The 72,089-nt window shown below is 33.4% G+C and overlaps 4 protein-coding genes across 8 annotated transcripts; 3 read left to right on the top strand and 1 right to left on the bottom strand.

Moving 5' to 3' along the window:
- Positions 1-6,812: 6,812 nt before the first annotated feature.
- On the top strand, positions 6,813-9,971 carry LOC18038582 (dual specificity phosphatase Cdc25). Its single transcript, XM_006428288.2, has 4 exons — positions 6,813-6,977; positions 7,086-7,224; positions 9,109-9,259; positions 9,524-9,971. Exons 1-4 carry the CDS (start codon positions 6,895-6,897, stop codon positions 9,565-9,567), a joined length of 417 nt encoding a protein of 138 aa, XP_006428351.1. The 5' UTR covers positions 6,813-6,894; the 3' UTR covers positions 9,568-9,971.
- A 16,756-nt stretch (positions 9,972-26,727) lies between these two features.
- LOC18038583 lies at positions 26,728-31,565 on the top strand. The gene is made up of 4 exons (XM_006428289.2): positions 26,728-26,857; positions 26,961-27,038; positions 27,143-27,247; positions 31,210-31,565. Exons 1-4 carry the CDS (start codon positions 26,855-26,857, stop codon positions 31,285-31,287), a joined length of 264 nt encoding a protein of 87 aa, XP_006428352.2. The 5' UTR covers positions 26,728-26,854; the 3' UTR covers positions 31,288-31,565.
- Positions 31,566-33,861: 2,296 nt separating this feature from the next.
- On the top strand, positions 33,862-36,924 carry LOC112097185. 5 transcript variants are annotated; one of them, XM_024181551.1, is made up of 5 exons: positions 33,862-34,221; positions 35,325-35,409; positions 35,546-35,638; positions 36,164-36,349; positions 36,474-36,924. In XM_024181551.1, exons 2-5 carry the CDS (start codon positions 35,371-35,373, stop codon positions 36,573-36,575), a joined length of 420 nt encoding a protein of 139 aa, XP_024037319.1. In that variant the 5' UTR covers positions 33,862-34,221; positions 35,325-35,370; the 3' UTR covers positions 36,576-36,924. The 5 variants fall into 5 exon arrangements, 4 of the variants coding, with proteins under 4 accessions (XP_024037319.1, XP_024037321.1, XP_024037322.1 ...); XM_024181553.1 differs by having other exon boundaries at positions 33,864-34,221; positions 35,325-35,404; XM_024181554.1 differs by lacking the exon at positions 35,325-35,409 and having other exon boundaries at positions 33,864-34,221.
- A 33,124-nt stretch (positions 36,925-70,048) lies between these two features.
- LOC112097224 lies at positions 70,049-70,573 on the bottom strand. Its single transcript, XM_024181868.1, has one exon. It carries the CDS (start codon positions 70,571-70,573, stop codon positions 70,049-70,051), a length of 525 nt encoding a protein of 174 aa, XP_024037636.1.
- Between the last annotated feature and the right edge of the window lie 1,516 nt (positions 70,574-72,089).

Here is a 72,089-nt window from a genome sequence, read left to right on the forward strand (position 1 = left end):
TAATGTGTGAACCTAGTGTCCAGCATAGCAATTCTGCCCGTGACTGGTAATCCTTTCCTTCCATGTAAGGTTAGGATTAGTCGGACTCCTCCGATATGGGGATGAGTATAACCTTCTCTTTGCCAATTGGAAATCAAGTCTGGGGGAATTTCCAAAGTGACATATTGTTCAGCTGTGGTAGCCTGAAGGGAACACTAATCCAATCTGGATGACTGGATATATTCTTTTGGATGTGGTCTTTTGGTGGAAATAAGGGTTCGAATACTACGAGTAAAGGAGTGTGATCGTTTATAGAGGTGATAAGGACTAAGAAGAGGAAAAGGAGATTCAGTGATCTTACTAGCAGTGTGTTTAGAGCAAGATTTGGGTAAGGAGAGGATGGAGGAAAAGGAAACTGGAGTTATGATAAAAGATGTAGAAGCATTGTTGGAGGAAGTTGATGCCATGAGTATGAAATTCTCTCTGTTGTTGAAGACTCGAATGAAAAAAAAAAAACAGCAAACTTTTATCATACCATTTTGAGAAAGAAAAGAGCAGACTCCAAATACTTGCTGAGACATCTCTTCATCACTGATTAGCGAGAAGATCCTTCAGTTTGAGACAACTGATATAGCTCAACCATTTTTTCCTATAAAGAGAAATAATCACTATAAAATAAATTACAATTATGTGTTTAATCTTCAATTCAATAAGAATCAAAATCGTACATGTGCAAATTGTGCCTCAGAACTAATCCACAGTTTTTTTTTTCATTGTAATGAGTAGAAAGAAAAAAGTCTAGAAAGCTTTGCACTTCATCTAAGTCAGAAGATTGTGAACAAAAATATTTATAACATTAGAATGTTAACACTTTAAAATTATGTATTATGTTAACACTTTACAATTATGTAGTAACATAAATTAAAACATTAACAGAGTGAGATCCTTGGTTTGTGCAAATGATCATAAACAACATTTAATGGTCTAATAATTGCATTCAAACACTTTTTACATGGACAACAGACACAATTATTCTCATCTACACACTTCTCAACAGCTTTCATAAATAAATTAACATCGTTTCGATATTCATTACAAAGTTTATCTTCAAGTCACATTCAACTTTTATCCATTATTGACATCCTAACGAAATAAAATCTTGTTCATATCAATGCTTCATTAATTTCTAAATTTCATATCAACATTTCATTAATAAAGAAATAAACACCCAAGAAAGATCATAAGCACTACCACATAGAAAAATTAATAATTTAGTCCTAATAAATCATGCAACATAAATCTCAAAACAACAATCATTGATTTTAACATCTTATAGAGTAATTTGAAGCTGATTTATATGTAACACCTAAAAAATCACTTGAAATTTTCTCCCTAATACTCTCGCTAATAGTTACGAGTATTGAGTAGAAATTTGCCCCAACTTTGGAATCAGTTATCCTCCTCCTCTCTGTGAAAAACAAATTGTAAATAACTATCAATTTTTTGTTTTCATAAACTGTGAAAATAGTTAAAAAATCAAAACCAGTAAAAAAAATAGCCAAAAGCAGCAAAAAAAACACCAAATAATAGATTTATCCAATAAAAAGCAGTAAAAACAGTTGAGATAACAGTCGAAACAGTAAAACAGCAGTAAATAAAAGTTGAAATAGTATAATCAACAAAAATAACAGAAGAAAAAATAAAAAGTTGCCCAGAAACAATCAAAAAAACTAAAAATAGTATAAATACAAAAAATAAGCAGAAAAAAAAGAGCAAATAACAATTAATTTTTGTTTATAAGAACTGTAAGACCAGTAAAAAAAAACTTTATCTGTAACAGGAAAAACATAAAAAAAAATTACCCAAAAACAGTAGAAAAATACAAATAACATATTTATCCAGTAAAAAAGAGCAAAAATAACAGTAACTAAGAGTAGAAACAACAGAAAAATAATAAATAATAGTAAAAATAGCAAAATCAACAGAAAATAACAGCAGAAGATAAAAAGTTACAGCATCAAATAACAGTAGAAAGAACAAACACAGCAGTAAATAACAGTATAAACAGCAGAATCAATGCAAATAGCAGCAAAAAAATAAAAGCTTACCCAAAAGTAGTAAAAAAAAAATCAAATAATTGTAGAAACAATAAAAATTAGCAAAAACAGTGGAAAGAGCAGCAAACAAGTGCAGCTTAAAGTGACAGTAATACGACAAAATAAAAATGTAGGCCAATAGGCTATGGTGAAAAGCCTAGTAGAGTAGTGGACCACTTCAAATTTTTTGAGTTATAGACTTTAGCAAGTTGGATTTAATGAAAAACTAATTCAAGATTTAACACAATTTTTGTAATTATTTCTCTATTAATGTGCAGAAGAGTCAATGAATTGGAAAGCAAAAGCTTGGATATTTATAGAATCAAATGGATTGTTATGGAGTTTAAGGTGTGAACCAATGATTTCTACTGTCTAGGTCCAGTTACTCAAACAACAACCTAATTAAAATCCTCTTCTTTGTTTATTATTATTATTCTTATTAAAAGGAAGAATTGATTGGGCAGGTCTATATGCTATGTTTTTGCAAACTTTTTTCAAGGGTAGCATTCTTTCGAAAATCAAGTCAAAGAAGCTACTCCCTATACCATGGTGCTTTCCCCAACTTTACCATTAGTGCCCACTGCCATGCAACTAAATTTTTAATAAATATATCTCCTACTTTTTCTTTTCGGGAATATACCTTCAAAATTATCAGGGTTCAATTTTGGCTAGTTATACAAATACCACTTTTACTTGATGGTTAGAGATTCTATTCCATAACAGCTCAATCACACATAATTCAAAAACGCCCAAGTCACACACACAAGAACAAAAGAAGGCATAACAACTGAAACGAGAGAGGGGGTGGAGAGAGTTCCAGTATAAATTCAGGATCCCCAAACCCCTAAACTTGCCACACATAACACATACCACCTCCCTCCGTCAGCAGACAACAAAGTACTCAAGGATAAATTGGCACATCATCATAACAAAAAAGAAAAAAAAATATATAGATGCTTCCAGACCTCAGAATAGCAAGTGCGCACAAAAGATGAAAAAATGTGGACTTATAAAACTATCACAGCTTCATCCAAGCACAATTATACCAAAGCAAGGAAGCAAAGTCCAATATTGTCATAGAATTATATAAAAATTAGATAGTTAAGCAAAAGTGTGCATACCATCTCCATGGACACTTAAATCCAAAAAATTATAACAAAAATTAGATAAGAAAAGAATGTAACGTGAAAGATTTGTGCTCATACAGGAATTGTAGTTTTGAAAACTGACGATGGTGAATGAAGTCAGAGGCAGCGAACATCGACAGGAGCGAGGAACCGAATCGAAAACAACAACAAGCTACAGCGTCGACACACTTGAACGAAAGTCACAGGGGCGGCAGCTGGCGTGGGTGTGTGAGTGTGACTATCGTTCTCTCTCTCTTTCACGATAGAGAAGAAGAACTCAAGTGAAATAAGTAAAAGGGGAATTAGGCATTGCGTGGTTTATTTATTTATTTATGAATAAATAAATTATTTTGGATAAATTATATATAAATTAGTTTAAATGAATTATTTTATATGTATATATTATCATATAAAAATACATATATTTATTCATTTTTTAATGTATAAATAAATAAATTATTTTAAATAGATTATTATTATTATTATTATTATATTATTATTATTATTAAATATATATATATACACACACACACACAAACACATGCACACATTAATATATATATAGGGCAAAGGCTAACCCGATTGGTTTTTCAATTTTGTTCAAGTTTAACCCAAATCGAAATGAAAACCGATTGGTTCTTAAGTTTGAATTCAATCCGGTTTTTAGATTTAAACCAAATCAAAAAAAGCTTGAAAGGAATCGAATTGAACCCAAATTATGTTTAATTCGGTTTAACCCAATTCAAAAACCCAATTCATTGTTTGGTTCTTACTAGTTCTTAAAATTAAGTTGCAATTTTATATTAATCTAACTAAATTGAATTGATAATTTATAATTACATTATTTCATGTAATAATTTATATTTTATATGGATATTATGTGAAAATATATTTTTATTTCAAGTTTTAATGATAATTTGTTTTAAAAATAAAATTAACTACATTATACTTGCTCATAATTTTAACTATATATTAGTATTGACTTTACGGGTCAATTTTAATTTTAACTTTAAAAGATATATAATGTTATATTCTACCTCATAGTTTTAATCATAACATATGCAAGTATTCCAACTTTGAGGTAAATTGAACTGCCTATCATTCAATCATTATATTAAAATTAAGATGCATGCGACCGAATGAGCTATTCGTTACTTGTAGTTCAAAATTCCCTAACAGGAGTAGTCATAAGCCTCTCATCAAATTATATCCGTAAGTTTTAATAAAAATAAAGACGATAATAATAATAAGTTAATTTACAATTTTTTTTAATTTATCGCTTTTTCCTAGTGAATATGAATTTATTATTATTCCCACAAAAAATTAACAACTAAAATATTTTATTTTTCTTAATTTTTCATAATATTAATAAATTTTTTTCAATGAAAATTATATTACTTGTTAATTAATAAAAAGATTAATCACGGACATTAATTAAAATAATTAAATGCACTCTAAATTTATAAAAAGATTAATCACGGACATTAATTATTTATTAGTTCATTAGCAACAAATAGTACTTTTCGTCACTAAAAAAAAGCATTAGTGACAAAGTGTTGGTGCTAAATATTTTTCTTAATATTTTAAAATAAGGTGTCATTATATCTATTCATGCTAAAGTAATTAGCGACGAAAAGTAATTTGTCGTCATTGATAATGAGCATTGAAACATATTTAGCGACGAAATAATTTCGTCACTAAAACATACATTTTGTGATGAAAATTAAGATCGTTAGTAAAGGTTTTTTTTTGCAATGAATTTATGTCCATCGAGATTGGAAATGAGCATTGAAATATATTTATCGATGAAATAAATTCATCGCTAAAGGAACCTTTTGAGACACAATAGAAAGCGTCACTAAAAACTCTTTTAGCGATAAAAACATTTTGTCACTAAAATGAACTTTTAGCAACAAAAAAATTTAGTCGCTAAAAAAGACATGTGGCGACGAACGTTATTCTCGTCGCGAAAATGTATTTTTCGTAAAGAATTTTTTTTCACTGCAACTAATAACGAGCACCGAAACATATATAGTGACCAAAGAGTTTCGTCGCTAAAAAGTCTTTTAGCGATGACAGTTGAATTGTTGCTAAAAATGCTTTTTGCGACGAAGCTGTTTCGTCGCTAAAACATAATTTTTGCGACAAAATACTTTTCGTTGTTGAAAACAGTTTTTTGCAACCAAAAAAAAGTTTGTCGCTAAAACATTCTTTTAGCGATAAAATATACCATCACTAAATCCCATACAACGGTCGCTGAATATGGCTTTTAGCGACAAAATTATTAGTCTCAAAATGTATATTTTTTGTCACTAAAAATCTAGGCACCAATTTTTTTTTTGTTTTGGTGCTAAAATTTTTTGCTATGAAATAATATTTTGGTCGTCATATCCAGTCTTTAGCAACAAATTTTTCGTTGTGAAAAGTGATAATTAACTTTTCCTTTCCCCAACTAAAAATTTACCGATGAAAAATTTTTTCATCACTAAAAATCACTTATTGCAACGAAATTTTGTTTGTTGCTAAAAGTTTCATCACAAAAAAAAATATTCTTGTAGTGAGTTATTATCATTTCACTCATTTAAGAAGTATAAAATATCAAATAATTACAAAAAAGTTTTGTTCCTATCATTTTACCATTAAATCTTTACAAAATCAATCATTTTACTACTTTTTTCGTTAAAACTATTAGTTGACTAATAAAATATTAATTTTACTATTTATGATAAAATACACATATAGAAGTATCAAATAATAGGCATAAAATTATTATTATGCTCTTAAATTGTTAAATAATGGTTTTGATCATGAATTTATGAGTAATTCTAAATTTATTATAACTATAAAAGTAGTTAACTGACCAAAATAGCCCCAAATATTTTTCTCAAAACAATACACAGTCTTTGCTAAAAAAAAAAAACATTTACAGCTTAGTTACAGAACCCATACTTCCATATTTAAGTATTTTTTAGAATAGATTATACCTTTTTTTTTAAACAAAAATATCCAAAGCTATTTTTGTTAGTTCACTACTTTTATAGTTATGATAAATTTAAAATTTATTTATAAATTAATGGTTAAAACTATTGTTTAACAATTTAAGGGCATAACAATAATTTCATGTCAATTATTTTACATCTCTATTTGTGTATTTTACCAGAAGGGTAAAATTGATATTTTATTAGTCAACTAATTGGTCAACTATACTAACAAAAAAGTAGTAAAATAAAAGGTTTCGCAAAGTTATAGTAATAAAATGATAAGAAATAATATATCTTATGGTCATTTGGTATTTTATAATTCTTAAAATAATGAAATGATAATAACCTTAAATTTTATTTGTACAGCACAATTAATGACAATTATTTTAAAAATTACGTTATTATTAAACTGATCTTAAGTGAGTATTTAAAATAATAATATTATATTTAATTATTTGATATTATCTTTAATAATAATATACTAATATTTTTAAAATAAATAATTTTATTAAAATATAAGTGTTCATACTATTTTTTAAAGTACAAAACTATAAATAGCTCAGCTCATTTTGAAGGGGTGATTATAATTCCATTTTCCACTCATATTTTTATTTATCTATTATTTATTTGTTTTATAAAACGCATCGTAGGCTTGTACTCGGTAAACAGCAGATAGAGAGAGAGAGATCGAAAAGTGAAGAAGAGAAAGCAATGGCTCGGTCCATCTCCTACATATCGGGCTCGCAGCTTCTCTCTCTGAAACGCCGTCCAAATATTGCCGTTATAGATGTCAGGTACATAGAATACTAATTATCTATGTATGTATGCTACTCCTCCTTGTTTATTAATTTAATTATTTATGGCTTTAATATTTATTATTATTTGTTGGATAATTCATGAAGGGACGATGAAAGGAGTTACGATGGGCATATAACAGGATCTCTGCACTACCCCAGTGACAGCTTCACTGATAAGATCTCTGATCTTATTCAAGAGGTCAGGGGCAAAGATACCCTTGTTTTTCACTGCGCTTTAAGCCAGGTCTTTCTCCTTTCCCATTTTTACACCAATCCCTTTGGTTATGATTATTGAAAGTCACTCAATGCATTATCTTAATGCATTTTCTCCTCATTTAATTATTCACTAGCTGTTGTTTTTACCTGTATTTTAAGTGATGCCATTGATTTGCGAGGCTGATTTTATCATTCCTTTGTCAGGGTAAAAGGTCACTAATGGGCGTCGATGCTCTGTAATTAGGAGTTATTTATTTATACTTTTAAAGTCTGGAAGGCAAGAATTCTTGAATTCACGTTCAGTTACAACACAGAATTCAAAATATTTATTTAGGAATGAATTGTGAATATAAGCTAATAGTTTGATTGCATGGAATTTCCATGTTGCAGAGATGGTATTTGCATTAGACACATATTATTCAGGTTAAATTACTAAATTGGATCCTTTGTGTTGCTTTAAGACACTGAAGCATCTCAAGTGATAAACAAATAGTGAACTCTATCAATCAATCATCTAATCATTTACATGATAAACAAAGATAAATAGCATGAATATTGATTTGAAATCTGTTTTCGTATGAATGACCAAAGCTAGGCTGTTGTATGAGCATTTGGAGGCAACTGGACAGTCTCTTTTTTCTCCCTTTTTCAACTGATTTCTCATATTAAATGCACCTATCTCTTGGTGGCATTTCTATTATCTTTAATTTTTAGAGCGGTAAAATTTTCCAGGCCTTGATGAGATACAAAATGGGATGGATTAGGTTTCCATGGCGTATAATTTTTGGATAATAAAGGCGTTAAATTGATGGGTGGAATAATATATTTATGTCTGCACTGTATTGCTCATCTGCCTTGGAAACTTAGTCTAATATGGCCTGGTTCTTTTAGTGGTTATTGTCTTTTTGGAGGGCAGCTCCTTTATGTATAATGTGTGTGGTGTGAATGTGCATGTAGACTTTTGGAAGATTGAACTGTATGCTTATCTTGTTTCTTCTTGGGCCCCCATTATGAGTTTCTTAGATTTTCTTACAGTCCAGTTCTATTAGTCGACGAAACGCCTTCTCCAGTTCATTGGAGTCATCCCTATACTTCTTCTACGAATAATTGGGGAAAAAAAAAAGAAAAAGAAGAAACTATTGGAATACAGATCTTTCTTGAAACTTGCTCTGTGCATGAGCATGCAATTCTAGGAAAGTCACAGCTTTCAGGTAGTGCTTTTTGCTCTCTGTGTAAACCAGCCGGTGATCTAGCTAGTAGCACAAGCAATCAATCTAATAAGTTTCATAGAGGAATTCCATACTATTGCAGCTGTAGACCTTGTATGGATTTTTGTTTCTTCTATTTACTTGAAAGTTTTCTAATTGGTTCTCTTTTTCCGAAATTCTTTACCTCTTGTTGCAATGCAGCCTCATCTAACCCAATTTGCAATATCCTTGATCACTGGTTTCTCTTAACTTGCAGCTATTATGTTGTGATTTCTTTACAGAGGCATTAGCTTTGTTAGTGTAAAATTTTCAATGATGATTTTCCATGTCTTCAGCGGTAAACTTTTTACACAATTTCATATCATTTATCTTTTGTTTTCTCGCTTCTGCTGCTCTCGATTGTGGCCTTGTTGTGTTCATACAAGCATCTTGCAGTTGAGTTGCTTCCAGATACACCATTTATCTTTCACATATATGCTTTGAATTATATTTCTCCAGATTCATCATCAATAGTAGCACCAGCTTGGAGCTAAATTAATCAGTTTGAGATTTACCATTGGTTATTAATGCTTCCTATGTTGCATGAATTAAATTTAGATATTGATAACCTAAATTTTATTTCATACCCTAAGATGTTTAACTTTGTTAAAGAATTCCACTAAAGTATTTATACAATCTGATAAGTGTTCTGTATGATTTTGTAGGTTCGTGGCCCAACTTGCGCCAAGAGGCTTGCTAATTATCTCGACGAGGTGAAAGAAGATACCGGGATAAATAGCATTTTTGTCCTGGAACGTGGCTTCAAGGGCTGGGAAGCTTCTGGGAAACCTGTTTGTCGCTGCACTGATGTTCCATGTAAGGAGGAGAATCAACAATATTGATTTGATGCAAATCACAGTTGAGAATCACATATAATTATGTCCCAATAGTGTTATAGCACTGTTTGTTTAGTGAATTCATTCCTGACATTACATGATGCTACTTAAACAATATAATATGTAATGCTAGTTTTTGATTTAGTTTCTACCAACTGTGCTTCCTTGGGTAAACATTGCGGATATGAGAGCCTCTCATCACTTCCATTCTCTAACTGTTTCTTCGTCATTGCATTTGATGTAGTTTTCTCCGGAATTCATTGGAGCAGTATTTCTCCTTCTTCATAGAAGATATTCAAGCTGAGATCGTTGCCACTGCATAGATCAAGACTAGTCTGGACAAATTTTTACCGTATTGTGACAAAACCATGATATTGTTGAAAAATACTTTGCCGTCATGATTGAAGCTGATTGTGACCATTTTGGTCAAGGATAGATGGTTGTTTAGGTTATTATCTACCTCTTTATCTTTACCGCAATAGCAACGGGGGTTGGTGTGAGGGGGAACTGTGACTAGGGCTGGGCAAATAACCCGACCCGATTTGAAAACAATCGGTTCGGATCGGATCGGGTTTTAACATTACCCGATCGAATTTAATTTCGTCAACCCGATCAGATCGTCGTCGAATTGGGTTTCACTCGATCCGATCCGCAAATCCGATTAGATTTGGCTATTGAAAAAAAAAAAAAAATCAAAACACCCACACACAAAGGGGTGAAAAATACAATGCTGACACACTCAAACTCACTGACACACACCCACCCCCCATCCACACACACACTGACACACCCACCACCCACCTCCCATCCACAAAAAATCGCAATAGATAGCCTTTTACTCACATTTCAGATTTCACAGCCTCACGCTTCACTCTCTTCTTTGGTTTTTCTCCAGTTTTCAACCTTAAATCTTCACAGCCTCGCTTTCTTCTTTTTAAGTCTTCACTCTTCAGTTTTCACAAATCGATTTCTCACACAATCGGGTTTCACAGATCGGGTTTCAGTCACAAAAGCAAGAATCGATGATCATTTGCAGACACAACCATCGGATCTGTGGTTCCGTCCATCACCAAGTTTCTCGCCTCCAAGCTCCACTTCAACCCAGCAACCTGACTTCTCCAACCCGCAACCCGAGCCTTGTGTTTTGAAATTTTGATGGTTTTTCTTGATGTTGTGATTATTATCATATATAAATTGTAAAATTTTAATGTTCACCAGCTAATGATAAAGAAAATCAGTGATAAAGAAAGCTGTAATGTATTTTTTTTCCAATCATGGGCATACATTTTTTCATTTTCCAGTCCAAACCAATTTTAATCCGAATCCGATCCGAACCGAACTTAACCCGATTTTTTGACCCGATCCGAATATATATTTGAATCGGATCGGATCGGATTGAATTCGGATGGATTTCTGTCTAACCCAACCAACCCGAAATTCGATCGGGTCGAACCGAACTCGATCCGAATCCGATTTTCCCCAGCCCTAACTGTGACAGTCCTATTAAATTGGGCGCTAAGAGCTTTTTAAGCCAAACTAGTGGGGTGATCTGTACTTTTGTCTGTAAGTACTTTAAAATTTGGCCACATACACCGTGTTGTACGTGTCAGTTAAATATAGGGGAAAGACCATATTAAAATCAAATCATAAAGAGAGAGAACATCTTAGATTAGATTAAGAAGGATTTTATCTCTCCTAGTTGAAATTTCCTATGAATAGAAATATAAACTACTTGAAAGAGATCTAGAGAAAAATTCTCATGAATGAATTAATAGATTTCCTCTCATTAATAAAGAGAAAAAAACACCCTAATGGATATTATATTTTCTCCTTGATTTTATAATATTTTTTACAGAACTAAACACTAACTTGAACTTGAAGTGTCTTTTGCAAGTTTTGGAGCGGCGCTTGAATATGAAGATGAAGGATATAATTGTCATTTCATCTTAATACTTTTTGTTTTTACTATATTACCCCTGATTTTTTTTTAAATTGTCTTCTAATCATTTGTTTAAGCATTAGTAAAAATAACCATTTCGTTTAGAGAGAATTTTCAAATAGGATCGTCCCTATGAAAGGCCTCTGACGTACATATTTTAAATATTTAAAATTATAAGTAATTTTTGTAATTATGATCAGTTTTTAAAAGTATAAACTCTAAACCTTCATCATTATATCAAAATTATTTTTTATCTGAATTGCTATTAAAAACAATTTGATTGGAACAATAAAAACAATTTAGTTAAAAAATGTAGTTACATTTTTTAAATAATATTTTGACGACACTTTTTGAATTGGAGTTGAAATAATATTTTGACGGCAGTTTTTGAATGGGTTCCTCTATGATGCTGTAATGCTTTTACAACATCACTAATATTTTAATTGTGTACCATTGGATTTAATAAATGGCATATAATATTTGAACTAAAGAAAAAAATAATTTAAAAAATAATGGGAAACATTTTGTTAACCGATAATTTTTGTAAAATAACTGTGACCACCCTTAGAGTTTGAAGTAATTGCACTTAAATAGCATATTTTATTTAAAATTACTTTGCAACCTTCCTTTAAATTTGTAATGTAACAATCTTTTTTAAATAAATCTTCCAAAATCTATTACCATTAAGTATAAAATATAATATCAAGTAGGTTATTTAACACAAATCAAATAAATAAGTTGCAATTGTAAAATTTATATATGATATAACACTAATAAATAACATAAGTACATATACTTAAGTAAATGTCATAATTACATCAATAAACTCGTTAGTGAGATTGCTTGCAGCCTAAAAAATACTTGATCACACATGTTTTAATAAAATTTAATATCGTATATTAAAATACTCATTATTTTATATAATATTAAGGACCATTGTATAATTGATCATTAAGTATATAATATTTTTAATACCCATTTAACATACTTATCCTTTGAACTTTTTGTTTATCTTACAATTAATATTCTTACATGGTAGGAATTTTAAGTTTTACAAGCCTATATATTTTCATTTTATTTTCAAATATCACTTTGTTAATTTCATAAAAGTTAAATCAATATATATTTCTAATGAGCTTTAGTTTATGAATCATGAAAAATTATTTTATTGATATCCTTTGATTATAATTATAAAATTTTATGTTATTAAGAGTCATTACTTTTATTATAGTAATTAATAGTGACAATAAATAAAATATTGCATCCAATAATATTTACGTGGAAAAAAAATGAAAGAAAATCTTTTATATTTTTATTTACATAGTAGGAAATTATCCAAGCCTTATAAAATTTAACTTTCACAAGCTTGTTTTCATTTTATTTTCAAATGTCACTTTGTTAATTTCATAAAAGTTAAATCTTATACATATTCCTAATTAACTTTAGTTTATAAATCATGAAAGATTATTTTATTGTTATTCTTTGATAGTGATTATAAAATTTTTATGTTACGAAGAGTCATTACTTTTATTATGATAATTATAGTCACAATAAATAAAATACTACATCAAATATTATTTAATGGACAAAATGAGAAAAAAATTCATTGTATGTTTTTATATTTCCATTATAAAGACATAGTTTGAGATACTTTAACTTAAAATTTTGACATAATATTTGAGTCATTAATATCTCATAGTCTAATGGTTGATATTGAAAGTTAAAGCAACATTTCATAATGTTATATCCTCCACCATTGAATTGCATGAAATTAATAGTTTATTTTTTTTGTTAAAAATTTAAATAAAATATTCCTCACTATATAGTTATATGGACATCCATATTTTTCAATAATAATTGGTGAATAAAATATTTCTCATTTTGTTGTGACTCATATAGTATTATTAATAAAACATATATAAAATAGTTTATTGCAATGCTTCTATTATCATCATTATTTAGGTATTGATGGTTTGTAATTAAATCCATACAATACAAATTATTATAAGACTATATATAATATCTTTATATAAAGTATTATTGAAATAACATTACTTCTTTATATATTTAATACTATTAAATATATTTCTAATACTAAATGTAAAAGTAAAAAAAAAAGAGCAAAAATGGTAAAGTACGAGAATTAATACATAATAATTTTAATTCCACGTTATTTGTATTTCTTTCATTGTTTTGGTGATTTAAAATATTTATCAATTGATTAGATAAAAAATAATTTAAAGTATGAAGAAATATTACAACTTGCAGATTACTTGTTACATAATTACTTATCCATTAAAAATAAATTAAGGGTGAAGATTCTAATATTAAATCCAATGATCCCACTATTGAATGTGGGATTTTTATCCATTATAATATAAATTTTCTTTTTGAAATGCAAGTTATGCAACCCAAGAGGGGGGTGAATTGGGATTTTAAATTTTATGTTAAAAAATTCGCACAACAATTTAATCTATTGCCTTTTACAAATGCAAAAACAATAAATTCAATATAGCACAATAATAAAAGAGTAAGGGAAGAGAAAACAAACACAATGATTTTAACGTGGTTTGGCAATCCCCGCTTACTTCCACGCCTCCAAGCCAACCAAACTTGAGGATTTCACTATCCAAGCCTCCCAAGACTTCAAGTTCTTACAATTGACTTCCAAGGTGTCAATGAACCTTTACAATCAAGAGATTATCTCCCCAATCTCTTCACCCCAAGTGTTTCTCACACTTAGACACTCACAATTTGATAATAAATGAAAATTACAACAAAAACTCTCTTTAAAAGTGGATATGCAAATAATAGTACAATAATGATTCAATAAATGATGATTTGCGAAATGGAAGCTCAATATGTGTTATATGATGTTTTTTATGCTTGCATTAGTCCTTAAAATGAAGTTGGAATTGAGTTTTTATAGTTAAAGCCCGAAAACTAGTCGTTATAGACAAATTCCCGCAACCAAGCGGTTAACCACTTGATTTATCTGGCTAGCTGCCCAAAGCAGTGATGTTATCGTTAAATTTGAATTTTGCTACGGTAACACTGTTCATAAAATTATATTTTTACCTAAAACTTTTTATAATTACACTATGGCCCAAAGCGTCATGAAACTTTACAAACAGGTCCAATTTCAGAATTTCTAAATAATACTTGTCATTCCCAAGACTTTATGAAATTATGATATAGCCTCAAATATAATAGTATTTTTCAAAGAAGTCCTTTTTAAAATTTAGCATAATATCCATATTTTTCAAAGTTTTCAAAACCTTTCACTTTAGTCCAAATTTTGAAAATATGAGATTTTCTTCAGGCGGCTAGCCTCTAGCCTCAGGCGGTTAGCTGCTCACTCTCTGTCCAATTTTGGATTTCAAACGTTTGGATTATATTCGGGTCCTCAAACTTTCATAGCATTATGCTGAATGGGATTCTTTGACAAATTTATAACATTAGTATTATTACACTTGATAGGGATTTGTTCAAGATTAATGCCATAATCTTTAAGTGTTTATTTCATTCAAAGGGCTTGTGCACAACAACTACCCACGGCAATATATTCCTCTTAGGTGGTTGAGAATGCAACCGAATTTTATTTCTTACTAAACTATGAAACAAGTGAATAACCTAGGAAATGGCAAGTTCCATTAGTACTTTTCCTATCAACCTTGTAACCAGCAAAATAGCATCCGAATAACACGTTAAATCTATATGAGTTCCTCTAGGATACCAAAGGCCAAGATCTATGGTTCCACTCAAATAATAAAAAATTCTTTTAACAGCAAGCAAATGAAATTCCTTGGGACATGATTGAAATCTTACACATAAACATACACTAAACATGATATCGGGTCTACTTGCGGTTAAGTAAAGTAAATAGCCGATCATACCTCGATACTTTTTAATATCAACTTCTTTACCTTTTTCATCTTTGTCAAGCTTGATCGTTGTACTCATTGGAGTGCTCTTGGTGTTTGGGTCATCAATGCCAAATCTGTTGAGCAAATCTTTGACATATTTAGCTTGGTTTATGAAGATTCCCTCATTGTTTTGTTTGATTTGAAGTCCAAGGAAATACTTTAATTCTCCCATCATGCTCATCTCAAATTCCTTGCTCATACAAGATGAAAAATCTTTGGACAAAGATTCATTAGTAGAGCCAAAAATAATATCATCAAAACAAATTTGAACAACAAGTATATCTTGATTCTTATTCTTAACAAAGAGAGTAGTATCCGCTTTTCCCATAAAAAAACCGTTATCCAACAAAATTTTTTTAAGCCTATTATACCATGCTCTAGGTGCTTGTTTTGATCCATATAACGCTTTTGATAACCTATAAACATGATTTGGAAATTTTTCATTTTCAAAACCAGGGGGTTGTTTCACATAAACTTCCTCCATAATATAACCATTTAAGAAAGCACTCTTGACATCCATTTGAAATAAAATGAAATCTTTATGACATGCAAATGCTAACAACATCCTAATGGATTCTAATCTAGCTACAGGTGCAAATGTTTCATCAAAATCGATTCCTTCTTCTTGGTTGTATCCTTGAGCCACTAATCTAGCTTTATTTCTTACAACCATACCTTATTCATCTATTTTATTTCTAAATACCCATTTAGTGCCTATAATGGACTGATGTTCCAGTTTAGGAACCAATTCCCATACTTTATTTCTCTCAAATTGATTTAACTCCTCTTGCATTGCCATAATCCAAGACTCATCATTTTCCGCATCTGCAAAAGATTTTGGTTTAATTTGAGAAATAAATGCAGTATGCTCACATGTGTTTCTAAGTGATGATCTAGTTATAATACCTCTTGAAGGATCACCTAAAATTAAATCCTTAGGATGAGAGGAAACATGCCTCCACTCCTTGGGGAGTGTTTGAGAAATACATTTTTGTTGCTCCATATTTGTTTCTTCTTCTTATCTATCCTCTTGATTTTCTTGTGGTGCGTTCTCTTGTTTATCTTTTGATGATTCTTCTTGTAACTCTCCATCTGCATCATCATTAACAACTCCTTTCTCCGTAGAGGATGAGTTAGACTCATCAAAAGTAACATGCATAGACTCTTCCACAACTAAGGTTCTTTTATTATAAACTCTATAAGCTTTACTTGAATTTGAATACCTAAGAAAGATGCCAACATCGGATTTTGAATCAAATTTACCAAGATTTTCTTTTGTGTTCAAAATAAAACATTTGCATCCAAAAACTTTAAAATAACTAATATTGGGTTTTCTATCTTTCCAAAGCTCATAGGGAGTTTTATTGAGATGAGGTCTAATTAACATCCGATTTAAAACATAACAAGCGGTGTTAACGGCTTCGGCCCAAAAATATTTGGTAAAGCATTCTCATTTAACATAGTTCTAGCCATTTCTTGAATAGACCTATTGTTTCTCTCAACAACTCCATTTTGTTGTGGAGTCCTAGGTGATGAAAATTAATGCTCAATGCCAAAATCTTTACAAAAATTTTCAAATGCATGATTTTCAAATTCTCCACCATGATCACTTCTAATACACGTAATAGAATAACCTTTTTCATTTTGAACGTTTTTACAGAAAACTCTAAATGCTTCAAAGGCATTATCCTTATTAACTAAGAACAATACTCATGTATATCTAGAATAATCATCCACAATCACAAATGCATAATATTTGCCATTTAAACTAGCATATCTAGAAGGTCTAAATAAATCTATGTGAAGAAGTTGAAGTGGTTTTGAAGTAGAAATATGATTTTTGTTTTTGAAAGAGGTTTTGATTTGTTTTCCAAATTGACAAGCTTCACAAATTCTATCTTTTTGAAAATTGATTTTTGGAAGACCTTTAACTAAATCATTTTTTGAAATTTTTGAAATCAAATCCATGCTTGCATATCCTAGCGTTCTATGCCATAGCCAACCATCATCATGTAATGTCGAAAAACATTTATCATGAGTAGATGCACACTCTATATCAATTGTGTAAACATTACCACATCTATTTACAATAAACAAAATTTTCCCATCACATGCATTCTCAATAACACATCTTGATTTATCAAAAACAACTTTATAACCCTTGTCACACAATTGACTAATACTAATCAAGTTGTATATACATTTTCAATTAGAGTTGATGAAACTTTACCGACATTACCAATTCCGAGAATCTTTCCTTTTGAATTGTCTCTAAAGGAAACATCTCCACCTTTTTTGATTTTGGTGAAACTTAAAAACCATACATAGTTTCCGGTCATATGCCTTGAACAACCGCTATCCAAATACTATTTATTTTTCTTCTTCAAACCCTGCAAAAAAAATCTCAAGTCTTAGGTACCCAAACCTTTTTGGGTCCTTGAGTGTTAGTAATGGTTCCTTTTGGAACCCAAATACATTTTACTCCGTAATATACGTTTCTTTTGACAGGACAAGTAAGCTTCATGTGATCATTTCCATTGCAATAATGATAAACAATCTTATGATCACTTGTAGAGGTAGCTTTAACAAAATAATTCTTATAATACTTTTGCTTCAAGTTAGGTTTATACCCAAGTCCTCCTTTATCAAATACAGATTTTTTAGAGTTAAGCATGTTATCCAACATCTTTTACCCATTTGTAAATTTTAAAACAATCTTTTTTAACTCATTATTCTTTTTCTTAAGCCTTTCATTTTTATTTTTCAAGCTATCTATGTGTGATTCTAAATGCTCATGTGAAGTGCTAGGTTTCTCATTTGATAATGTAACTCCATCATGCAATGTTTTATTTTCTAATTCTAGGCATGTAATCTTTGCACTTAGAGATTCATTTTCATTTTTGAGCTCTATCATTTTCTTTTTAAGACATACATTCTTTTTATCAATTTTCATCAACTCATCATGAAATTCTTTAAAAGCATCATACAATTCATCACAGGTAGGATCACTTACCTCATTGAGATCATCATCATCTCCTATTGTCATAAGTGCTAGGTTTGATACTTCTTACAACTCTTCTTCATCACTTGAATCTTCATCGTTATCATCCCAAGTAGCAACCATAACTTTCTTCTTGAGTTTGTTGAGAAGTGGGCATTCCGATCTTATATGGCCAGGCTTTTTGAATTCATAGCATATGATTACCTCTTTCTTCTCCTTTTGGTTCTTGAGGTTTCTAAATTTTCTTTGCTCACCAGTTTTCTTGAAAAAATTTCTGAACCTCCTCGCTAGCATAGCCAACTCCTCATCATCCGGCTCACTTTCCCCATCACTCTTATATTTTGTGGCTTTGAGAGCAATATTTTTCTTCTTTTCTTTATTTCCTATTTCGGCTGCCAAATCTCCCTCATAAGAAATAAGAGAACCAATTAAATCATAAATATGCAAGATATTTAAATCTTTGGCTTCCTCAATGACAGTCCTTTTTTGTCTCCATTCCTTAGGTAGAGATCTAATGATTTTCTTAACTTTCTCGCTATTTGAAAAGGTTTTTCCTAGGGCTCCTAGAGTGTTCACTATGTCTGTAAATATAGTATACATAGAATACACACTCTCATTTTGCTCCATTTGAAACAATTGATATTATCGAGTGTACCTATTAATTTTAGACTCTTTTACTTGATTCGTGTCTTCATAAACAACTTCAAGTTTATGCCAAATTTCATTAGCACTTTCACAACTAGACACTCTATGAAACTCTTTCTTATCTACCGGACAAAACAAGGCATTCATAGCTTTGGAATTTAGAGAAGCTTTTCTCTTTTCCAATTCATTCCATTCCCGTGAAGGTTTTGGAATATCTTCTCGGACTTCATTTTTAGTCAAAGGCATAAATGGACCATCACATACAACTTCCCAAATTTCATAATCTAGTGCTTGTAAATAAATTCTCATCCTAGTTTTTCAATACGGGTAGTCATTTCCGTCAAAGAACGGTGGTCTAGTTGTGGACTGTCCTTCCCTAAAGGTTGAGTAATTTTGGATTGCCATAGATCTTTTACTCTAGACGGTTAAGTCCTAACAAGAGAACCAAGCTCTGATACCAAATGAAATGCAAGTTATGCAACCCAAGAAGGGGGTGAATTGAGATTTTAAACTTTATGCTAAACAAGTCGCACAACAATTTAATCTATTGCCTTAATCAAATACAAAAACAATAAATTCAATATAGCACAATAATAAAAGAGTAAGGGAAGAGAAAACAAACACAAAAATTTTTACGTGGTTCAGCAATCCCCGCCTACGTCCACGCCTCCAAGCCAACCAAGCTCGATGATTTCACTATCCAAGCCTCCCAAGACTTCAAGTTCTTACAATTGACTTCCAAGGTGTCAATGAACCTTTACAATCAAAAGATTATCTCCCCAATCTCTTCACCCCAAGTGTTTCTCACACTTGTACACACAATTTGATAATAAATGAAAATTACAATAAAAACTCTCTTTAAGAGTGGATATGCAAATAATAGCACAATAATGATTCAATAAATGATGATTTGTGAAATGGAAGCTTAATATGTGTTATATGATGTTGTTTGTGCTTGCATTAGTCCTTAAAATGAAGTTGGAGTTGAGTTTTTATAGTTAAAGCCCGAAAACTAGCCGTTATAGACAAATTCCCGCAACCAAGAGCCGCTTGATTTATCTGGCTAGCTGCCCAAAGCAGTGATGTTATCGTTAAATTTGAATTTTGCTACGGTAACACTGTTCACATAATTATATTTTTTCCCAAAACTTTTTGTAATTATATTATGGCCTAAAAAGTCATAAAACTTTGCAAACAGGTCCAATTTCAGAATTTCTAAATAATACTTGTTATTCCCAAGACTTTTTGAAATTATGATATAGCCTCAAATATAATAGTATTTTTCAAAGAAGTCCTTTTTAAAATTTAGCATAATACCTATATTTTTTAAAGTTCTCAAAATCTTTCACTTTAGTCCAAAATTTGAAAATATGAGATTTTCCTCAGGCGGCTAGCCGCTGGCCTCAGGCAGTTAGCCACTCACTCTCTGTCCAATTTTGGATTTCAAACGTTTGGATTACATTCGGGTCCTCAAACTTTCATAAATTATAATATGGCAAAAAATGTTTCAAATGTTTGCAAATAAGTCAAACTCCGGAATTCAAAACAATACTTATTAAAATCAAATATTGCAAAACTTTTTCATTTTAGTCCTAATCACTCAAATCCGCAAAATACTTTATCTTATAAGTGTAAAACCTTTTAGTTTATAAAAATTAATTATTTAAATAAATTTTTGAGCTTCTCAAATGTAAAATCATGCATCAATTAAATTATACCAGCTTTACAAGATTTTTTCACAATAATTTATCCGTTGAGCACTAAACTTTATTCTTGATTTCGCTGTGTCCGTTGAGTGCGTTGAACTTGATTTCACTTGATTCACTTACATAAATATTTATCCTTAAAAAACTAGTGAAAATGTGAAATACAATATTTATTAAATCACTTAAGACACATGTTTGTTATCATCAAAATTATATTATGTGTAGCCCTTTAGGCTAACACTATTATCAATTAATTAAAAAAAATTATATTTACTTGCAACCTGAAGATTACCTGTTATGGTTTAAATAGTTAATTTTTTATTCACTATATCAAATGAATGGTAGAGATGAAAACACTAAAATTCAAGAGTCCACAACAATCTCATTATCAATGTTGTAAAAACTCATACAGTATTACAGAGAAATCCTAAACAAAAAATTCAGAGAATATGTATGTTAAATGCGTGTTAAAAATAATAGGGTTATTTTTCGCCACTCCCATAAGAATCGACAAATATTACCGTACACCCTAAGTTTTCAACAATTATCACCGTGCACCCATTCCGTTAGAAATCACCATTAACTTTAACGATTTTGACAGATATTTGCTGAAATAACCACACTGCCCTCTGTACAAATTGAATTGACTTGGAGTACTAAATAACCCATGCATTTATAAAGAAATTACAGGAATATATTATTTGGCAGTTGCCAATTTATTTTCTTGAAAAGATAATTATAAAATGTAAAACAAAAATGATGAAATACACACCGAAAATAATTACAGTAAATTAAGCTTTTTTTAAGAAATTAAACTAAAACTAAAATTAATTGGAATTATCAGTTCTAGAACCAAAGCCCAGAGTCCAACTCTTCTGCTCCAACATCGTCACATTTCCCACTTCCCTTTCACGAGCCGATGCAGAGAAATCAAGCAAGTCATTCGTTATTACCAAGATTTGAGTGAGACCCAATTGATCACAATCAGAGATCTTTTCAGAGTCATGCTTACTCTCAAATCCCAAGCTCCTGCGCAGAGGAAATCAATCATGGCTACTCCTCTTTCTTTCTTTTTCTATTTCTTCAAAACTTTCACCCCTCTGCAAAACAAGCATCTTGTGAGAAAAAAATCTTTGAAGTAAAATAAAAATAATTCACTATATCCCGAATATTTACTTTGAAAGCACCACAGACAACATAAACTTCCAATTTCTACGCACAATCAAAATAATTTATATATCAAACAAATTATAAAATACCCAAACCTAAAAATTAGTAAACAATAACATGGAAACCCCAAAATTTTAGGGTTGTGATTTTGTAGTTGCTAGTCGCCATTGACGATGCCGCATCAGTCAGCAACAGGCCATGACTCTACGAATTGCCAGAAGCCTCTCGATCTCGTGTCACGCTCATGTTGCTTGTTTCCACCCAGAAATGAGCATTCGCTATGGCAGTGCAGTTGGTTATGTGACCCTTGTGACGTCGATGGAAGGGAAAAGCGAACAGCCCTTGCTAGGGAGCGTAAATGGAAAAACGGAAGAAATAAGCGCTTGTTGTGGAGTGTGAATAGAGGAGAGACGAAGATGGAGCGTGAATGGAGTTGTGGTGAAGGAAGGAAAAAAAAAAATTTTTTTCTTTCTTTTTCCTTTATTCATCCCCAACAACTTTACTATTCTATCCTTGTAGCAGTTAAGTTAACGGTGATTTATAATGGAATGGGTGTGCAGTAATAGTTGTTGAAACATTAGGGTGCACGATAATATTTGTCGATTCTTATGGGGGGTGGCGAAAAATAACCCAAAATAATAGATACTTCATGATCAACTATACAATAGTCCTTAATATTGTATAAAATAATGAATATTTTAATATACGATATTAAATTTTATTAAAACATGTATGGTCAAGTATTTTTTAGGTTACAAACAATCTTACCAATGAGTTTATTGATGTAACTATGACATTTACTTAAGTATATGTACTTGTGTTATTTTTTAGTGTTGTATCATATATAAATTTTACAATTGCAACTAATTTATTTGATTTGTGTTAGATAATTTACTTGATATTGTATTTTATACTTAACGGTAATTGATTTTGGAAGATTTATTTAAAAATATTATCACGTTACAAATTTAAAGGAGGGTTAAAAAGTAATTTTAAATAAAATATGCTATTTAAGTGAAATTACTTCAAACTCTAAGGGTTGTCACAATTATTTTATAAAAGGTCTCCACCCCTAATTGCTTAACAAACTATTTATCATTATTTTTAAATTATTTATTTTTTATTTAGTAAAAATATTGTATACTATTGATTAAATCTAATAGTATAAAATTAAAATATTATTGATGCTGTAAAAAAATTAAAGCATCATAGAGGAACCCTTTTTGAATTGGGTGGGCACCTCATCAATGATCATCACATTCTTGATGCGGAGGATTCGAATTTTCTATAAATATAAGAATATATGTTAATTTTCTTTTTTCTTTACTTTTTAGACACACACAGCCATCAACCACGCCACACTACTGTGACATTGCCTAGGAAAGATACAAGATCTGGTCGGGAAGGGACTTTTTCCTTCTCCAACCAGCTTTTCTTTTTATGTTTTTATATTTCTAAGTATTCTGTAAATTTTAGTTTTTTTCCCCTTTATTTTGTTTCTATGAATCTATGTTAAATTTATTTTTATTTGTTGCTAGTGTTGATAGAATTGCAATTAGCGTTGGTTGTGGTGATGTTGGTGGTGTTATTGTTGTGGTGCTTCCCATGGAGGCTATTCACGTGTCCTAAGACGATGTTGCTCAAGTGTTTGGACTGCAAGGGTATGCCTGTATTGAGAGTCGGTGGATGATTTCAAATTTTCAATAGTGATTCATTGAGATTCTGATGGTTTGGGTGAATGCCTAGAGGTATCCGGTGAATGCTTGGAGGGTAGCTTTTGTTTTGTTTTGGTGTTTTTTTGTTGTTGTTTGTGTTGTTTAGTTATTGCGGTAGTGCTATGTTGTTGTCACAGGCACTATATTGCTTTTCTTTCCTCTTTTTTTTTTTTTTATATAGAAAGAGGTTCTAAAATGCGGTATAGAAAAATTAATTGGGGATAAACAACTACACATATGTCATGATTAATGAAAGTAACCACATCAGGAGGGGAAGAAAAAAAAGCGAAAGCTTAAAAGAACATATAAGGCATAATTTGTAAGAAAATTAACAACAAAATTTACCTCTCAATAAACATGCTTAATGGTGATGTTCTAATCGCGTACGAAGAGTTTTTTTATAGATCGAATAAGCGTTGAATACTCATTAGCAGACTATAGTGGTTATCAACCAGTTAAGCAACATTGAGGCTATTTACTTCCACAATCAACCAACAAATCCCATGTTGCCAAGCTATATTAAGCCAAGATAGAGTCCACAAAGCTTTGCAACCATGACTGAACAAGACTCTATATTCATGCCGAATCCAGTAAGCTATGTCCCATTATGATCTTGAATGAGACCACCAGTGCTTGACTTACTAATCTTCTTGAACCGTCAGTATTCAGCTTGCACCAAGACCAAGTTGGCAGACTCCAGCCGATCCACCTCTCCACTTTTCTTGTTACCATTATCAAAACCGAGCTATTTAGGCGATGGATCTCCTTGCTCTAGTTCTAGTGTTTCTAATCGTACTTGCTTTTTTTTTTTTTCCACTTGGAGACTCTCTTCACTTATAGTAGCTAAGATTGATAAATTTGACTAGTGCCATAAAAATTCTCTAATGTTACATGATATTTATTGTGTGGAGTCTTCTAGTCTCCTATTAAAATGAGAAATTTGTAGTGTATGCAGTTATTTTATAATTAAATGTTACCATAACTTAAACTTGAGTCATATGCATTATCCTATATAGTGCACAAATATGTACGTATAATATTTATTAGGGTTCCTCTATGATGCTGTAATTTTTTTACAGAATCAATAATGTTTTTAATTGTGTACCATTGGATTTAATCAATGATACACAATATTTGTAGTATAAAAAAAATAATGATAAATGGTTAACAAAAATGTAAGGGGTGGAGAATTTTATAAAATAACTATGACCATCCTTAGAGTTTGAAACAATTTTACTTAAATAACATATTTTATTTAAAATTATTTTTCAATCCTCCTTTAAATTTGAAATGTGATAATCTTTTTTAAATAAATCTTCCAAAATCTATTACCATTAAGTATAAAATAAATAATAGTAATAAATAACAGAACTAAGTACATATACTTAAGTAAATGTCATAGTTACATCAATAAACTCATTGTTGAGATTGCTTGTAAGATAAAAATTACTTGATCACACATGTTTTAATAAAATTTAATATCGTATATTAAAATACTCATTATTTTATATAATATTAAGGGCCATTGTATAATTGATCATGAAGTATGTATTATTTTTAACACCCATTTAACATACTTATTCTCTGAACTTTATATTTATCTTACAATTAATATCCTTACATGATAGGAATTTTAAGTTTTATAAGCCTATATATTTTCATTTTATTTTCAAATATCATTTTGTTAATTTCATAAAAGTTAAATCTAATATATATTCCTAATGAGCTTTGCTTTATGAATCATGAAAGATTATTTTATTGATATCCTTTGATTGTAATTATAAAATTTTATGTTATTAAGAGTCATTACTTTTGTTATGATAATTAATAGTGACAATAAATAAAATATTGCCTGCAATAATATTTACATGGGAAAAAAAGTGAAAGAAAATCATTTATATTTTTAGATTTTTATTGACATAGTAGGAAATTATCTCAGCCTTATAAAATTTAACTTTCACAAGCTTGTTTTCATTTTATTTTCAAATGTCACTTTGTTAATTTCATAAAAGTTAAATCTAACACATATTCCTAATTAACTTTAGTTTTTGAATCATGAAAGATAATTTTATTGTTATTCTTTGATAGTAATTATAAAATTTTTATGCTACAAAGAGTCATTACTTTTATTATGATAATTAATAGTGACAATAAATAAAATATTACATCAAATAATATTTAATGGACAAAATGAGGAAAAAAAATCATTGTATGCTTTTATATTTCCATTATAAAGATATGGTTTGGGATACTTTAACTTAAAATTTTAGCACAATATTTGAGCCACTAATATCTCATAGTCTAATGGTTGATATTGAAAGTCAAAGCACCATTTCATAATGTTATATCCTCCATCATTGAATTGCATGAAATAAATAGTTTAATTTTTTTGATAAAAATTTAAATCAAAATATTTCTCACTCTATAGTTATATAGACATATATATTTTTCAATAATAATTGGTGAATAAAATATTTCTCATTTGTTGTGACTCATATAGTATTATTAATAAAACACATATAAAATAGTTTATTGCAATGCTTTCTATTATCATTATTGTTTAGGTATTAATGGTTTGTAATTAAATTCATACAATACAAATTATTATAAGACTTTGTGTTAAATAACCTACTTGATATTATATTTTATACTTAATGGTAACTGATTTTGGAAGATTTATTTAAAACAAATTATCATATTATAAATTTAAAGGAGGGCTGAAAAGTAATTTTAAATAAAATATACTATTTAAGTGAAATTGTTTCAAACTCTAAGGGTGGTCACAATTATTTTACAAAAATTATCTACCCACTTGAACGGTTACCATTATTTTTAAATTATTTTTTTAATACAAATATTATATACCATTAATTAGATCTAATAGTTTACAATTAATACATTATTGATGCTGTAAAAAAATTTACAGCATCATAGACATAGAGGAACCCTATTTATTAATATTTGTATTGTCATATTTGTAAATATGACAATGTAATATTTAAAAAATATCTAATATCTTAAAACCTTTAATGAAAATTTAATGCGACAGATATCCTAAAAAAAAAACTTTTATCTTGGTTATACATGAATAAAAAAAGGTAGGATTCCTTGATTTATAATTTTGAAGACTGACTTAATTTTTATCTACTGAATTTATGCAATCCAATAGTCAGGAACTCAGGATTAAAATTAAAATGTAACATTTAATTACTATTCATACCGAGAAAGATCAACTTACAATTTGAAGTTAAAAAATTTAAAGGGACACACAACCCATAAATAAAGAATATATATGCTTCAAATTTATAAAAGAATTTGAAGCAATTAATTTTAATTTAAACTTAACCTTCTGTATGATTGGGCCACGATATTGATGGATCTATATCCATTACTAATAACGCAGAAGAGTCCTCGAAGGACAGAAGAAAACCGAACCCAACACAACAGAGATCGATCAAGAAGACGATTTGAAAATGGTAATTTTCTGATTATTGATTATTTCATTATCGCAGTTTTTTCTTCTCTTAATTTTCCAAAAATTGATCGGATTCTTTTTCATTTGATGTTTTATGTTTTTAGGTCTGTCTCGCCTGTTTATTACCGATTTTCCTTGTTCCGATCGTGAACCTACTACCATTACTTTTTGATTATTTACTGGTAAGATAAGCAAGAGATCGTCTCTTATTATAACTTTTATTTGCTTTATCAGTCAATGTTTTGATTGAATTTCCATTTTGAGTTATGAGTTGTATGATTTTTAGGGAAAAATTTATCCCCTGTTTGGATGGGAGTATAGGAAACCGGAGAGGGCTCCGCCTGCATGTCCATATAAGCCCGCTCAAAAACAAAACGGCAATACTAACACAGTGAGTCCTATTTTCGACTTATTTTAGTTTATGTTATCGAATCTATTCTATTGCTATGTCTTCACATGGGACAATCTTATGGTCATTCTTGTGATTATTTACCAGAGCTTGTTTGTCGCAGTGAATAAACTTAAGATGGGTAAGGTGCTTATAGTTAGATGAATAGGTCTAGGTTGTGAAAGAGTTAATGCTTTAAGATTTTCATTGTTTGAGATTTCTATTTGTAGCTTGTTTGTTGAAGAATTCTTACATTTAAATCTCTTTTTGTGGAAGCCTTGCTAGGCAGTAAAGAGATATAGGGTTGTTCATCTAGGCTTTTCGAGTTTTTCCTCTGTGTTTTAGTTAACAACATTTTATTCATGCAAAGAAGCCCATGAGTTGCGGGTGGTCCATGTGGAGGCTCTTGTTGCCGAACTATTGAACTATCAAGTGTCATGTGAAGTCATGTCTGGGATGTGGAGGCTATCATGTATAGGGAGGTAACTAGGAGTTTATTGTAGGCCAATAATTTTTATTTTTATTTTTTAAATAAAGATAAGACATGATCTTTTTAACTTGATTTCCACTACAACATATTTTCAAGAAGAATAACAAGAGAGGGAGGGAAATTTAGCATGCAACTCCTAGTGTGTATATAGAGAATGTTGTAATTGACTAGTTGAAGGAAGATGTAAGAGTTGTTTAGGAGTACTCTTTCAATTTTGTTTTTGAGCAACTGATGGTAGAATTTTTGTTTGGGTTATTCCAAACCATTTTAAAATGATTGGTAGACAAGAACTTTTCCCAAGATCTAAGAAACAATTTTAGTAGACTGGTCCAATTACATAAGGACGATGTCGTATATTCTAAATGGAATTTGTGTCTCTTTTGTCTCCTAGAAAAATGAAGATCAAATGCTATAGTCCTTTCATTAGAAGCTTTAGTGCTTCTTGCCTTAAACATTCTGAAAATAATTTTATTGATTTGGGTACTTATCTTTTAGGCTTGTTAGCAATAATTGAAATTTGATTTTTTTTTTTTTTTTTTGGGCACCCCCTTTTTTGAGGGAAGAAAAATTTCATATGTTTTGATGTAAGAAGGGGATTTTTTTCAATTGTTTTAGTAAAGCAATCAGATTTGAATAAAAATGAACCTTTATAAATTAAACTAGGAAACTTTTTGAATAGTCCAGTTCTGAAGATGATTTTTGAGATCTGACTCTGACACAATTTCCTTATTTTGGACTTATGAAGAGGAGGAAGAACAAGTACTTCAAGAAAAAATATCTAGAAGGCTGGCCATACTAAAATTATCTTGCAAGATAAGAAAACTTTTGATAGATTTGACAAGATTTATGGAAATAAGGACCCTTACATAATTTTTATGCGCATAAGCACCTATGCATTGAAGTCATAAAATTTTTGCAATATGCTCCAATAATTCTTACCGTTCAAATTCTTAATATTCTATATATGTGTTTTTTGGCCAAGGTCTTATTCTGAACAGCTTGTCTATTTGAAAGAAAATTTATAGAGGAACTTCGTATCTATTTCTAGCACATGGAAAACATCAATTGAAGAATTGTCATAGCAAAGTTATTTGAAAGAAAGTTTTATAGAGGAACTTCATATCTAAGTTTCATAGAGGAACTTCATATCTATTTCTAGAACATGGAAAACCTTAATTCAAGAATTGTCATAGCGAAGTTATTTCTTATGATTGCTGTGCTGTGGCAAAACTTTTGCAAAAGTCCTTTGGAAATGGGTTATGTAATACTCTTAAGATGCAAGCGAACTAAAGTTTGAAAAGGCTTTCGGAAAGATAGCTTTTGGTGATTTTTGTGAAGAAAGAAAAGAAATAGTGTGAAGCACTCTAGACCTTATAGGTGACCTTCATTGGTCCCTATGTGTTAGAAATGTGGGAAGAAAGGACACTACTAGAAACTGTGGAACACACCAACAAAGTCAATGAATCGTTGATGAAGGCTTGTGGGTACTAATTGGTTCAGTTGATTAATCTCTGGGTTAGTACAAGAGGTCTGAGGTTCAAATCTCACTCACATAGGTGGGAAGGAAATTTAGGGCGCATTCGGTATTGTTTTCCAATTGCTTGTTTTCATGAAACAAAATTGAGAATGAAAACACTATTTTCAAAATTTAAAAATGTGGTTGGTATCATTTTCAGAAATAATCTTGAGAATGAGAAAAAGTAGAACACGTTCCGTAGGAATATTTTCAAGAATTAATATTGGAATAATTTCCATTAACTTAATATTAAGTAATGTTTAATCATTTTTATTATCCAATTAGTTTGATTATTTTAATTTTAAGAACATTTTAGGTGATCTTATTAGTTTTATTTGTTTGAAGAAAAATGATAACTGTAATTAATATACAAAAATATTAATATTATAATGTATGAAAAAGGAAAAGATTATTGTGAGGGAAATTGGTTTTTTGGAATTATTATTATTATTAATTTTTCTTAAAAAAATAATAGCAACAACATTATTATCACTAATAATAATAATAATAATAATAATAATAATGTTGTCGATGATGATGTGGCTGTTGTTTTTATTGGGTTTTTTAAGAAAAAATATTGTTATTATTATTATTGTTATTGTTATTGTTATTGTCATTGATGATGATGATGTTATTATTATTTGAAAGATGGTGAAAGAAAATTGTTAATTTTGGAAATTAATATTGTTTTGGGAAATAAGGAAAACAAGAAAAAGTTGTTTTCCTATTTCCTTTGTTAAAAGTATAAAATGAATTTTACATTTTCTAAAATATTTTCAGAAATGATCTACTGAACATGTGTTTAGTGTTTTCTGAATTCAGAAAACAGAAAATGGAATTTGAAAACAATACCGAACGCACCCTTAGTTTCCATTCTTGTAAAGCTTTTGAAAGTTATTGATGAATGCCTATAGAAGAAATTTACTGCTGTCTTATTGACACTAGTTCCGAAACAGTTTGCAGTTATTCTGATTCTGGACATACTGAACAATTTTCTTGATAAGAAGATGAGGAATGCCTAGAGAAAAGAAAAGCTTCTGGATGGAACTATGTTTCTTCTTTCTTCCTCTTAGCTTGCTTGAGGCTGTATGTTTCTCTTAGTGACATTTATATAGTGATTTCTTAAACCATTTATTTTATTTCTTTCAGCTTCAAACCATTGACAAACCAATGTGAACCTTATTATTATTATTGATATGGCCTGTAGTTATAAGTTATGGCATTTCCTGTGTCTCCACTTCATTGGATATTGTTTTGTCTTTTGTTTGCTGCTGCAATTATTTTGTATTTGGGGAATGGAATGTGATTCAAGACGTGAGAATGACATTGCATGTGGTACTATCACAAAGCTAATGAAAATGGAAACTTTATATTGAGTTACAAGCCTGGTAGCATGGTCCTACTACATGGAAGTAATGGTAAGGCATGCATTGTGTGTGCCTGTGATATTTTGTGAATCCTTGGGGCAAGAAATTCCAGTATTCAGTTAATTCAAGTGCCCTTCCTGAAGAGTTGAACCAACAGAGTTGGATGCTTGTTTGTATTCTTTTCTTTATTGGGGCTTGTTTGCATTCCTTTCTTTATTGGGGAGCTTTTTTTTTTTTGAAAGAGAGAGCAGATACAGTTGTTACTGGATTAACTTTTAATCCTTGTTATCTTGAGGACATACTACTATTTCAAGGGATGTCGATTGCCCTTTCATAAAGCCACGCTGGTTCATTTTCTTTAGTGTACATGTTCAACAGTTAAAAATTGAGAAATCACTACCATTTCTTTTACCATGTATGCCTGGGCTGTTCATTGTATGATGCATGCATTATCAGTTTTTAATTTTGGTTGATCCTTTATTGCATTGAAAATTCTGTTTTTACCAAGTTCTGCGTTTGTGCATGTTTGTTCTTTGCTACGTTCTGTTACAAAAGTCACCTGGAATAGTACTAAAGTCCTATTTAAATACAGGTGGGTTCTGAAGTTGATCCTGGTGCCCCAGAGTCGATATCCAAAGTGATGGGAGCAGTTAATGATAAGCATGACTGAAGAGGGACTACTGTCTTGTCCATGGACGTCAAATATAAAAGAAGTGGTGAGCCTTCTCTGTCATAAGGTTGTAATGGGTCCCAATTGTATGTTAGAATTATATAATTGGATCATATGTCTAAAATAGTTTTATATTGTGTTGAAATCGTTAACTTTGTTTTCAAGAATTCACTTTGTCCGGTAAAAGTGTTCTATTTGAGAAGACTATGTTGGTGGCACTAGTTTAGCTGCTGGCTGAATAAATAATCTATAATTTCCTTCAAATTCGGCACCAAGAACTTGTACATCTGAAATGTTTGGCATGATATCATAGAGCTACGAATGCATGTTTGATGAGGTTAGAGCTGCCAGATTTACACAATAAACAAGGCTTGTTAAGTATTTTATTTTTGGGTGATACATGAGATTTAAGTTGGTTCCTGCTCAAATTGGGTTGGGGACAGTTTGATATTTCATTTATGATTCCAAAATTACACACATACTACATTGGGCCTAATTCTCAAAAGATAACCAAATTTTATGCAAGGGGAAGACTCCAGCTGAAAATTTTTCATTAGGTTTTATTCAGTTCTGAAACTAGAACCGCACCGTCTCAGTTCGGTTCAGACTGAAAACCAAACAGAGCTGACCTTTCCGAACCGAACTGAGACGACCTTTGCCCACCCTACTAAAGATGATGGTGAACAATTGTCCACAAAAAGTGGAGGATGATTATTGGCTCTACTTATTAATTGGTTAATTTTTTTCTATTCCCACCTTCGATTCAACTTGTCTAGCCTGGACACTGTAGGCTGTCACCTGAAGTGAAGGACTTAAACATGTAGTAAGCAATGCCCAAAGGATAGGTGAGAACTGAGAAGTGCATTCGTGTCTATCCGACATTTGCTTTACATTATGAAAATTGCAAAGGGTAATGTAGCCACAAAAGCTATGTCAAACCAAATTTCTTGTTCATGGGTGGTGTATTTACTTGACGGCCATGGGAATCTATCGTATAATATCATGAATGATATAAACATCAATTAGGATTCTGTCATTAGAAGTCTGATTTGATCATAAAATAATAATATTTTCCTATTTTGATTGAACTTGAATTTCAAGTATCTTTCAAATTTGAATTTTGTAACTGCTTCTGATCAATTGGATGTTGGATTGAATTATATATGTTAATGGATGCACGGGTGCTATGTAGAGATCACCGATGAGCATCAGAGGAAGGCGCATGCTCATGTCGTTCCGTGCTCATTATTTTTAAATTTTATTCTAATAAAATTAGACTTGGAAATATGAACTTTCATTATTTAAAATTTTAAATATATGTAATAGATGGACTAAATAAATATAGTTATTTAGAATAATATATATTTTATAATATTTTTTTATAAAATTTGATATTCGAGCGAATCCTGACTTATCAAGCGAGCCTGACCTCATTACCCAACTCGTATTACTGAGGTCTGAGCCGAGCAAATATTTTTGATATCACTACTCTTAGCTTTCAATTGCCACCAAAGCACGCTCAACCTTGGACCACCATAGTAGGGTTTGGACTGCCACAATAGGGTTTGGGTAATTTTAGATTAATTAGGTTTATGGTATTTAATATTAGGTTTTGGTGAATTTTTTTGAATTTGGATACACTTTTTTTTATTAATTATTGGTAAATAATAATAAAAATAATTTTTTATATCTAAAATTATATTTTTATCCCTGATGATAGAATGCGAATATCCCTTAAGAGTTAATATGTCTTTTCAATACAAATATAAAAATATCAAGGCTGATATGGTATTTTCGTTAATCAATGTGAAATTTATTTAAACATTTGGGTGTGCGTCGAAATTTGTTGAAATATTTGGGCGTGATGCAGATAAGTTTTTTGACTTTTTATGAGTTAAATGACTGTTAAGAAAATATACAAGTATAATTTTATCATTTTGATTGTTAAAATTAATGGAGAAATAACATTAGGATAGATTGAAATCTTTTTATTTTTGAAGATAAATTATAGTATGTTATTCAATTAGGGGATAAATTACCTTATTGGGCCCATTTATAACACTCAAATTTCTGTATAAGTATTTAATTAAGACCTAAGGGTTAGGTGAGGACAATGCCTAATAACATAAAAAGTGAAGTTAAAATCTAACTCCAAAATTTTCAGTTTTGGCATATTCTTTGGTAAAAAAAGGTTCTAGCAAAAACAAAAACTTACCGTAGTGTATATAAATTCAATTAAACTATCATCGAGAAACTAAAAACTAGGAATCTGTTACCTCATTAATCCAACAATTACATGTACCTTTATGTCTATTCATAGTAGTCCATGGAGTGAATCGTTGTCTACCCACTGCTTCTAAGGTCCTCTAGGGGCTAGCCCACTTATGGCGAGTTTGGTAATGCTTACAACTAATTGTGGGGTCCGCTTGTAATACAGCGTCTGTATCTCATACAGCTGAATTTAATATTTTATTAAAAAAAATGGCAACCGTTAGATAGAAGTAAATACATCCAATGGTTAATATGTGTGATAACTCATTTTGGCGACCGGATATGGCAGTTATTATTTCATCAATTAACTTAACTAAAAAATCACAGTCGTTGGATTGTGATGTCTCTCTCTCCCTCATAATAAAAGCCTTCGCATTCTCCTTTCTATTGTTTTCTCCTACATCCAGAATTTTGGATGATATGAACTTGTTATTCAAGAACATTCACCACCCATCACAGCAAAGAGCAAAGATGTAGTCGAAGGAGTGTCATTTATTCAAGCTTACTCGATCTGTCACTCTCACTTCAATTCGTCGCTCAACTTCTCGAGGGCATCTTCAATCTATCACTCTCAGCTTCAGTTCGTCACTCACAGCTTCAAATTTTCACTCTCGTGAATCACCTCTCTCGCTGTACTCTCTCTTATGTCTCCCAACAATTTCGGTGAGCTCTCTCTCTAATTTAATAGATGATAAAAAATCTTATCATGTCATTTAAATATGCTTGAAGTTTCAGTTTAGTTTATGATTATTACTTGAAATTTCAGTTTCAATAATTTGATTTTGCAATTGAGAAATTATTACTTGAAATATTGAGATGATTTCCAGGGATTGATAATTGAAAGATAATTGCTAGGGCTTGTCTTTTTTTGTTTTTTTATCTTGAGATTATGTTTTTCACAAAAAGGAAAAAAAAAAAATAGAGGTTGCACTATCTAGCATCAAGCAACTGCAAGTAATGGGGTTTGTTTTGATGAGCTGCGAATTGGGGCTTCTCATTTTCTTGAATTATCTTCAATATATGTGGAAAGAGATTTTTTTTCTCCAAAAAATTATTGTATATTTCCTTTTAAATTCTAGATTGACATGTTGCTGATTTTTTATGTTTGAAGGATTTTATTAAAGAATGTGCTGCTGCCAGTGGCATGAATTAATGTAGTCTCGCTAGTATTCCTGATTTGGGGTAATGATGTAATTGAACAATTATATTTCTATTATTGTTATATTTGAATCCAGTGATATTGTGGTGGTTTTATGATAATATTCTATTGTTTTGTGCCGCAAATCGGCCAATGAATTGGGTATGTGCTGGGTATATGCTGTATGGGATTGTTGTTGAATTTGCTGGACCTTGGATGTGATTCTTGCCGTGTTTATAAGAAATAGACAAATGTCTTTCTGTGGTAATAGAATTGTCTAAGTTGCGTTACGATAAATGTTTACCATTATTGCACTTGGTGTATAATTTACTAATGTAAAATGTATTTCGTGCGTTACATAGGCTGGGCCTATTCAACATTCTCGAGATAAGAATGTCACTTGTAAATCTGGCCGACTGCGATTCTCCGTTGGTCCTTTCACTATTCCCTCCCCAATTTCTGAGGATGCAAAACAACTTATTCTTTATCTTTTTTATGACAAATTGAATAACATGTATGAACTGATATATACAAACTGCTTTTACGACAAGTGTATTTGTAAAGTGTGCTCAAATATTATTATCTTGCTGTTATTTGTTGAAATAACACCATTCTTCCATGGTAAAAGGGAAATTGTGGTGGATATAGGAGACAACAATATAACTTGGAGCAGCATGCGTACTCTTTTGCCAGGAGAATGGATTGATGGTGATGTAATAGTTGCTGCCTATTATGCTTATTATTTAGAACTGGTCAATTTTAAAGACGACTATAATGTTATATTACTAAGTACGAATATATATCCTACTAACGTGTTCACTTTGTTTGCAATTTTTGATTATGTTTCAGATTATAAATATGTACGCAGATTATAAGAATATGAAAGAGGCTGAAAAAGATGTCACTTCCCCTCGATGTTGGTTCCTACCTACATATTACTCTGTAAGATAGCCATAAAATTATATCATTCAAACACTTCTATGGAAATAAGCTAGTGTAGTTAGTTGCCTGACCCTTTTTCCACTTTCTTTGATTTAACCTTTGTTCTAAATCAAGCTGCTGGTTTCCGAGATCGATACATAGGTCGTTTGGATACCTGTGAAAAGGTTAACACATAACGTGAATTTAGTTTCTTTTTCACTGTTATTGTTATAACTTCTTTTCATTTCACCTAATTGATAACAAAACATTATGCATTTATTGATGTCCGTTCAATGTTTAATACTTTATACCATAGAAGATTTATGTCCCCATAAATTGTGATGGTCATTAGTACATGCTTCTTGTTGACATTTCTCATGCAACTGCAACTATTTGGGATTCATTGGAATCACCGAGTCAAAGAGAGAAAATGATTAATGAGTCTTTGGCAATTGTATGTTCTTAAAATCATTAACTATATTTGTGTATATTTCACACTTGAATGTTTTAAATCTTGCAATACTTATTGCTTGTTGATGTTGGCAGCTTGCCTCCCTGGATTTTGTTCTCCGTCAAGAGGCTAGAGCTCTTTTTGGTAATCGATTCAGTTTTTTAAATTTTCAAATCTATTGTCAAGCTGGTCTACCAAAACAGCCAAATGGTTTTGATTGCGGCTACTATGTGATGAAGTATATGGATAGTCCTTGTATTGTTGTCCATGACTCTGATCAGGTTTGTACAGTTGTATCTTATTGGTGTATAATATCTTTTCTATATTAGATTAACAAATAAGGATTTATATCAGCAGGATGAGGATCGACTTTTTAAAAAAGGCTTTTGTTTTTAACTATTTCAGCATGACTCGGATCACGCTCGCCTTCTTCTAGCTCTTTATTTGGTGCAATCTCCGCTTAACAAGATCAGGCGTCGACTTATTCAAGAAGCGCGCAAGTTATAGGTTGACTGTGCAGTCTTTTTTTTTTTTTGTTTGCCGAACCATTTTGTAGCATTTTAGCAACGTTAGGGTAAAAGGTTGGCAATTTTTTTGTGATGCCACCCCATTTGTTGGTATTTTGTATAGCAACTAGTGTTGTTGTAAAATCCGCGAGTTCACTAACCTGGGTTAGCTGATAGGTGGCCCTCTTATTTTTTGGCTGAGGGTGCTTATTTTACAAACATGTGTGTTCCTGCAAGATTACAATTACTGCGCAGGCGTACAGCAACTGTGATGGCCCTATTATTTTTTGTATATGTGAGGGTGTTTATTTAGCAAGAAATTGTACATGTAATGGTTAATCAATTGATGTGTACGCTTCTGTACAAGTTTTCTGTTTTCCTTGATTTCGGTTTTTTCTTTTTGCTTGATTTCAGTTTTTTCTTTTTTAAGTGCAAGAGTAAATGCTGGACGGTTTGGGATTGTTGTTTGCCTGTTGGGAAATGGGAAAGAACAATGAAAAACTAAACTCGGCACCAATTGGTTATGTGGAATAAAATGAGTATTACAGGTTTGTCCAACTAAAGGCCCCTTCGGTTTCTGATCTTGAAAACCTTGTTCAAGAATTTGAAAACAGGTGGGGAGAACAATATGTTCTTGTTAAACAAATAAGCCTTTGGATGGATAGATTTAAAGCACATGTAAAATAGTTTACCATTTTTTAAATGCTCGTTTTCTACACACCAGAGACTACAATGTATGTTTTTCGAAACTTAAGAATTCTTCTAAATTTTACGTTAAATTAGCATTTTTTTCATAAATAAATAAAACTAAAAATATTTTTGGTTCTGTTCATTTGACCAAAAATGCCTCATTTGACGCCTGGAAGGGTTGGAGAAAAAAGTAAAATGGCTTAAAATTTTTAGTTTTTTACTGCTTTTTATATTAAATAGTTTGAATAGAAAATATTGTTTGACAATTTAAGTGTTGGTTCTTTCATTCTCTTAAAATTGTTGGCCTAAATGGCAAAGAAATCATTAATTTTGATGATAACAATTACATGAAAAAAGGGTAATTTAGTATATTTATAATCACATATTTGTTTAAAGGTAAACTTTCTACCCTAACTAAAATCAAGCTCAAGGCATAAATGATCAATGAGAGCTATAAAGAGGGTACGACGAGTTATAAAGAGGGTACCAACTCGAATAATTCACTTTTCCATACTCCTAATGCTAATACACTTTACTGTGTGCATGACTTAGTATCTTAAAAGCTCAAGGCTTCCTTTCATAATCTCTATAACAAATTATCAATTTTCATTGTATAAAGTTGTATATTTTACAAGGCAAATTATTTAATCAAAATGAGTATTTAATGATTTATGGACCACATCAACAAGATTTCAGTTTTTTAGCTCCTTACGTGTTATTTTAAACGCTCAAAAAGGACCTATACGAAAATAATTGAATATACTCCTTCAAAGTATAATTACATAAATTAGTGCTCATGGACACAAAGTTTGCGGCTTACCTCTTCCTATCAAGCGGCTAATCGTTTGAATTCACTTGCATGCCAGAAACATAGCGGCAACCCGCCTTCCATACGCGGTTAGCCGCATGTACAACACTTTTTGTAACCCATTGCAGAAACATAGCGGCCACCCGCCTTCAATACGCGGCTAGCCGCATGTGCTATGCTTTTGATAACCCATTCCCGAAACATAGCGGCTACCCTCCTTCCACTGTCTTCCTCCTCAATTTTTTAGCGGTCTCTCTCCCCTCTCACTCTCGCCGAAAATTGTGCACTTTTTGCACATTTTGTCTCCAAATTCACTCTCCAAAACCATTTTCCATCAATTTTACCTCAATTATCAACTCCTAAACTCTCATTTCATCCACTTTTCTCAAAAATCCCAAATCTTGAACCCTAGGTTACCACTTTCTGGAATTTTCAATTTCACCCACTTTCAGGAATCTTCATATACACGCACGGCTGCCTTATGGGAGAAAATGGAATGAAAGCTTAGAATTAATCCAATGAAGAATTCAAATTACTTGGAATCTCAATACAAATATTGGTACTTGGACGCATTTAGTAGGAATATTGAATGCAAAATCAGTGGACCAATAAGTTGATTGAAACAAGCAAACCAAAAACTAAGACAACTGAACCGAACCAAGAAAATATTTTAGATATTTAACCCACATCATTCAATTTTAATCCAATTACTGGGAACACGGAACGCAAAACCTTTGCAGCTACAATTGAAAATACATCAACCGAAAAGTGGAGAAACCACAACCGAAAGTAGTGACCCACTTAACCAAAAAAAAATTCTAAAAAACCTGGAATGTAACCTTATTAACTGGTAATTTGACGAGGGAATAGGAATAATTAACGTAAAACTAGAGAAAACGTTAGTTCAAATGCATTAACCATTAAAAACCTGATATGTAACCTTATTAACTGGTAATTTGACGAGGGAATAGGAATAATTAACGTAAAATTAGAGAAAACGTTAGTTCAAATGCATTAACCATTAAAAACATGATATGTAACCTTATTAACTGGTAATTTGACGAGGGAATAGGAATAATTAATGTAAAACTAGAGAAAACGTTAGTTGAAATGAATTAACCATTAATAGAGAAATTAGAACGAAAACTTGGAATAGATTCAAATTACTTGGAATATGACATTATATATTGGTACCCGACGAAGTTAGTAGGAATACCAAACGCAAAATTTTTGAATTAATAAGTTGAAACTATGAACCAAAAAATGAAACCTATTAACCAAAAACTGAGACAATCAAACCAAGATAAAGGTTAATGATATTTAATGCACGTAGTTGAAATTTTACGGAATTACTTGAAACCAAGAACGCATAGCCTGTGAAACTATAATTGAAATACAGCAACCAAAAATGGAGAAAGACCAACCAAAATTGGTTACCAACGTAACCAAAATAAATATCTACAAACCAAACCTGGTACTTAACCTTTGGAACTGGAATTTAAACGCATTAATTGGAATATTTAACGTAAAATAGGAATATTAAATGCAAAATAAGTGAACCAATAAGTTGAAACATATTAACAAAAATGTGAGAATTATTTACCCCAAACCGAGACAAATCAAACCAAGAAAAATGTTAATGATATTTAACCCATGCAATTGAAATTTCGGCAAATTAACTGAAATCCAAAACGTAAAACCTGTGAAATTTTAATTGAAATACGGCAACCACAATTGGAGAAAGAGCAACCAAAATTGGTGATCCACATAACCAAAATAAATTTCTAGAAATCAAACCTGGTACCAAACCTTAATAACTGGAATCTCAACGAGTTAATTGGAATATTTAACGTAAAATTTGAGATAATATTAGTTGAAATATATGAACCATTAAAGGAGAAAGTAGAACGGAAACTTGGAACAAATCCAACGAAAAATTCAAATGACTAGGAATCTAACAACAAATATTGGTACTTGATGAATTTAGCGGAAATAGTGAACGCAAAATTAGTGAACCGATAAGTTGAAACATGTTAACCAAAAAGTGAAAATTATGAACCAAAACCGACACAAATCACACCAAGAAAATTGTTAATGATATTTAACCAAAATATTTAAAAATTTACCGAATTAACTGGAATAAGGAACACAAAGCCTATGAAACTATAATTGAAATACAGCAACCAAAAATGGAGAAAGACCAACCAAAATTGGTTACCAACGTAACCAAAATAAATATCTAAAAACCAAACCTGGTACTTAACCTTCGGAACTGGAATTTAAACGCGTTAATTGGAATATTTAACGTAAAACAGGAGAAAACATTAGCTGAAACCCACTAACCATTAAAAGAGAGAGTTATGCTATTTGCCCCGAGTCAAATCCCGGGTCAAACCCCGAAAAGCAATAAAGGAACGACGCCGTTTCAATCTCTTTTTTTTTCCTCTCATTCAAGCTAAACGACGTCGTTTTGGCAAATTTGTTACAGTCAAAATTGATTTCTCTGTCTTCGTCTCAACTTTCACAGCCCCTTTCCCCTTTGTTTCAGCTTTTTTTTTTTTAATTCATGGAAAAGTTTTATTTGACAGGTCGAAGAGCAGGTTCATCTTGGACACACTCACACACCAAAGCCCCACCTTGATCATGTTCTCCAGAGTCTTCTTATCTACTTCTTCGCCACAGACAAGCTTATTGAACTCTCTATCAATGAAGCACTTATAAGCCCAGTTGATAAGAACAATTTCCTCTGGTTTTGAAGGGTCAATCTCCATGTTTCTTCTGCAGCAAACAATTTCCAAGAGCACTACTCCATAACTGAAAACATCTACCTCAAGTGCAGAAGTATCACGTTGGTGTGGCCGTTGCGTGATGGCTGTCGTTGGTGGTAGTGGCGTTGGCTGATTTGCAGGTGGATTGTGGATTATGAATAGCTGTGAGTTGTGCGTAATTTCACGCGTGATGGCTGTGAGCAAGGAAAGAGGAAATAACTTGGACTGTGAGCAGGGAAAGGAGAAATAACTTGGCAAAACGGTGCGTTTTTTCCATTGAGTAAAACGATGCGTTTAATTCGGGGTTTGACCCGGGGCAAGTAGCATTTTCCTAAAAGAGAAAGTTGAACGCGAACTTGGAACGAAAAATTCAAAATGACTTGAAATATCACAACATATATTGGTACCTAACGAAGTTACTAGGAATATTAAATGCAAAATAAGTGAACCAATAAGTTGAAACATGTAAACAAAAATGTAAGAATTATTTACCCCAATCCGAGACAAATCAAACCAAGAAAAAATTTAATGATATTTAACCCATGCAATTGAAATTTCGGCAAATTAACTGAAATCCAGAACGTAAAACCTGTGAAATTTTAATTGAAATACAGCAACCACAATTGGAGAAAGAACAACCAAAATTGGTGATCCACATAACCAAAATAAATTTCTAGAAACCAAACCTAGTACCAAACCTTAATAACTGAAATCTCAACAAGTTAATTGGAATATTTAACGTAAAACTTGAGATAATTTAGTTGAAATATATGAACCATTAAGAGATAAAGTAGAACGAAAACTTGGAACAGATCCAATGAAAAATTCAAATTACTTGGAATCTAACAACAAATATTGGTACTTGATGAATTTAGCGGAAATAATGAACCCAAAATTAAGGGACCAATAAGTTGAAAAATATGAACCTATTAATGGAGAAGCATTACCAAAACTTGGAACTGATCAAACAAAAAAATTAATATCGTTATCTAACCTATAAAATTGGAATCTTGACAAATTAGTTTAAATGTTAGACGTACAACTAATGAAATAATAGTTAAAATATTTAAACCAAATGTGGAGAAAATTTTACCCAATTTTGAAATTAATCTAACAAGAAATGGTTTTATTTCGAATTTAACCCAAAATATGCGTATTTTACGAGTTTAGTGGGAATACTCAACGTAAAATTAGTGGATCGAAAAGTGGAGATAAGCAAACCAATTTGTGAGAAAGTGTAATCAAAATTAGGTACGTGTTAAATTAACTTGGAATGTCACCAAATATATTGATATTTAACCAAAAAAATCAAGACATAGTTATTTTAATTGTTTTAACTTTTATTCAAGCAAAATATAATTTTTTTCCCCTTAAATATTGTTTGTGTTGAATATTTACTAAGTTTCCTTGACTTTTTCCATTTTATTTTATTTTTTCCGCATTAAAAAATTTGTTTTTAAAATTATTAAATGAACAACCGGTAAAATACCGGTTCTTCAAGTTTCCTTATTACTGTTGAGGCGGCTGTATTACAAACAGCACTGTATTATAGGAAGACTCCTAATTGTGAGGTAGAAATAATTTATTATGAAATAAATCAGTTAAATATTTAATAAAATTTATTCTTAAAGTGTTGTGAATTTTAAAAATAGTCATACGTATTTCATAAATTATACTGTTAAACTACTATAAGAATGCAAATGACTGAAATAGAGATAATGTTAAATAAAGTTTATTTACATATCTATAAACATGTATATATATTATTTTTTTTAATTTTTTTTGTATAGAATAATTGATAAATAAATAAATATTTTTATTTTATTGATTTTATTATTTTATTTTGATATCTCAACTAAATTAGTAACAATAATAATCTTTTTAAAAATAATAATTTTATTTGTTAATTGAATAAGGATAGTTTTTTTATTTCTATAATATATGTGAGGATATATGTGTAGTTGTATTAAAAGCCAGTTTGACGATGTTGTAACTTTTAAAATAATTGTTATTAGTTGTGCTGTAGAAATAGTTAGCTGAAAAGAGAATTAACTAAACATGTGATAAAATTTATTTTTAAAAGTGCTATAAGTTTTAAAAGCAGTTGTATGTGTTTAGTAAATCTTACTGTTAAATTGCTGTAAGAATATAAGTGACTAAATAGGACATAAGATTGAATAATATATATATATATATATATATATTGAAGGAAAGAAGAATTTCATTAAACAGACAAATGAGGAAGTAACTAGGGTGGTGGAACATGTCTTCATTCACCCGGACCTGACAAAGAACGCTCCACCCTAGTCACAATATGGGCAGCGGTGTTCGTAGATAGTCATTGGAATCAATCACCGCATTGAATACTTGTAAATAATTAGTCTCGATAATGTGTTCTTAAGCCAACTCAAGACCTCACGCACACCCAAAGCCTCTACCCCGCGAGCTTCAAAATTTCCAATCAAAGAATCAAATTTTGCAGCAAGGAATTTACCCTCAAAAGGCCGGATAATTGCACCATAGCTTATCCTAGCAATAGCTTGGGAAGTGGTGGCATCCACTGATACGAATCCCACAATGAAACTTTCAATCCTACACTTAATTTGTAGTTTCAACTTCCCAAGAAAGTTCTAAACAGATTTATGGCAAACAAAAACCTTGACCCAATGCTTAAGAAAACATGAACCAAAGGTATAGAGAAGGGTATTGACGCCACACTCAAGAAAAAGATGAGAAGGTGAGTGATAAGTCTAAATTTGGAACACCACAAGAATGTAAATTCTTGATAAGTTCACTAGTTCTCAAAAGAACCAAAGAAAGAATAATCTTTCAAATTCAAAATAACATTTAATCTCCTTACATACCAAGGTTGCTGAATTTAAATAGGCTAAAAGGAACCCAAGATCCTAAAAATACAAATGGAAACATTGGAACAACCCTCCAAGTAAGTTTGTCAAAAGATGTTTCAAAAGTCTTCACCAACCCACCATGATCAATGCTATCTTTGACAAACTTAATGCTAGCCTACTATAATTAATGCTATCATTGACAAACTTAATGTTAGCCCACCATCATTGATGGTAGACTTACCTTACACATTGACAAGCTTGAAACAAAACAAACAAATAAGTTGAAAAACAAAGGATTCGTTGAAAATCCCAAGTCTGAACAAGCTGTAAAGAATTGGTCATAACTCCTTCTAGAGAACTCCAAATCCAGCTCTGTAAAATTTATTGGAAAGCTAACTTAATTATCTTTCCAATGGTATATAGCGTGCATTTAATTCTGGCTCAATCAATACAGTTTTTATTCCGAATTTGACCTTTCTGCATTTGATACAACTTGTGTATTTGGCTGCCCAATGACTTGAATAATGCCCACAATGCCTTGTCTTCTCTTCAAGCCCAATTCATGATGTCTTGCATATTGAATTGCATTTTAATCCATATTTTCTCAATTAATCCATTTAAAGCAGCTTGCATCTTTTTGGCTCTTGCTCTTGTAATTGGGCCTCCATGAATGTGCAAAGGATCACTTGAAGTTTTAATGGTCCCTTGATGGTTCTCATCATTCCCCCTCTCTTCAAAAGGATTCGTCCTCGAATCTTCACCTACATCGAAAGGAGAAAGATCAGAAACATTGAAAGTAGCACTCACATTATACTCACCAGGAAGATCCAATTTGTAGGCATTGTCATTGATCCGTGCAACCACTTGAAATGGACCATCTCCCCTTGGAAGTAACTTGGAACGCCTTTGTGCTGGGAACCTCTCCTTTCTCATATGCACCCAAACCCAATCTCCAGGCTGAAAAACCACTTGCTTACGTCCTTTGTTGGCTTGAGTAGCATATTGTTCAGTTCTCTTTTCTATGTGTTGACGTGTTCTCTCATGCAATTGCTTGACAAATTCAGCTTTCTTTTTACCATCCATACTAGCACGCTCATCAATAGGTAAAGGTAATAAATCCAAAGGAGTTAATGGATTAAAACCATATACAATCTCAAATGGTGAGAATTTAGTAGCTGAATGGACAGTTCTATTGTAAGCAAATTCAACATGTGGCAAACATTCTTCCCAAGTTTTCAAGTTCTTTTGAATAATGGCACGCAACAAAGTAGACAGAGTTCTATTTACAACCCCATGAGCTTCACACACAAGCAATTCACGCAAAGAACCATGAGGCACTCACAATTTATTTTCTCTAAATAAAAGCCCATTAGCATCTCGATCTGAAACTATGCTCCTTGGTACTTCATGCAACCTGACTATTTCCTTGAAAAACAAATTAGCTATGCTTGTCGTATCATCAGTTTTATGACATGGAATGAAATGCGCCATCTTTGAAAACCTTCTAGATAATGCATCAGCCACCACATTCTCCTTACCTTGTTTATATTTGATCACATAAGGAAATGGCTCAATAAATTCAACCCATTTGGCATGTCTCTTATGTAACTTACCTTGCCCTTTCAAATGCTTCAAGGACTCATGATCAGTGTGTATAACAAACTCTTTAGGTAGAAGATAATGTTGCCAAGTTTCCAAAGCTCTCACCAATGCATACATCTCCTTGTCATAGGTAGGATAGTTTAGGGCTGTTCCACCCAATTTCTCACTAAAATAAGCAATTGGACGCCCTTCTTGCATCAAAACAGCTCCAATACCTATACCTGAAGCATCACACTCAATTTCAAAAGTTTTAGTAAAATCAGGTAAAGCAAGTAATGGTGCAGAAACTAATTTCTCCTTAATTAGATTAAATGCCTTTTCTTGTTCACTACCCCACTTAAATCCCACATGTTTCTTCACAATTTCAGTTAATGGTGCAACAAGGGTGCTAAAATCTTTCACAAATCTTCTATAAAAACTAGCCAAACCATGAAAACTTCTTACCTCACTTACACTTTTAGGTGTAGGCCACTCTTTAATAGCCTTTACCTTCTCTTCATCAACCTCAATTCCTTTAGCACTTACAACATAACCAAGAAAAACAATCTGATTTGTACAAAAGGAACACTTCTTCAAATTAGCATACAACTTTTCCTTCCTTAAAACAGTCAATACACTTTGCAAATGTTCAATGTGTTCATCTAAGCCTTTGCTATAGATCAAAATATCATCAAAATAGACAACTACGAATTTGCCAATAAAAGCACGCAAAACATGGTTCATTAACCTCATAAAAGTGCTAGGTGCATTAGATAACCCAAATGGCATCACTAACCACTCATATAAACCATATTTTGTTTTAAAGGCAGTTTTCCACTCATCTCCCTCTCTAATCCTAATTTGATGATACCCACTTTTAAGATCAATTTTACTAAACACACAAGAACCATGCAATTCATCAAGCATGTCATCAAGTCTAGGAATAGGATGTCGATACTTTACAGTGATTTTATTAATTGCACGACAGTCAACACACATCCTCCATGTTCCATCCTTTTTGGGCACTAGTAAAACTGGTACTGCACATGGACTCATGCTCTCCTTCACATATCCTTTTGCCAAGAGTTCTTCAACTTGCCTTTGAAGCTCCTTTGTCTCCTCGGGGTTACTTCTATATGCAGGTCTATTAGGAATGGTAGCTCCAGGGACGAAGTCTATTTGATGCTCAATTTCCCTAATAGGTGGCAAACCGTTAGGGACTTCATTTGGAAACACATCATCAAAGTCCTGCAAAAGAGTCACAATAGCACTAGGCAAAGAAAAGTTAAGCTCATTAGTGTGTAAACAAGCCTCTTTGCACAAAAGTACAACGATAGGCTGTTTTGAAAAAAAAGCCCTCTTAACCTCGCTCTCTTTTGCAAACAAGTTCACTTGCTGTCTCTCTTTTCTCTCAACAATATTTTTTTTGTATCTTTTCACTTGCTTTTCTCTCAATCTCTCTTTCTTTTGTACTCTCATTTTCATTTTTTGTATCACTCTCTTTTTTTATTGACATTTGATCCTCATACACTTGCCTAGGTGTTAATGGTACAAGAGTGATTTGCCTTTTATTCATTACAAAAGAATATCTATTTAAGTATCCATCATGTGTCACACGCCTATCATATTGCCAAGGTCGACCCAAAAGAATGTGTCCAGCATGCATGGGTACTACATCACATAGAACCTCATCCTTGTATCTCCCAATAGAGAATGAAACCAGCACTTGTTTACTTACTTTAACTTCCCCACAATCATTCAACCATTGTAGCTTATATGGCCTTGGATGTTTCAAAGTTTTCAAATTTAATTTTTCAACTAAACTAGTGCTAGCTACATTAGTACAACTTCCTCCATCAATTATCATACTACATACCTTATCTTTGATGTGGCATCTAGTATGAAAGATGTTATCACGTTGTACCTCCGCATCCTCTTTAACTTGCATGTTGAGAGCATGCCTAGCAACCATCAACTTACCATCAACAGGATATTCTACACCATCATTAGCATCCTCCAAAGGTGGCATAGGATCATCATCTGATTCACTCTCGGTTTCAACATCACCATCATCCCTCAAGATCATTACTCTTTTATTTGGGCATTGAGATGCAATATGACCTGTCTTCAAACATTTAAAACGACTTGGTTCTGTTATTGAAGGCACACGTAAGCTTGAGAGACATCCTTTTTTACTTCATCATTACAGAGAGAAAACACTAAACTTAGAGGTTTTAATCTATATTGTGGAGTTGTCTTTGTAATAAGCCATTCTTGATCATAAAGCTTCTGCCCTAGCTGGCATTTTTTAGCTGTGGATGTAGGCTCCTTTGTGGAACTGAACAATGTTAATTTCTTTGTATGGCGTAATTTATCTTTTGATCATAATGCCTATGACCCGAGTAAATCAAAGAGCTCTTTCTTACGTGATCCTATTTTGAAATGTGTGCATTGGTTCTTAGCATATAACTTTTTAGGAAAGAAAGATCACTCAAGAGTTTTCTCTAAAACTGAGTTTTATTTTATCTGGTGCATGTTAAATGATGTGAGGCCTAATCTAGGTTTTTGGTTAGCAGATCAATTTCAGAGTGTGCTTAAAAGGTATGGACATTACTCTGTTAGCTATAAACTTATGTGTGCTTGATCCTGAAAATAATGATTTACATCCTGCTTGCAAAAAGGAATTGTTGGATATGTCTTTATTTGAAAGAACAGGTGTGGTCGAATTCAAGGAGGGGAGATTTCAGTTTACTGAACCAGGACCCACTCAACTTCCAAAGAAGCTTTATGCTAGGAGTGGTGCTACCTCTGATGACGAGTTTGACTAGGAAATTGCTGCCCCACCAACTATTCCTTCTACATCTGCACCACCTTTGAGCATTCAGTTAGAGAAAATGGAGCACAAGTTGAACAAGATGGATCAGAATTTGGCCCCATACTTCGAGAGTGTGGAATTTATCCCACCATTTCCGCCAAGCCCATAGACGTTATGTGGATCAAAGCTCACAATTCAGGGATGTTTTGCCTTTAATCTTTTATCCTTACACTTTATTTCTTTATGTGAGCTTTGATAATACATTGAGGACAATGTAAGTTCTTGGTGTGGGGGATGGATTTTTGCAATATTGATGTCTGGAAGTATTATTTTCACTCTGCTCATCCTTAAATGATTTTGGAGTTAGTATGCTTCATATATTATTTTTAATTTTTTTCTTTTCTTTTCTTTCTCACTACTCTTTTTCCATCTATTTTTATTTTATCATACTCTTTCATTTTTTTTTTCTTCCACACTCACATTTTATCTTTCACTTTTTATATTACTACATACATCTTTCTCGCTTCTTATCCTTTTTACCTTTCCTTTTATATATCATTCATACCTTCTTCTCATTCTACACCACTATTGATGGTTGATTCATTTGAAGACTGTACACGATTTGATGGCAAATTTACCAACTTTGTGAGGATTTGAGCCTATGAGCAACCACTTTGCTCTAATTATTTTTGTTATGTGAATATCAATCTTAGTTTGTTTATTCTAGAACTTGCTTTCTTATGCATGTTGAAGCTGCATTACGGGATTTTATGCATTAAAATGATAAGGGCAAACCACTTTCCATTTTTCTATTTTCGCATTTTTCTTCTTTTTCTCTACTCGAAGACCTTTATTTGTTATCTTTGTTTGAGCCTTAACCATTCTCTTCAATTGTTTTATTATTATTATTATTTTTTTAACCATCTAATTCTCTCCATCTACTTACCCATTTTCCTTTTTTTGAGCCTCAATTTAAGGAGATTTTTGGACTCATTGTTTGGATATATTTTGTATATATTTTGCTGCTTTTGCTACCTTGAATTAAAGTTTCTCAATTAGATCAACAAGCATTATGCTTGAATTAAATTGTGCAAGGTTCATTTCTTTTGTTTGATTCATCATTAAAAAAAAAAGTTTACATTCTTGGTGACTTGAGTAGAAATAAGCGTTTTGATATCATAAGGTTCATTCAATGAGTTCATTCTTCTCATTTTGATCTTTTATTTTTTCATAGACCTTTCTTTTTCATTTAACCCCGTTACAACCTTTCTAAGACCCTTAGATTTTTGCATTTAATTCATGTTTTGTGGATTGAGATGTGATATATGAGCAAGCTTATGGTAATAGCATTCTTTGATTTGATTTGAGGGCATAAATGATACCCTAAACACTTTGAGTGCATGGAGTGAAGTCAATGAGAGGGCTATTAAATCTTGTTGCACTTGAATTTTGAATGGATCTTCTTGGTGGTTGAATGTTTTTATACTAGCTTATGAGATCCTATGCTTTAAAATCCTTGTCTCTCGAATGTTGATTGACTTAAATTCTTCAGGTATGCTTGCTTAAGATTGTTTTTGGATGAGTTGAGATGAGAATTGAGTGGAGATTTGGGATTAGTCTTGAGTTATATGCTTGAGGACAAGCATTATCTTGGTGTGGGGGAATTTGTTAGAGTGCAATTTATGCACTAGTTTTGCATTGTTTACTTCCTTTAATATCGATGTTTTGCTCTTAAAAATAGTAATTTACTTGTGTTTTATTTTTGTAGGTGCAATTCTATTGATTGGTGCTAAAATTGAGCTACAAGATGATGTTTGAGGATGATTATTTTCCTAGAGAAATTATGAGCTTCAGAAGAACTTTGTTGATAAGGCGTGGGCGCGTGCTGTCAACTAAGGACCTGCAGTTTTTATTTTAACGTGTTTTATCTTTTTGGTTATTTTTGTAATTTTGAATTTAATATTTAGATAATATTTTAGATATTAGTATTTTATTTTTAGAAAAGCGAGGAAAGAAAAGGGACGTGAAAAACAAAAGGGAGGAGATTTTTGAAGGGGGAAGAAAAAGAAACCCTAGATCTAAATTTTTCTCTTCTCTCTATGAAGAACTAAACCTATTATTCTGGTTGAAGGTTAATAAAGCTTTGGTTCATCATTACTGTGAGATCTTTCTTATGCTTTAATTATTTTATTGCTTTTTGGGTATTTTTTTATTCTCTAAATTATTGTCATGATTATGTTTGTTAATTAGATAATTGGCCACTATTTAATTATCAACTTAATCTATTGTCAATTAAAAGATTCATTGTATGAAGATTTTAATGTTTGTGACAAATAGCATAGCAGTGCGTTGTGTTATGAACCATCGTATGCGTTTGTTGATTAGGATTTAGGTGTCTCTAGTTTTTCAGGCTGTCAATTGATTAAATCCTATGATTGTATCTAGGGTTGTCTATTGATTAGAGAAATAACCAATGGTCATACCTTGATTATCGACTAGTTAAGGAGAGATTGGCTATTAGAGGGTCTCAGTAGCTGTAACCGGTCTATTCATAAGTAGTAATAATTTATATTTGAATCAATGATGAATAGTTGAATCAAGCTGAATTAATTCCTTCAACCAGAGCTTTTCCCAATTTGAATTACAATTTGAATTTGCATTCTTTTTATTTTAATTTGATTTTTATTATTGTCAACAATCCCCCCATTTTGCATTTTACATTTTAAAAGGATTTAAATAATTACCGATCTCTATGGACACGATCCTGCTCAATCACTATACACAATTTATTTAGAGTAGGTATTTATTTTTATTGGCTTCGACAACCACCAGCAATAGTTCTTGATTCCTCTGTTTTCTTGTTTCTTATTCTTTCTTGTAATTGTTGATTCTGAGTTCATGGGTTAGACATTCTTGCTTTGAATGTTTGATATAGCTCTGTTTACATAACAAAAATCAATCCGACACAGTAGGACAATAATTTATATTGTTGATGAAGAATAATTATCAAGTTGTGCGCGTTCAAGAACCAGTTGATGAAACTGATGCTTACTTTCTGCTAAATACTTTTCCATCGGCAGTTGTTGTTTAACAAATTAAAGAAAAGTATTGCGTCGTGTTAACATGAAGTCATCATCTTCTTTAATCTTATGGATGTTCAAAAAAATAATTAAGGGACTTGGCTATGGTAAAGAGAAAGCAACCCTCCAGTCCATTTTTTTTTTCATTGCAGATGTTATTTAGCAAATTCCTAAAGTTTTGCAGTTGTAGCATGAAGCACTAAAGTGTTCGGTAAACACTGATTATTGTAACTCGAAAGCTAAGTTAATTTGATCCACCATTTATATGATGAAAAACCTATAATATCTTATATCATTTTTGTCAAAATTATTATTTAAAAGTCATATTTACTACATATTATCAACTTTATTTCATAATTACAATTTTTTTACAGCAGTAACTTTATTATTATTATTATTATTATTTATTCTTTTTTTTATATGTGTGTGTGTGTGTGTGTGTTAGAAAAGCTATTAACCAGCAAGACAATGATATAATAAATAAAGAGTAAAATAAGAGAGGCAATGTATTATATAATGATTTATTCATTTCAAGTGTTTACAAAATAAAGAGATAAGTTCTCCTTTATAGTTACACAATCACTACATGAAATTAATGGAAATATTATAGATCACTATTCCTTGTAAGATGGTGGGAGTTACAGGGAAGCAAATGGTTGCAAGTGGGAAGACTCATAGATGTACGTTATGCACATCCACATTCATTTTAATAAATTCATTATACACCCCTTTGATGGTGATTACAAAATAAAATGCCTCATCAAAACCTTTGTTAATAAAAAAAAAACCCTTATGGGAAAAATATTAATAAAGGAAAAAGAGTAATTATTTGTTAATGACTTGAAACAAATGATTGTTTGAAGATATAAAACTACCTCATTAAATCCTTACTAAGGAAAAATCCTATGAGATAAAAACCTAGTGAGGAAAAAGAGTGCAACATATAAAATTTCTTCCAAGTTAAATAAATTATTTTCCTAATAAGTATACTCCCCCTCATCTTGACATAGATGCTTCAAGATTCGGATAAAAATCTTTGGGTTGACACATCCCATTTCTGTGTACTAATTTTTTGAATGGTGCAACTAGTAGGGATTTTATAAACAAATCTACAAGATTGTCACTTGAGCGTATTTCCTAAATATTTATATCACCATTCTTTTGAAGCCCATGTGTATAAAATAATTTTGGTGAAATGTGTTTAATCCTATCACCTTTTATATAACCACCTTTAATTTGGGCAAGGCAAGTTGCATTATCCTTATATAATATTAGAGGGTTATTTTTAATTGACATCAATCCACATGTTGCATCATTTTATCTTAGCCAAATGCAGTCACGACTTACTTCATAAATAGCAAGTACTTCTAAATTATTTGAAGATGTTGCAACCATTATTTGTTTCATTGATCGTCATGATACAGTACAATTACCAGAGATGTGGAAAATATCTTCTAGTTAGCTGTAATTAGGATAATTATAAGAGCTTTAAATTAGCAAGATTAGAGGAATTAATTTAGGAGTTATTTTAGGAATTAAATGTACCAAAGCAATGATAACAGAGTTATCCTTTGGACCAGTAGTCTGCATGCTTGGGTTTCCAACCGATATACCTAGAAAACGAGAATGACATGGTTGTGAGATACCAGACATTCCGTATCTTATGATGAACTAAGAACCTAGACAACCCAAAAAGACACACTCTCCTTGGTCATTTAGTCTAAAGGCGGGTTCCGTCTATTGTCTCAGAACAAAGAAAGAATAAGAGTCTGACTAGCTTTCTAATGCACATGATCATTTTTCAAGGCAAGTGCATAGCATACTTGCAGAAGATAGAAATTGAACAAGGGTAAGAGTTCTAAACCTAAAGAATCTTAGGATTAAAGAATAGAAACGAAGGTTTTAGTTATCCATAGGGTGGAATCTTGAAACTTGAAATGTTATCAAAAACTTCTTAATTTTTATTCAAATAACTTCTCCTTATATAAAGATAAGGAGGGGAAAAGACAAAAGCTGGATTGAGATCATTCCAGCTGGCATGCAGGCACACTTATTTTACAAAAGTAGGTAAGGCTCACTGGTACAGTAGTGGCCGACAAAAGTAAAGTGCATGATTACATAAGGACAAACAACTTAAAAAAGCTAAAGTATAAAGCTAAAGCATAAAGTACTTTATTTTACATTATTACAAAGTGACAAATCTCTTAAAGAGATATGGTTCCATCTTCATATGAGGATTCAGTCTCGTCAGGGTCACGATAATAGTCTTTGTCTTTTTTAGGATTCTTTTTAGATGAGAACATCTTGGAACACATGGCCAAGGGCAATCTCGAGCTTTTGGTGAGAGAGGAGTTTGCTGAGGGAAATGTTCTGGTTGGGTTGAAAACGATGGATATTGAGAAGAGGATGATCCAGGGAAATCATATGGTGACAGTGAAGGTACTAGAGTGAAATCTTCATAAGGGTCTTGGGAATCTTGGAATAAAAAATCAGTGTAATCTGACTTTTCTTCTTTTATGATGATTCCACGGTTGGGAGGTTGGGAATGTAAGGATGGTGTAGGGATCATAAACATTTCATGTTTTGGTCCAAGAGATGTGTGGAGGATTTCTAGCTGGTCTGGAGGAATATGGTTGAGTTCCATAAGGAAGTTCTTCAAGGAAGTCTTGATCCGGAAATCTTGTTCGAGACAGGCAATGTGAGGGACTGTCATCCATTCATAACTCTGATTCTGGGTCCAAAAATCTATGGTATGAGGATGTTAGAAACATGGACGGTGAATGATAAAAACAGAAGTGAACTATTGTCCTTTTTGGTCTGGAAGGTCGAGAAGGTGGTGTGTGTCAGCAATCCGTTGTAGCTTCCTACGCCACCATGGTAATGGTGAGACCATTCAAAAAGAGTCCAGGTAAGGGAGGTGGATAACTCTGGATTATTGAGTCTATTGAGAAGGGGTAAAACAGGAAAAACCATTTTTGTGGCATACAAAACAGTAAGACACCATGTATACCAAAGTTCATCTCCGGTAATATCTCTGTGAGGTGGAAGTACTAATCCTGTGAGGAAAAGATGACCAGGATGAAAACTGGGAAAAAACATAGGTTCTTTACTCATCTGATAGATGTTTATAAAAACCTAAAGAGGAATTTCCTGGCGAAGTCTTAAATCGAGTGAGGTGATTGGAAAGTCATGTTGAGTGGGAAAGACTTCTGGGTGAGAGCTGTTTTAGGGAGTGAACTAGCCATGGCAATGATCGGGAAGGAAATCTGAGAAGTGATACAAAAGAACTGGGAAGGTTTTGATTTTGCAAGTCTGGATAGTAAGTCTGGAATGAGGTTATGATCTCCTTTTATATGTTGGACATGGTAATCATATCTTGAAAACCATTCTTTAAGTCGAAGTAGGGTTTTCTGGGACAACTTTCTGCTTAAAGTTCAGGATATTGGGAAAAGCTGAATTATCTAGTCTGATCAAGAATCTATGACCAATCAAATGGAATTTAAATTTTTTGATACCATTTTTCATGGCTAAGATTTCTTTGTAGACTATGTGATAATGCTTTTGTGCATCAAGAAATTGTCCACTTGCATAGGCAATAAAGTGTTCTTTTCCATTACATGCTTCAAGGAGGATGGCCCCCCATGACTCATCACTGGCGTCAATTTGCAGGATTCTTTTGCCATTTGTGATAAGTTTCAGAGGTGAAGGATTCTGGGCAATCTGCTTTAGTTGCTTTACAACATCTGAGTGGATTTCTGACCAGGATGGTGGATTCTTTTTTAGAAGGGCAGACAACTTGCTTGTGTGGTGATCGGCATGTGGCAGGAAATCACGGATGTAATTGATGATTCCAAGAAATTGTTGGACTTGCTTTTGGGTAAAGTTACTTTCGGGAAAGTGAAGTAACTCTTGTGCAATGTGGGGTCCAGGCTGATAATGGCCATCTTGGATTTTCATGCCAAGAAAGTCAACAGAGGTAGTCGCAATCGTACTTTTCTTGTCAGAGATCATGATCCCATGTTCTTGAATAATCTGAAAAAACTATTGAAGTAGCTTGTGATGTTCATCATGAGTACTTGAAAAAAGAAGCAAATCGTCAATGTAAACAAGGGTATAGTAGAGGATTGGCTGAAAGATAGTGGTTATGGCCTTTTGAAAAATGGAAGGGGCTGTTTTGAGGCCAAAAAGAAGGACTGTCCATTGGTAATGGGCATTTGGGATACAAAAAGCAGTTTTGTATCTTTCAAAGGGATGAATGTGAAGTTGCCAAAAACTAGACTTCAAGTCGAATTTTGAAAAGATTCGAGCATTTTTGAGGTGGACAAAAAGGGTGTGTTTGTTGGGTAGTGGAAATTTTTAATCTTGGAGAACATTACTGAGTGGCTGATAGTCTATGACCAATCATTTTTTGCCACGAAGAATTTCAGACCTTTTTTCAACATAAAAGGCTTGACAAGCCCATTGAGAATTTGTGGGTTCAATGAGGCCTTGTTTTAGCAATTGAGCACATTCTTGTTGGGCTAAAATAAGGTCTTGTGGGGTCATTCCTGTATGGGCAGCTTTGGTTGGGTTGTTGTCTTCATTTAGTTTGAAAGGTAAGGATATGAAGAACTTTGGGTTTTTCCACAACGGGTTTGGATGGGTAAAAAGGCTATGGTTTTCAGGTAAAATTTGAGAATTTGATCTGTAATGGCCTGGTATAAGGGTGGTGAATTGGCTAAAGAATAAATCTTTAGAGTGCTGGTGAAGGGGTTAATCATGGATTTGTAACGGAGACCAGAGGAAGTAATCTGGACAATTTTTGCTTGATGTAGGATATCAAAACCTAGAAGGAGATCTTTGTTTGGCAAAGATGAACCAATTAGTTTTATCCAAACAACACAATTAGGAAATAACTGGATTCCTATTGGATGTTTAGTAACTAATTTAGTTGTAAAGATCTTTCTGTTTGCTACTTTGAAGTGTTCCTCTTGAGTTTTCCAATACTTAGTAGGAAGAATGGCAGGATCAAGCATGCTTTGCTGAGCACTAGTGTCGAGAAACCCAAACCCAATGGCTGTGATAGGTTTATGATATTTGGAAGGGATAAGTTGGATTTTGACAGAAGGTATGGGTATGGTACGATCATGAATGAGAATGGAGGAAGGTTGGACTGTGTAGATGGGTTCAAAATTAGAACTGTCAGAATCACTGGATTCTGCTAGTAAGGCAAAAACTGTATCATCATTTGGCTCTTCTTGTTCAGAAAACAAGTGTTCAACTTGGTCTGTGGTTGGGGAAAATTCTGTAGTGGATTCCAGGTGTTGAATAAGTTTTATACCCCTGACTTTCTCGACGAGGTGGTATCATTAGTAATGTTAAATAATCTTATTTGATTTCCTAGAAGAAGATTACACAAATATGGAAACATGTTCATCTTCAATTCCTTCATCGTCCTCCTCTCATATCTCTCTTTCCTCTACTTTATCTCTTCCAAAATCATGTTCCAAACATCCACCAGATCTATAACAGAACAAAGTCTGTTCTTAGGGCCAATAGCCCGCAAGCTCTGGTTTCCAACCGATATACACTTATCCGTCAAATACCAAAAATCAAAAATCATATTTGAAAATAGTTTTTCACTATACCACCCAAAAACACAGCACTCTTGGCCTTTAATCAGGGTGAACATTATGAGAAAATAATTTCATTTTAAAAAAATCAGTTTTGAAGGATAAAACAGGACTTTTCTGATGCACTGGATCCTTAGGCTTAAGGCAAGTGCAAAGCATACTCAGTTTAGAAAATTAGAGGTTAGCATATCATTATTAACTCAAATAATTTCTTCAATTCCTAGAAGAGAGAAAGGGTTTTCGGGAAACATGATGTGAAGAAAACTTAATCTTATTCCTTATTAATTCTTGCCTTACAAAAGGATAGAGAGATCCTTTTATAGAGATCTCGAGGAGGGAGAGATAAGGTGGAGCCCTTATCTTTTACAAAAGCAGAATGATTAAAGCACACAACGCCAAAACAAAAAAGGAAAAGCATAAAAAGTAAAAGACAAGCTTTAGACAAGACATGACGCTTGTCTAATTATTAAAGCAAACTTTAAAAAAGCAAAAGCGAAAGATTCCCATGCGTGTCTGCAATCATGGAGTGGATGGGTGGTGTGAGGGAGACACATCGCCAGTTTCTTTCTCATATTGGCGTTTGGCACGACGGATTTGTCTGTGATCAAGATAAACTTCAGGTTGCAGATAGGCTTCTTCATCAGTATTAGTCATCTCTTTTGGGGTTGATGGAGCAGGAGGGTCTGGGTCTGTGACTGTGTAATGAGAATTTTTAGTATGGAAAAGAGACTGAAAATCTTCCCATGGATCCTGAGCGTCTTGCAATAAGACGTTAGTGTAATCAAGACGTTGTTCCATGACAAGGATTCCTTGAGGACTTAAACTAGAACCTGGGGTACAGGTTTGTGTCTTGGGGACAATTTCAAGGTGTGTGATAGTCCAACAGAGGTGTGGTCGATGTTTGTGGCAGATGGCTGAACATTGTTGAGTTCCATTAGGTATGACTTGAGAACAGCGGTGACAGATGGATCATGGATGAGGGTATAAGGATGGGGATAAGTTTTTCATTCATAGGCCATATCTTGTGTCCAGAAGTCTTTTGTTTATGGGTGTTGGAAGTAAGGTCTATGAACGATGAAGACTGTAGTGAGCATGTCTGCTTCTTGTTCTGGCATCTTGTCTAATATGTGAAAAGTACACAGATTTTTGAGTTGCTGACGCCACCATGTGAGTGGAGAATACCATTCAAGGAGAGTCCACAGAAGGTCTGGGGAGAATTCAGGAGTGGTGAGATGGCGGAGGACTAGTTGGACAGGGAAGACCAGTTTTATAGCATACAGGGTAGTGAGACACCACATGTACCATAATTCATCTTCGTAGATGGTTAAGGAAGAGAGGGTAAGTCCTGTGAGAAACATGTTTTCCATACAGAGGGAAGGAAAACGATCAGGCTTTTTGCTTTGAACATTGAAGAAATACCGGTAAAGGAATTTCTTTACAAAGTCTTGGATCTGGTAGGCTGAATGAAAAGGAATGTTCATAGGGAAGGTTCTCTGGTTGAGAGCTTTGAAAGGTAGTTGACGTTCATGGCTATAACTGGAATGATGTGAATGGAGGAAATAAGTGAAGGTTTATTTATAGCCGGACGAGTAAGAAAGTCTGGGATGAGGTTATGTTTGCCTTTTATGTGTTGGACAGTAAAATTATATTTAGCAAACCAGTTTTTGAGGCTGAGCAGCTGTTTGTTAGGAAGCAACTTATTTTTGAATTCAAAGATTCGAGGAAAAGAGGAGTTGTCCATGTTGATAAGAAATTTATGGCTGATTAGACGAAATTTAAACTTTTTGATTCCATTCTTGACCGCCAAAATCTCTTTGTAGATCACATGGTAATTCTTTTCGGAGTCTTTGAATTGTTCGCTTGCATGTGCACAGAAATGACGTACACCATTTATCTCTTCAAGAAGGATGGTACTCCAGTAATCATTACTGGCATCGGTTTGGAGAATGCATTAGCTAGTTGTGGGCATTCAGAGAGGAGGAGGTGACTGGGCTATCACCTTTAGTTGTTGGACAACTTCTATCTGTGCTGGTCCCCATGGAGGGTACTGTTTTCTGAGCATGCGAGACAGCTAGCTTGTGTGGATTGCAACTTTAGGGATGAAATCACGGACATAATTAACAATTCTGAGGAATTGTTGGATCTGCTTTTTGTTGAGATGTGTGTCCGGAAACTTTAATAATTCAGTTGCAATATATGGGCCAGGTTGATAATGGCCATCTTTAATCACCATGCCAAGAAAGTTAATTGATTCCTTTGCTATGCTGCTTTTCTTTTCAGAAAGCATGATTTCGTGTTCCTGCACAATATGAAAGAAATCCAAAAGGAGCTTCTAGTAGCTCTCATGGTCAGAGGAAAATAATAAGATATCATCAATGTATACTAAGGCATGATGAAGGATAGGACTGAAGATTTTTGTCATGGCTTTTTGAAATAATGAAAGACCAACCTTAAGACCAAAAGGCATAACAGTCCACTGGTAATGGGCATCAGGGATGCAGAAGGCAGTTTTGGTACGCTCAAATGGTGAAATACCAAGTTGCCAAAAACCAGCTTTTAAATCAAACTTTGAGAAGATACGAGCCCCTTGAAGATGGACAAACAGGGTCTAGATTTTTGGATGGGCAAACTTATCATCTTTAAGGAAGGAATTAAGTGGCTGGTAATCAATAACTAACCTCTTTTTACCACGAACTAATTTAGATCGTTTTTCAACATAGAAGGCTTAACAAGCCCAATCTGAATCAGTAGGTTCAATAAGACCTTGCTGAAGCAACTGAGAACATTCTTGCTTTTGTGGGATTTATGTCTTCGTTGAGTTTGAAAGGAAGGTGAATGAAGAATTTTTCATTTTTCCAAAGAGGTGAATGATGGTGGAACTGGGAATGGTTCTCTGGACAAAACTCTAGGAGCTTATGTGAAATATGACTGTATGGTGATGGTGTTTCTGAAAGGGCATACAGACGTAATGCATATGTATAAGGCAAGAACATTTGCTTGTAGCGAACTCCAGAATTGGTGAGGAATAGGTTTTTAACCAAATGGAGAATGTCAAAACCTATAAGTAAATCTTTTATCTGGGAGTTTGGATACTACAATCTTTTTCCAAATTATGCAATTCGGAAAGAATTGAATACCAATGGGTTTTTTGGTAATCAGTGTGGTTTCAAAAGTTTCACTTTTAATTGCTTTGAAAAGTTTCGAGTGTTTTTCCTAACAATCAGAGGGAAGGACAAAAGGATCAATTATACTGGTGTCTGCACCAGTATTAATAAACCTGATGACAAGAACATGTTTATGAAATTTGGAAGGAAGGATGGACAGTTTTAGAGAAGGTCTAGGAATGGCTGAGACATGATCGACAGTGTGGACTGTAGAAATGACTGAAATATCCTCAGAATCAGAAGATTCTGCGATAATGAAGGCAGTCTTATCATCTTGTTCTGACTGTTCTGAAAAATTTGATTCGACATCTTCATTCTCAGATAACAAAAAAGAATGTTGAAGATGTTGTATGAGACGAACAACTTTGGCTGACTTGTGAGGACAATTTCGAGCAAAGTGATCGTGTTTCTTGCAGATGTAACAACGGTTGTGCTTTTTCTTTCTAGATTGGGAAGCATCATTTTTTCTGAAATATCGGAGAGGTTTTTTGTAGGATGATTTTCTATGGAAGTGTTTTTGGAAATGTCTTTTCTTGTTGGTTGGACAGAGGCACTTCTTGTCATCTTTGCACTGTATTCTAAGATAGGGTTTTTTACAAGCTTTAGAAAAGGATTTTTTGTCTTCCATGAGGTCTTTGAAGAATTCCTTTTGCTCACAGATTTTGTCGAGACATAGCATGGCCATTTGGAAAATCTTTTCCAGAGAGATATTAGCTATACTGAGATTAGTGGCTGAGTTTTCTTTGGAGATCAAGTTGTAACTCAGAAGGCAGTGAGGCTATGAAGACATGTTTGAGCGATGGTTCATTGAACCCATTTAGCTTATAAAAAAGAATACTCATTCTTTTGTAATGGGATTCCAAAAGGTCTCTTTTCTGTCTGCATCAGTGGAAGCAGTTTTTTCACCGATGAATTGTTCATGAATGATATTGAGTGCTGTGCCAATTGGAGATTGCATGAATTGGAGCTGACGGTATTCTCCCAAGCTTTCTAGCCAATCACGTAAAGAGCTCGTTGATCGGGCCATGAATTCACGGAGAACAGGTTGAGGTTGGGCATTAGGTTTAGTTCCTTGGAGGTCAATCCATACAGTAAATTCTTGAAGTCGAGCAGGCCATTTATGACGGGGACCGTCATCAAATGGGAACCAAGATGCTGAAGATGGTTTTGTTGAGTGGTCAGGAATTGGTGGAGGCATTGATGGCTCTGGTTCTGTTGGAGCTGCTTTATTTTCAGCATCAGAAGAACTGTCTTCAACAATAGGTGTGGCAGTTGAAGTACTTGGATCTTCTGTTTTTGTGGCCATTAATATGCTTATAATGTCAGCATATTCAGATTCAGAGTCAGTTGAGGTTCCGACTGAGTTGGTGGATGAGGAAAAGGAAGACGGGTTGGACTCTGATGAGTTGGACTCATAGGCTGTTTCTGGCTCAAAGGAGTCAGAAGATGTGTTTTAGACAATATGATAATGATACTGATCCATTGGACCTTTATCTTTTTTGGGAGGCTCAGGAGTGGCTTTTGGTGAATCTTCTGGTGGTACTGGAGGGGAAGACGAAGATGAAGTGACCTTTGGCTTTGGTTATGAAATCTTGACTTTAGATTTTGATTTTCTAGGTGAAGATGGTTTGGGTGGAGGAGTTGGTTGAAGGTGTGAGAATCCAAAGAACTGATTGTAATGATACTGATCCATTGGACCTTTATCTTTTTTGGGAGGCTCAGGCGTGGCTTTTGGTGAATCTTCTGGTGGTACTGGAGGGGCAGATGAAGATGAAGTGGCCTTTGGCTTTGGTTTTGAAATCTTGACTTTAGATTTTGATTTTCTAGGTGAAGATGGTTTGGGTGGAGGAGTTGGTTGAAGGTGTGAGAATCCAAAGAACTGATTGTAAACAGGTTGTTGAGGTCTGGATGGTGTGTAGAAAGGTGCATAAGTCTCAAAAATCAGAGGAAGGTCGAGTCTTTTCAGCATCAATTCTTGTCAATTCAGCTTTGAGCTTTCTGATCTCAGCTTCTTTTTTATTAAACTCTGGACCCCAGATGTGGTTGTTGATCATTCGTCTGAGATCGGCGTCTAGTTCAGAAATTCGATCTTGTAAATGTATATACATCTGATCAAGACGATTGTTGATTGAATCAACTTTAGTTTCAGTCTGAGAGACTTGACTGGCAACACGATCAATTTTTTTACCGAGCCGTTGAAGAGTTTGATTCTGAGCACTGGCATTTTTGGTTTGCCAGTTTAAAACAACTTCATACTGTTTTGGCTCTTCAGGTTGCCCAGAGGTAGTAACTGGGGATTGAACAAAAGGTTTTGAGATAACTCAGGTTTGTGTGTCTGTCTGTTTTTCAAGTGGGGGGAATGATTCCTCATAAGATTGACTTGAAAACATAAGGCATGATCTTATTGGATGAATAGGTGGTTTGGGATCTGGAGGAAGTTCTGGAGGAAGGGATTTGCAAGATGGTTTTGGATGAGAAGATTTTTTCTTTTTCTTTTTCTTTCTCCGCATAACTTCTAATTCTTCATCAACATCCGTATCATCTAGGCAAGGACAATCTGGATTGCACATATGGGCTTCAGGAACATCCCATAAAAAGTGACCATTGATTTTATCTGGATATACTGGATACCCTTCTGATGAGAAACCATGAATAGGAAGCTTCTTTTCTTGACCAGTTTGAACTACTGTAATCATAGCAATGTAGGAAAGCTGTGAAGTGTCTGAAACTGGCTTGGTTTTAGGTGCTTGAAAAGATAGTTTGATTTGACCATTTTGTCTTCATTCAAACGTGGCTTCTGTTGTTTGAACTGGGTCTGAATTTTGGTGGAAGTGCTCATACTTGGTTAACCATTCAAGAGGCATGAGTTTGAGCAATTCTTGTTTCTGGATTTGTTTGGGAATTTGGATGATGGTTGGAATTGTGTCTGTGTCGGCTAGGATCATCAATGCATCAGATGTAGTGTATGGTGTGGGAAGATCTAGTGCATGATTCTGTAATCGATACACTATTTGGTGATGAAGGTTTGCAATCTTTGATGTGGGAGTTTGTTCTGCTCCTTGGAGTTGGATCTGGACTTTAAGGGTTGTTGGAAGATTGGGATCCTCAAGAGAGAGGTTTGAATTTGGGTAAAAGGTTAATAAGACACTGCCAGCATGGAGTGTGGTCAGGACGGTTCCTACAACAGCATGCTGGTATTATTTGAACCTGGTATTTAGGAGAGCAATTCTGGCTGTAACAAGTAAACCTTTTCTGCCATGGAGGGTGAGAATCAATCTTACACCGCCAAGATGGAGGTTTGTATACCCTTCTCGTTTCCAGTTTGTGACGATATCTGGGGGTATTTCCAAAGTGACATACTGTTCACTCTGAGAGGCTTGTAAAGCACACTGATCTAGTCTAGAAGACTGAATATATTCTTTTGGTAATGGTCTTTTGGTGGAGATCAGGGTTCGAATACTTCTGGTCTATAGAGATTGTAAGGGCTCATGATGGGAAACTGAGATTCATTGATTTGGGCAGACTCCGGGATATAGGAATATTCAATAAGGTTTTCAATTTTGGAAGCTAGATGAACATGATTTTGGAAGAGATAAAGTAGAGGAAAGAGATATATGAGAGGAGGACGATGAAGGAATATAAGATGAAGATGTTTCCATATTTGTGTAATCTTCTTCTAGGAAATCAAATAAGATTATTTAACATTACTAATGATACCACCTCGTCGAGAAAGTCAGGCTCTGATACCAGTCGGTAGTTGTACGTGGCGTTGTTACACCAGATCTATAACAGAACAAAGTCTGTTCTTAGGGCCAATAGCCCGCAAGTTTTGGTTTCCAGCCGATATACACTTATCCGTCAAATACCAAAAATCAAAAACAGTTTTTCACGATACCACCCAAAAACACAGCACTCTTGGCCTTTAAACAGGGTGAACGTTGTGAGAAAACAATTTCATTTTAAAAAAATCGGTTTTAGAGGATAAAACAAAACATTTCTGATGCACAATATCCTTAGGCTTAAGGCAAGTGCAGAGCATACTCAGTTTAGAAAATTAGAAGTGAGTGTATCATTATTAACTCAAATAATTTCTTTGATTCCTAGAAGAGAGAAAGGGTTTTAGGGAAACATGATGTGAAGAAAACTTAATCTTATTCCTTATTAACTCCTGCCTTACAAAATGATAGAGAGATCCTTTTATAGAGATCTCGAGGAGGGAGAGATAAGGTGGGGCCCTTATCTTTTACAAAAGCAGAATGATTAAAGCACACCACACCAAAACCAAACGGAAAAGCATAAAAAGTAAAAGACAAGCTTTAGACAAGACATGACCCTTGTTTAATTATTAAAGCAAACTTTAAAAAAGCAAAAGCGAAAGATTCCCATACGTGTCTGCAATCTGGCGATGTGTCTCCCTCACACCACCCATCCACTCCATGATTGGTGTGAGGGAGACACATCGCCAGTTTCTTTATCATATTGGCGTTTCGCACGACGGATTTGTCTGTGATCAAGATAAGCTTCAGCTTACAGATAAGCTTCTTCATCAGCATTAGTCATCTCTTTTGGGGTTGATGGAGCAGGAGGGTCTGGGTATGTGACTGTGTAATGAGAATTTTTAGTATGGAAAAGAGACTGAAAATCTTCCCATGGATCCTGAGCGTCTTGCAATAAGACGTTAGTGTAATCAGGACGTTGTTCCATGACAAGGATTCCTTGAGGACTTAAACTGGAACCTGAAGTACAGGTTTGTGTCTTGGGGACAATTTCCAAGGTGTGTGATGGTCCAACAGAGGTGTGGTGGATGTTTGTGGCAGATGGCTGAACATTGTTGAGTTCCATTAGGTATGACTTGAGAACAGCGGTGACAGATGGATCATAGACGAGGGTATAAGGATGGGGATAAGTTTTTCATTCATAGGCCATATCTTGTGTCTAGAAGTCTTTTGTTTATGGGTGCTGGAAGTAAGGTCTATGAACGATGAAGACTGTAGTGAGCATGTCTGCTTCGTGTTCTGGCATCTTGTCTAATATGTGAAAAGTACACAGATTTTTGAGTTGCTGACGCCACCATGTGAGTGGAGAATACCATTCAAGGAGAGTCCACAGAAGGTCTGGGGAGAATTCAGGAGTGGTGAGATGGCGGAACATTGGTTGGACAGGGAAGACCAGTTTTGTAGCATACAGGGTAGTGAGACACCACATGTACCATAATTCATCTTCGCAGATGGTTAAGGAAGAGAGGGTAAGTCCTGTGAGAAATAGGTTTTCCATACAGCGGGAAAGAAAACGATCAGGCTTTTTGCTTTGAACATTGAAGAAATACCGGTAAAGGAATTTCTTTGCAAAGTCTTTGATCTGGTAGGCTGCATGAAAAGGAATGTTCATGGGGAAGGTTCTCTGTTTGAGAGCTTCGAAAGGAAGTTGACGGTTCATGGCTATAACTGGAATGGTGTGAATGGAGGAAATAAGTGAAGGTTTATTTATAGCCGGACGAGTACGAAAGTCTGGGATGAGGTTCTGTTTACCTTTTATGTGTTGGACAGTAAAATCATATTTAGCAAACCAGTTTTTGAGGCTGAAAAACTGTTTGTCAGGGAGCAACTTATTTTGAAGTCAAAGATTCGAGGAAAAGAAGAGTTGTCCATGTTGATAAGGAATTTATGGCTGATTATATGAAATTCAAACTTTTTTATTCCATTCTTGACCGCCAAAATCTCTTTGTGGCTGGTAATCAATAACTAACCTCTTTTTACCACGAACTAATTTAGATCGTTTTTCAACATAGAAGGCTTGACAAGCCCAATCTGAATCAGTAGGTTCAATAAGACCTTGCTAAAGCAACTGAGAACATTCTTGCTTAGCAAGTAGGAGGTCGGAAGGAGACATACCCGGGTGTGATGCTTTTGTGGGATTTATGTCTTCGTTGAGTTTGAAAGGAAGGTGAATGAAGAATTGTTCATTTTTCCAAAGAGGTGAAGGATGGTGGAATTGGGAATGGTTCTCTGGACAAAACTCTAGGAGCTTATGTGAAATATGACTGTATGGCGATGGTGTTTCTGAAAGGGCATACAGACGTAATATATCTGTATAAGGTAAGAACATTTGCTTGTAGCGAACTCCAGAATTGGTGAGGAATAGGTTTTTAACCAAATGGAGAATGTCAAAACCTATAAGAAAATCTTTTATCTGGGAGTTTGGATGCTACAATCTTTTTCCAAATTATGCAATTCGGAAAGAATTGAATACCAATGGGGTTTTTGGTAATCAGTGTGGTTTCAAAAGTTTCACTTTTAATTGCTTTGAAAAGTTTCGAGTGTTTTTCCTAACAATCAGAGGGAAGGACAAAAGGATCAATTATATTGGTGTCTGCACCAGTATTAATAAACCCGATGACAAGAACATGTTTATGAAATTTGGAAGGAAGGATGGACATTTTTAGAGAAGGTCTAGGAATGGCTGAGACTTGATCGACAGTGTGGACTGTAGAAATGACTAAAATATCCTCAGAATCAGAAGATTCTGCGATAATGAAGGCAGTCTTATCATCTTGTTCTGACTGCTCTGAAAAATTTGATTCGACATCTTCATTCTCAGATAAAAGAGAAGAATGTTGAAGATGTTGTATGAGACGAACAACTTTGGCTGACTTTTGAGAATAGTTTCGAGCAAAGTGGCCGCATTTCTTGCAGATGAAACATCGGTTGTGCTTTTTCTTTCTGTACTGGGAAGCATCATTTTTTCTAAAATATCGGAGAGGTTTTTTGGAGGATGATTTTCTATGGAAGTGTTTATGGAAATGTCTTTTCTTTTTGGTTGGACAGAGGAACTTTTTGTCATCTTTGCACTATATTCTAAGATAGGGTTTTTTATAGGCTTCAGAAAAAGATTTTTTGTCTTCCATGAGGTCTTTAAAGAATTCCTTTTGCTCACAGATTTTGTAGAGACATAGCATGGCCATTTGGAAAATCTTTCCCAGAGAGATATCAGTTGTGCTGAGATTAGTGATTGTGAGTTTTCTTTGGAGATCAGGTTGTAACTCAGAAGGCAGTGGGGCTATGAAGACATGTTTGAGCGATGGTTCATTGAACGCATTCAGCTTATAAAAAAGAATACTCATTCTTTTGTAATGGGATTCCAAAAGGTGTCTTTTGAGTGAGCAGCACTTCATCTGATGATACTCTTTTCTGTCTGCATCAGTGGAAGCAGTTTTTTCACCGATGAATTGTTCATGAATGATATTGAATGTTGTGCCAATTGGAGATTGCATGAATTGGAGCTGACGATATTCTCCCAAGCTTTCTAGCCAATCATGTAAAGAGCCCGGTTATCGGGCCATGAATTCACAGAGAACAGGTTGAGGTTGGGCATTAGGTTTGGTTCCTTGGAGGTCAATCCATACGGCAAATTCTTGAAGTCGAGCAGGCCATTTATGATTGGGAACGTCATCAAATGTGAACCAAGATGCTGAAGATGGTTTTGTTGAGTGTGGTCAGGAACTGGTGGAGGCATTGATGACTCTGGTTCTGTTGGAGTTGCTTTATTTTGAGCATCAGAAGAACTGTCTTCAACAATAGGTGTGGCAGTTGAAGTACTTGGATCTTCTGTTTTGGTGGCCATTAATATGCTTGTAATGTCAGCATATTTAGATTCAGAGTCAGTTGAGGTTCTGACTGAGTTGGTGGATGAGGAAGAAGAAGACGGGTTGGACTCTGATAGGTTGGACTGATAAGCTGTTTCTGGCTCAGAGGAGTCAGAAGATGTGTTTTGGACAGTATGATAATGATACTGATCCATTGGACCTTTATCTTTTTTGGGAGGCTCAAGAGTGGCTTTTGGTGAATCTTCTAGTGGTACTGGAGGGGAAGATGAAGATGAAGTGGCCTTTGGCTTTGGTTCTGAAATCTTGACTTCAGATTTTGATTTTCTAGGTGAAGATGGATTGGGTGGCGGAGTTGGTTGAAGGTGTGAGAATCCAAAGAACTGATTATAAACAGGTTGTTGACGTCTGGATGGTGTGTAGAAAGGTGCATAAGTCTCAAAGATTAGAGGAGGTACTGTTGGGGTTTGTGTTTGAGTAAAAAGGGAAGGTCGAGTCTTTTCAGCATCAATTCTTGTCAATTCAGCTTTGAGCTTTCTGATCTCAGCTTCTTTTTTTATTAAACTCTAGACAATCTTTAGCAAAATGACATTTCTTTTTGCAAATGAAACACCTACTTTTCTTTCTATCAGGAAACCGTTTGGAATGGGATTGCTTTTTTCTGAAAAAGCGAAACTGTTTGGTACGCCGTTTCCTAGATGGAAATAGGAATCTCGATTTCCTGAAGTGAGACTTTTTCTTGGGTGAGCAGTCACACTTCTTTGCATTTGATAGCCAAGCAGATCTGAAAGGTTCTTTGTCTTTGATGAGTTCTTGGAAGAATTTCTTTTGTTCACACAATTTGTCAAGACATCTTAGAGCAATCTGGAATAATTTTCCCAATGATAATGTGTCAATGTGGAGCTTGTGAGCAGCTAACTGAAGTTGAATTTCTGGTTGTAATTCTTCTAGAAGAGATGCCAGAAATACATGCCTGAGTGTGGGATCATTGAATCCATTCAGCTTATAATAGAGCAAAGTCATTCGCTTGTAGTGGTAATAAAGGTCTTTTGTGTTGAGAGAACAACATTTCATGTTGAGATAATCACGTCTTGCGGCTTCAAAAGTAGCACTTGGTTCTCCAATAAATTGATCATGGAGAATGGCTAAAGCCTGAGAGACATCGGAAATCTGGATGAACTGAAGTTGTCTATACTATCCAAGACTGTCAAACCAATCTCGAAGAGAACCCGTAAACCGAGTACTGAATTCTCTTAAAACAGATTGGGTTGTTGCATCTAGAGCTAACATCTGGAGATCAATCCAAGCAGACAACTCTTGTAGTCTTTCTCTCCATTTTGTCAGAGAGATATCATTAAAAGTAAACCATGGACCATTGGAAGGTTTGAAAACTTTTGGCTGAGGTGGAATTGACTGAGAAGATTCACCAGTTTCTTGGATTTCTTCATTAGTGTCAACAGGTTCAGTTCTTGGGCCAGAGTCACTGGCACTAGACTGTTCAGTAGGTTCTGCCATGAGGAGTTTGGAAATATCAGCTAGATTTGAATCAGAAGTGTCTGAATTAGACAAATCGGATGACTCAATGGATGATGAATCTGATTGTGAAGGGGAATTTTCAGTAGAGGAATCTAGAGATGGTGAATGGGAAAGTTGTTGAGCAGAATACTGATACATGGGCTATTTTTCTAGAGAAACAATAGTTTGGATTGGTGGTGGTTGAGTAGATTCAGGTAAAGAAGTTGGTGATGGTTCAAATTTAGATGTCTGAGGATTTTGCTAAGGAATGGGTTTTTGAACTGGAGCAGGTTTTGGTGTCTACTTTGGTTTTGGTTGAGGTCGTGGATGTGGAGGAAGCAAAGTATGGGTCATGCCAAAAAGTTTAGAAGGTTCATATGTTCGGGAGGAAAAAGATGGCAAGAAGGGATGATAGGTAGGATTAATTACTGGTAATAGAACAGAACTTGTAAACAGGGTAGGTTGGACCATTTCTGAGCCAATTCTGGCAATTTCAGCTTTCAAAGCTCTTATCTCAGCTTTTTATTTATTAAAATCAGGACTATAGACTCATTAAGCAAGCATAGCCCGAAGTTCAAGTTGAGTAACTTTATTATGAAGATTTTGATAAATCTGATTTAACTTATCTGAGATAGTATCAACCTTTTTTTCAACCTGGTTGGTTTTGTGTCTAATGTGGTCTACCTTATGATGCAAGGTAGTGAGTGATTGGTTTTGTGCAACAACATTTTGAGTTTGCCAGTTTAAGACTGCCTTAAAGAATGAGGTTCTTCTAAATGGCCAGCAGGAGTTACTGCAGAGGGGACGTATGGTTTCAAGATGAAATTCTTTTGGTATTCTATAGATGTTGGGGAAAACATCATACAGGACTGTATTTTGGGAGTGGGACTAACATGGGTAGTCTCATGGGTTGACTGAAGTCTGCAGTTGAGCAAAGCGGGTTCATGTTTTCGGATCCAGGCAAGACCTTTATCATAGATGGGTAATGGTGCTTAAGAATCAGGCTCAGGTGGATCTTCAGGATGAGCAACATGATAGCGGCAAATCAGATAAATGATCTTTTTAGACTTGCACTTGCGTCTTTTTGGTTCGTCATCATCTTTTTCAATATCTTCCCAACAAAGACAGCTTGCATCACAGTTTCCAGAGGCTGGGACATCCCATAAGAAATGTCCATGGAGTTTTGCTGGGTAGATAGGAAAACCTTGATCATTAAAGGCTTGAATGGGTAGGTTTTCTTGTTCTGTGTGTACAGAAGTGATCATTGAAGAATAGGTAAAAGATAACCTGGGTGGTTCTGAGGACGAACTGGGTGGTGGTTTGAAAGTAAGACGAACAGTTCCATCTGAATTTTTCTGAAAATGACTTTCAGAAGTTTGTATGGGTTCAGAATTTTGATGAAATTGTTCATAATTGGACAACCATTCTAAAGGCATGAGTTTGATCAATTCTTGTTGGGGAATTTGCCTTGGGATTTGAATGATGGTTGGGATCTCTTCAGATTCTGCAAGAATCATAAGAGCTTCGGCAAATCCAAAGCATGATTTTGCAGTCGATAAACAAGCTGATGGTGCAGGGTAGCTATTTTAGCTTAGGTGATTTGTTCAGCTCCTTGAAGCTGGATCTGAACTTTTAAAGTGGTAGCAAGGTTGGAATCAAGAAGTGAAAGATTAAAATGGGATAAAAGGTAAGCAAAGCACTTCCGGCATGGAGGGTGGTTAGGACTGTGCCAGCGATGGCATGCTGATATTGCTTAAACCTGGTGTCAAGTAAATCAATTTTGGCTGTGACAGGTAAGCCTTTTCTCCCATGAAGAGTGAGAATAAGACGAACACCTCCAAGGTGAAGATGTGTATAGCCTTCATGTTTTCATGTAAAGATCAATTCTGAGGGGATCTCAAGAGTGACATATTGTTCAGTTGTGGTAGCTTGCAAAGCACACTGATCGAGTCGGGATGACTGGATATATTCCTTCGGATGGGGTCGTTTGGTGGAGATCAGGGTTTTGATACTTCTAGTAAAGGACGGTTTTTTAACAAGTAATAGGGACTGATGAGAGGTAAAGAGGATTCATTGATTTGAACAGATTCAGGAACATAGTAGTATTCAACAAGATTTTCTATTTTGCTGACTGTTTGTTTAGTACAGGATTTAGGTAAAGAAAGAGTAGAAGAAAGAGTAACTAGAGAAGACGACAAAGCAGGAGTAGCGGAGGATGATGATGAAGCCATGAGATTAAGATTTTCTATTCTTTAAAGCTTTGATTCCTAGGTGGTTAAACTCTTCTAACCTATACCAACATTTGAGATCTGGCTTTATGTGGATCAGAAAGATATCTAGTATCCGTATATCCAATTAGTGGTGATTTTGAAACATTTAAACCCATGTCGATCATTCCACAGAGATGCCGAAATACAAGATATATACCTTTCCAATGCCTATGAGTTAGTGTAGAATTACATCTTACTAATAGATAAACTGAAAATGTGAATACCAAGTTGAGTACAATTTGTAAGATATGTGAGTGCACCAATTGCACATAAATATGGTACTTCAAGAATAAGAATTGCTTCAACATCTTCTTTAGGAAGAAATGAATCCTTTTCCACATTAGGTGATCATACTACCATTGGAGTACTTAATGGATGGGCTTCATCCATATAAAAAGGCTTCATCCTTTTCCACTTGGCAAATATTTAATCTGTAACCCTAGACAAAATCTTGCTTTTCCCTTTCATTTCAAACTCATTTTTCAAACAAGAAACTATTTTTGAAAGCTGTTCAGGAGCTTTAATGAGATTCAAATTATCAACATATACTGCAACATAAGGATAAATTGGATTATTTATATACCTTCCTTCAATAAATACTTGCTTAGGCAATTGTAACATCCATGCAAGAATCGTTCTGGCTTTAAAGGATATTAACTACAAGGTTTAAATTTATTTGCTACTTACGTTTTAAATCTTTTAGGAATTTTCATATAAAAATCTATGTTGATAGAACTATATAGATAAGCAGTCAATAATGCAC

The sequence above is a fragment of the Citrus clementina genome, unplaced genomic scaffold (genome assembly GCF_000493195.1).
Source record: "Citrus clementina cultivar Clemenules unplaced genomic scaffold, Citrus_clementina_v1.0 scaffold_6, whole genome shotgun sequence".
Classification (NCBI taxonomy): Eukaryota; Viridiplantae; Streptophyta; class Magnoliopsida; order Sapindales; family Rutaceae; genus Citrus; species Citrus x clementina.

What these genes read in the sequence shown, in the direction of transcription:
- LOC18038583 (XM_006428289.2), top strand. An exon ending in TACTTTTTGATTATTTACTG is followed by an intron (nt 27,039 to 27,142) that starts GTAAGATAAGCA and finishes TATGATTTTTAG; the next exon opens with GGAAAAATTTATCCCCTGTT. An exon ending in AAAACGGCAATACTAACACA is followed by an intron (nt 27,248 to 31,209) that starts GTGAGTCCTATT and finishes ATTTAAATACAG; the next exon opens with GTGGGTTCTGAAGTTGATCC.
- LOC112097224 (XM_024181868.1), bottom strand. Translation starts at nt 70,573, where the DNA reads ATGATTCTTGCAGAATCTGAAGAGATCCCAACCATCATTCAAATCCCA.
- LOC18038582 (XM_006428288.2), top strand. Translation starts at nt 6,895, where the DNA reads ATGGCTCGGTCCATCTCCTACATATCGGGCTCGCAGCTTCTCTCTCTG. An exon ending in TTCACTGCGCTTTAAGCCAG is followed by an intron (nt 7,225 to 9,108) that starts GTCTTTCTCCTT and finishes ATGATTTTGTAG; the next exon opens with GTTCGTGGCCCAACTTGCGC. An exon ending in TCGCTGCACTGATGTTCCAT is followed by an intron (nt 9,260 to 9,523) that starts GTAAGGAGGAGA and finishes CATTTGATGTAG; the next exon opens with TTTTCTCCGGAATTCATTGG.
- LOC112097185 (XM_024181551.1), top strand. Translation starts at nt 35,371, where the DNA reads ATGCGTACTCTTTTGCCAGGAGAATGGATTGATGGTGAT. An exon ending in GAGAATGGATTGATGGTGAT is followed by an intron (nt 35,410 to 35,545) that starts GTAATAGTTGCT and finishes ATTATGTTTCAG; the next exon opens with ATTATAAATATGTACGCAGA. An exon ending in TCCTACCTACATATTACTCT is followed by an intron (nt 35,639 to 36,163) that starts GTAAGATAGCCA and finishes TGATGTTGGCAG; the next exon opens with CTTGCCTCCCTGGATTTTGT.